At 36.7% G+C, this 72,089-nt stretch overlaps 1 long non-coding RNA gene across 1 annotated transcript; it reads left to right on the forward strand.

Annotated features, from left to right (window-relative positions):
- Positions 1–35,029: 35,029 nt before the first annotated feature.
- LOC128152177 (uncharacterized) lies at positions 35,030–44,693 on the forward strand. Its single transcript, XR_008238549.1, has 3 exons — positions 35,030–35,090; positions 37,610–37,742; positions 44,226–44,693. It is a non-coding gene; the product is annotated as an uncharacterized LOC128152177 (long non-coding RNA).
- The last annotated feature ends 27,396 nt before the right edge of the window (positions 44,694–72,089 follow it).

Here is a 72,089-nt window from a genome sequence, read left to right on the forward strand (position 1 = left end):
GTGAAGAGGGATTACATTTTAAAATCTCGTATTTTATGCACATAATTTTAGAAGATAAGAGGATAGTTTGGCTTGAAAAAAAAAGATTCCAGATGTGAAGCAAGACTTACATGTGTAGTAGCAGTAGTCCAAATAATCTGTGAATGTCACTAGAAATCATCAGACTCATAGGAACAAGGCCAGTGAAAGGGGTAAACTAACACTTGATTTTCTTAGGTCACTCTTTGAGGACATCAGGAGGTGAAGGCAGAAGAAAAGATGTGAGACAACTTAGTGAAAAAATGTGCTTGGGTGAACAGCAAGATGCAGGCAGACAGATGAAAATAGTATGGGAGAGATTGATACCATGTGTTTTGGATGTTCTCCTTAGACACACGTGCCATAAAGTAGATACCTAATACCACAGAATGATTTGAGGTGATTTAGGAGATGATGTCTTGCATGATTAAGGGAAAAATTAGAGGTTTCTGAAGGGTAATTGAAATCCCTATATTCCAAGAAGGGAGCTACATAAACTATAAGAAATTCTGAGTGTGACCTGTTTGTTTATATGTCCAATTCTGCAGAATTTAGGCATAAAAATATATTACAGGAAGTTCTAGATACAGATTCTAAAGTCATCTCTTGAAAATAATTGCTTGACCACTCTTAAAAGAAAAAAAGGTGATCTGTATGGTAGCCTGGTTATTAGGGTGGCTGTCCAAGAAATACTGCCTAAGACTCAGGATATAGACTCCAGTGCATATTGGCTACTTACCTGAATGCTCTCTAAACATATGTTTCTGAAGAGTTAAAAAAGAATCAAACAGCTGCCTAATCCTTCAGGAAAAAGGCAAAAAGCCAGTGAGTATCATGTCCAGTGTTGCCTTTTATTTAAAAAAAAAAACAAAACCACAAATGAAATCTAAGCAAAATTATGAACAAATTTTCCATTTACTTTTTGCACTTTTATATTTTATACTACTAGGACTATATGCGTATTTCAAGGAAAAAAGAATTCTTCATTTATTTTACAAATCATCTTTCAGTGTGCTTTCATCAACGTTGGTCTAACAGCCACAAACTGAGGAAAAAGGAGCAATGAAATTAGGCATACGTATCCTGTTCTTCAAACTGGGTCACAGCTCAGTCAATAATCCAAAAGTTAGATGGCTGAAAGAATACCATATAAACACTAGTTGACCCTATAGGAAAGATTTGAACTACAGGTGACACAGAAGAGTTCTGTGTTCATCTTCCAGAATACTTTCTCAATTTTATTTAGTGACTCTTGAATGTAAATTGCATGAAGGATGCATGGAGGAAGAACCCAAACAGCACAGGTTACACTGGTAAAAACTGAACAGAAAAGAAAATTTTAAAGAAATGGCAGGACTTTGAAATGAGCCAAACAAAACCGGACAAAAACTTTTCGACCTTCAGTATACACTGAGTAAGCAATTTAGGCAGTTAATGAAACTGCTGTTCTTCTTACAGAAAAGACAGAGCTGTTACTGTGAGAACAAGATGTTTTCTTTTTTATTCTTCTACAGTTCTCCCTATAAAACCTGAATGTGGACAAAGCTGTTGTCCAGAAAAATACAGAATGCTAAAGCACCGAGATACTTTTAGAAGTGTGACAAACTTTGGGAAAAAGAATGTACACTCCATACTAAAAGTCAGTATAGCTGAACTTCAGATACATTGACCAGCACAGGAGAAATAATTGACGATGCATTTAGCACCGTAAAAGAAAATTATTTTGCTCTTATTCAATGACTTTAACAAACAATTATATGATAAAGCAAACAGAGAACTGAATGATTCAATAATAGATTTCAGAACTAGCTATCGCTGTTGATGAATATATGGGCAATAAAATATTATTACAAATTTATTAAAAAACAAATTATATGTTGCATAAAAACATAATCAATATAAAGGCATTTAGCAGAGATAACAAATTTCCTTAGGTTTGCATATTTTAATTGCTAATGTATGACAGAGTTTAAAGGACACTTCAGATAGGAGCACACCTGAAGGGATTGAATGTCTTCACAAAAAAACCCCAAAATTGGTAGTTCCGCAAAATAAAAAATTAGGTGATACTACTACAAAACCTCAAAATTTCAGTTTCTACTTTCCACACCTTTTGGAAGCATTCATCTTATGCAAAAAGGAGTCTACATACTATTATGCTTAATTGGCAGAATATAGGAATCACTACCTGTAAAAAAGAAGGATTAAAGAAAGAATTCAGTGGAGGCTGTGATATTGACAGTTCTTGGCTTATAAAACCAAACAAATCGGTGTAAAATCAGAAATAATATAGAAAGAAAATACCAGTGAAGAATACATACAAGGCATTATTTGTGTTTCACAACAGTTCCCTATATTCTTTGTCCAATCAAGTGCAAACATTTTTTTTGTTTGTTCAAAAGACTTCCAGATTTTCTTGTATTCTTTTGCCCCTATCTAAAATGATCAATTACATAACAACCTTTTTCAAGTTCATATATTGATGCATGTAAAAAATCTCAGTAATCAGATTACAATGTGTCTTTCTCTTCTTTGTTTAAGGGTATAAATCTGGGTTAATTCTACATGTTAGCAGAGTTACAACAGACTGAATTTGGGAATTAAGAAAGAAGAAGAAATGAGCTATCGATATTTTTGATATGGGTAGCAGATTTTTTTTTTTTTTGACCAAACTTTATTGGATATGAATTAAAGCTAAATGAAAACATTACAAATGCTAACTGTAAAAACTAAATTCCAAACACATTTTTCAAACTAAAAAGGAAAAAAAAGTTACTAAAATGCACAACTTTAGTAAAAAGAAAATAAAATTTAGGGTCGAGTCTTGACACTGTCTCTCATGGTATACTCCTTGAGAAGCTGGCGTCTTGTGGCCTGGATAAGTGCACTCTTCACTGGGTGAAAAACTGGCTGGATGGCCGAGCCCAGAGGGTTGTGGTGAATGGGGTGAAATCCAGCTGGCGGCGGGTCACAAGTGGTGTTCCCCAGGGCTCGGTGTTGGGTCCTGTTCTGTTTAATATCTTTATTGATGATTTGGATGAGGGGATTGAGTGCACCCTCAGCAAGTTTGCAGACGACACCAAGTTGGGAGGCAGGGTCGATCTGCTTGACGGTAGAGAGGCTCTACAAAGAGATCTGGACAGGCTGGATCGATGGGCTGAGGCCAATTGTATGAAGTTTAACAAAGCCAAGTGCCGGGTCCTGCACTTCGGTCATGGCAACCCCATGCAGCGCTACAGGCTTGGGGAAGAGTGGCTGGAAAGCTGCCCGACAGAGAAAGACCTGGGGGTGCTGGTTGACAGCTGGCTGAATATGAGCCAGCAGTGTGCCCAGGTGGCCAAGAAGGCCAACGGCATCCTAGCCTGTATCAGGAACAGTGTGGCCAGCAGGAACAGGGAGGTGGTTGTTCCCCTGTACTCAGCACTGGTGAGGCCGCACCTCGAGTACTGTGTTCAGTTTTGGGCCCCTCACTACAGGAAAGACATGGAGGTGCTGGAGTGTGTCCAGAGAAGGGCAACCAAGTTGGTGAGGGGCCTTGAGCACAAGTCTTATGAGGAGCGGCTGAAGGATCTGGGGTTGTTCAGTCTAGAAAAGAGGAGGCTGAGGGGAGACCTTATCGCTCTCTACAACTACCTGAAAGGGGGTTGTAGTGAGGTGGGTGTTGGTCTCTTCTGTCAGGTGGCTGGAGATAGGACAAGAGGAAATGGCCTCAAGTTGAGGCAAGGGAGATTTAGGTTAGATATTAGGAAAAATTTTTTTACTGAGAGGGTTGTCAAACATTGGAATAGGCTGCCCAGGGAAGTGGTTGAGTCACCATCTCTGGAGGTATTCAAAAAGCGAGTGGACGGGGTACTTCAGAACATGGTTTAGTGGGCATGGTTGATGGTTGGACGTGATGATCTTGAAGGTCTTTTCCAACCGAAATGATTCTATGATTCTATGATTCTATGATTCTTGAACTAATTTTATCTCTAATGTTTAAAAATTCCTCATTTAGAAAACCAAGACTTGAATTTTATTCTGTTTGGTCTACTCACTCTGTTGTCTTTGATATGACCCAGGCATAATTTCTTTTGCCTTTCATTTGATTTCTAGTTTGGTGGGTTGACCTTGGCTGGCTGCCAGACCCCCACGCAGCTGCTGTCTCACTCACCCTCTGCAACAGGACACAGGGAGAAAATACAATGGAAATGCTCCTGAGTCAAGGTAAAGACAGGGAGATCACTTATCAATTACTGTCACAGGCAAAACAGACTTGACTTAGGGAAGATTAATTTAATTTGTTGCCAACTAACAGCCAAAAATTGAAACATCTTTCTTCCTTCTTCCCAGGCTCAACTTCACTCCTTCATTCCCGATTCTTCTACTTTCTCACCCTGCACCCAAGCAGCACAGGGCGGGTGGAGAATAAGGGTTGTGGTTTCCCCTGCTCTTATGTGCGTCCTTCCTACGCACCACAGTTCCTGGCAGAAAACTTGCTCCTGTGTGGGCTCTCCACGGGCAACAGCTCCCTTCAGGGCATATCCACCTTCTCCAGCATGGGGTCCTCCACAGGCTGCAGGGGGACAACCTTCTTCACCATGGTCTTCTCCACAGGCTGCAGGGGAATCTCTGATCCAGTGCCTGGAGCACCTCCTCCCCCTCTTTCTTCTGTGACCATGGCATTATCAGGATTTTTCTAACATGATTTTATTTCCTCACTCCGCTCCCTCACAAGTGCCGCACAACAGTTTTTACCCATTCTTAAATATGTTATCCCAGAGATGCCACCATCTTGGCTGCTGGGGCCTGCTTTGGCCAGTGGTAAGTTCATTTTGGACCCAGCTGTAACCGTCTGTGTCTGGCATGAGGCAGCCCCATGCCTCTTCTCACAGAGGCCACCCCAGCAGCCCCCCCGCTGACAAAATGTTGCCATCTACACCCGCTACAAAGAGTCTCCAGAAACATGTTGATTTTACTTCTTTTTCAGCAGCAGTGATTCTTGTCAAATTAGAGGTAGGAAACTTGTAATAGAGGTCAGGCTTGCGGTGTGATACTGATCCTACAGATCCTGACATTTATTCATCCCATAGTCAACAGCAGTGGACTGATATTCTCTGAGGTAAATGGAGCTGATGATAATTACAGAAGGTTTGTGTTAACAAACTGCAACCACAACAACAAAAAAATGTATAATATCAAGAAGATCTGAAAAGAAACCTATGAAAACAGTGTCAGCTAAGAAGAGTAGAGCAAAGCCATCTCAGTAAAATAAGCTGGGGACTGTGCAAGAATTTCAACTATGTGACTCTTCAGCTGACTGGCATAGTAGTTCTGTAGTAAAGACACAGTGTAAACAAATGTATTCAACACTGCATACAGGAACTTCACAAGAACAGAGAACTGCTGCCTCTGCAGAAACAGCTGACCAAGGAGAAGCAACAACTGAGTAGGTGTATCTTCCCTGTATGGGGATCCTTTGATCACAGTTTTCACTGAACAAGAGAAACCAATGCTGAATGAAGGAGCAAGCTTGGCACCTTGCTTCTATGAAAGGCAATAGATCTGAGGTTCCCCTGGGTTTTGAACTCTGTAGGAATTAAGAAGCCATAGCATCATAAAGAGACCACAATATCAGTGATCAGCTGAATGTCTTTTCTTTGAGGATCAAGGGGAAACTTGCTCAAGAGGCACTGCTTTTAAGAGAAGCAAAATACTGTCAATAAATTAGAATTCAGCAAATGCAGGAACTGCACGTGCAGCCTTCACGCATATCATCAATTAGCTGATGGACATATTGCTTCTATCTCGGGCAACTGCTTCTTGTTCCCATTATATTCAGAATGATACTCAGCTATTTTTTTTTTATCAGTACAACTAATGTGCATGAAATACATTGTGTAATTTTTACATATTTAGATGCACATACACATATATGTATGTGCATAGGAAACAGGTGTTACTGTGAGTATGTGTTTGTGAGTACGTGTTCATATGCAAACTACCACTGTAGCCACACATAAACACACCCCCCGCAACATACCAAACAGGATGTAGAGATCTGAAGTAGGAATAGATTGTGGTCTTATTGTTAGAATTTATTTTTTCTCACTTGAACACACCCTACTATTTGCTTGCTCTGCACCAAAAAAAAAAAAAAAAAAAAAAAAAGGATCAGGTCTGTCCATCGTGGAAACTGTCTTTCTATCTGTCCCACATAATGCTTAGTCTGCTTTGCGTGCTGCAAAAACACAATTTGTTGGTTCATTGATAGTGTATTCAGACTGAACCATGCTGAACTAAAAATCAAAACTGAAGAAAACTAGTGCTTTCAAGCCAAACCAGCACTTCATAACCAGAATTGTCATTTCTGAGATCTCAGTGTACAGAAGACCCTCCACTGAAATTTGCAGAAGACGAGCACTCTATTAGACACGTGCAAACAAATTCATGCCAGAAATGACAAGCTGCCACTGCCAGTGACCTCTACAAAAGATAAGACTGAAATGATGTCTGCAGAAATAAATAACATGGCTGAGGGAATAGAACTGGAACAGTCTACACAGGCTACATAAAGTAAAGGATAGAACCTGTGTTTGTGAAGTATAAAAAACAGAAAAAAAAATGCTCTCCTAATGTGTAGATTAAAAACTACTATATATTCTTTTCAGACACACAAAGGCGTGCCTTGTAAAATGGCATTTAGAAGTGTTGGCACTCTTTGAAAACGGATATTACAATATCTTTGAACATTTTCAAATCATTGGATGAATAAATGAAACCAGAAAAACAATGACAATTAATTCATATGAGTTTGTGCAACACAAATATTTTATAAAAGCACAAGAGAGAAGCCAATATAGAGAACGGGCCATCCCAAAGCACACTCAATAGTGCTTGCTAGCCCTGCAGTACAGTATATAAAAATGAGTCCATTTATCAATGTCACCCCCTGCATTTATGTCATATTTTGGGTTTCTGCAGTACTATATTTCATATCACTAAATGCTCATTCTGACCAAGGGAAGGAGGAATAAACATAAAACTAACCCTTAAGACAGACTTACAGAAGATCAGAAATGTGACTTTATAAGTAAGATTTTTTTCTTAAGTCCCTAAGAGAATTAAACGTCCAGATTATTTTAATATGGACCAATTTGAAAAGCAAGGTTTAAAGCCTAGGAAAAATAAAAAACACAACTGCTTTGTTTAAGCATATGTATTTCCTAGGTTTTGACTCTGTGCATAAGGTAGACTAATAAGATAATACACAGTTCCAGCTGTTCCTTAATGTATTTGGTTTTATTTATATAAAATATTACTAGCTAGAATATGACAAATACTTATTATAAAGTTTTTTTTCTGATTAGCTATTGAAAAGACATGAAAATCTCTAATTAAGACATTATTTCTGCTTAAGTAATTGTCACTAACTTAGTATAACAATGCTTTGCATTAATATTTCCATCCTATGACATGATGTCAAAGAACAGTGGGCCAAAATGTTCCACCCTATGGAATACTTGTTGTAAGGAAAACAAAACTAGAATCCATACAAAGTTCTCCTAATTCTGTTCTCTTACTAGCCTCATAATTTTTGTTGTGACAACACATGGAAGACCCATCAAAGATGATGTCCTGATACATGATATCTTTAAGAAAGAAAATTAACTTCTAGAAACATCAATAGATAACACAACTTTAACACATCACTGGCTTTATGGTTAACCTGAGTGAAGCCTGCCTCCATGGATCCAATTCATGTAATCTTTGACTTCCATTGCTTCACTAGGAGTTACACATACTCGGCTCTCGCTCTTAACCCCACCCATGATTCATAGGAATATTACTTCTCCATTATGCAGCAGGAAACTCCTGCTTACATACAAATGTCTTTTATCTGTAACTGAAATGCTTCATGACAAAAATACAAAGCATGCTAAGTGTTTGGAATATTTAAACATTAGCATATTTTATTTAGCCAGCTACTGCTTTCCACGGGGTATGGAAAAGGTGAACTTTTGTCACCTCCTATTTCCAGCTCCTTTTAGTAAGTTTATAACTTATTCTCAGCACAAGTCTTGCTCATATGTGTACAAGATGGAGCCACACTTTCACTTGCCTGGTGGCAGTCTTGTCCTTTATGTTCAGGGTGATAGCTTTTGCTATATAAAGCCTCTGACACATCCACTATGTATTCAGAGGTTTTGCTCAATATATTATTAAAATGGTAATAAAAAGATACATTCATTTAGTCATTCTACTACTGTCAGCAAAATCCATCACCACTTTCTTTCTTGGAGTGTGATGCTTTAATTTACATATAATAACCAGTTTGAAATAGAATTAATAATCATAAATAACATTCAGGCATAAAGTCAATGCCCTGATTAACTTTTACAAGCAGAATGGGGCATTTTGGCTGAAGAACTTTTTAAGTAGGTGGAGGGAGGGAAAGATTGCTTAGGTCTCCCTATCCTTTCTCTTCTGCCCTCCCTTCCTTGCCCTTCCAACCTTGGAGGGGCTATCATAGGTCTTCATGGTAGTTCCTTAAAGTATCAGGCAAAGTGGGAATCTGGAATGGGCAGGTTTTCTCACTGACACTAAAGGTGAGATTTTCAGAAGCACTCAACCTTGATTAATCTCTGCTCTCATGGATGTCAGTGGTAAAACGAGGTCAGTGGAGTAATTATTTCACAGCTGAATGCCCATAGTAGATGAGAGTTGCCTTTTTTTTTTTTTAACTTCAGGCTCTCTAGAATTCCTACAGTTTGAAATCTGTCCATTTTTATGCCTCTGAACCATACAGCCCCAGAGGGGCAGTTATCTATAAAATGTGCAAGGTCATCCACATGGAGATTTTTTTCCATTCTGCTTGCTTTTTTTTTTTGGGGGGGGGGGGTGTCTCTGAGGAAAAAGATTATATAAGCCAGTGTAATTCACAGTGCTCTTCACAAAGCAACACTGAAAGACAAAGGAGAAACCAAAGAATTGTAACCTTGAAACTACATTTCACGTTTCAAGCAAGAAATGTGCCTCTTCTGTGGATAAAATGTTAACAGATGCAGAGAAAAAAAACAAACACATTTTTCACCCAAATGCATATATTTGACAAAAGAAAAATTAAGCACATGCACTGCATCATAGCAGAAAGAAAAAGGTGAAGGTCAAAGGGCAATTGGTTTGAATGGCAACCTTGCTTGCTGAATTTCACTTTCCAGACCAACAGATGATAAATTACACATCATGATCAAACAAATCAAAATGAACAACCTCATAAAATGAATGCTTTAAGAGGACAGTAGCTCGAATGGCATGAACTACAGGACTGACCCACTCAAAATGTTTAACCTTCACAAGATCTAGTATCTTTTCCACTGCCATAAAGTCCAATCATTTTCATTAACATATAATAAGCCAATAAAGCTTGTCACCACAGTAACTACAGAAATATTTAAGAACTAAAGAAAAGGAACTATAATATGCTGTTTGTTCATTTCTTGTTCATATTGATTTTAACATTTTATACTGGAGTGAATAATGGGAGAATACTCCCTCTGTACAATCATCCAAAGTAGGGTTTTATATGAGTCACTGCATTAGGATCCAGGAAGTTCTTTTCCCACTGAGCTCTCTTTTTATGACTTTGTGCAAGTTATTTGAGCTTATTTGTTCCTTTTTTCTCTACATAACTAGGACAATAACAGCCACACATAAAAAAGATTGCACTACGGTATCAAGACTGAATTGTTAATAGTGGATGCTTACTGTGGAGACGTGTATTTCTATGAGACTCAGGTAAGTATCATAAAGTTATACTGTGCATAGCCCCTGTTCTGCAGTGATGACTATGTAGTTCTAAGGCTTTCTGTTAATTAATTATCTAATTATTGGCTTTAAAAATGAAAATCAGTGAAAAATTGAACAATTTTTTTTTTCAGAGGGGGCGTGCCTCTCGTGAAGAATAGAAACTTGTTAGTGAGATAAAATGTTAAACCATCAGACTGATAAGTATGTTATTCTTTTTTAAAACTAAGGTTGCAGCTACACCGTGGGAACACTGCTACTTGGTGCAAGGAGTCCAGTCTTCATATTATCTTGGAATCTGTGTTCCTTTCTGAATTAACACTATCACGTCCCTTGGCAGCTCTATCTAGGCACTTACAGAAGAATTTGTGCCAGTGTCTACCCTGCCATGCACAAAGCAAAGCCACTCCAGATTTGGTTCTGTTGTCCAGGTCTCTGAAGTTATCCCGGTAGGCCCTGAGACCTTGCATGCTCCTTCAAATTTCATCACTGAAAGGGTTGTCAAGCATTGGAACAGGCTGCCCAGGGAAGTGGTTGAGGTACTGTGGAGATACGTAAAAGACATATAGACATGGCACTTAGGGACATGGTTTAGCAGTGGACTTGGTTGTGTTAGTTTAACAGTTGGACTTGATGATCTTAAGGGTCTTTTCTAACCTAAATGAGTCTATGATTCTATGATTCATGTTTTTGTCCCATGTCCCATCATTCACATGCCCCACTTTCAACATTATTTGAAAAAAATGTACCTATAGCAAGCGTCAAGCAATCTTCTCATTCATATTTTAAACTGGGAAGAAATGGAATAGGCACAAAGGGAGGCAACTCAAATCTGAGAGGGGACATGTGTTGACTGGACAGTCAGTATATGTCATGATCATGCACTCATGGCTGGTTCTCTTTTCCACCACCAGGATGCATTCCTCACCTCCTGAAAGATGTAACACATATATGATTAGTGCATCCCACAGAAAGGACAGGGCAGCTGTCTCTCTTGCCAGCTTCTGCTAAACCTTCCTTCTCTCACAGTCCAGGTTACCAGGTGCAGATAAAGAGCATTCATTGTAAGTCAATTCATGCTTTCCTAGGTTCATGAGTGCTTACCAACGGTTGATATGTTCATATCTATTTGTATCACCAACAAATGTTTATGGAACACAATCTGCTAAGGAATGGGTTGGATCTAGGCATCTATATACACAGCTGTAAAATATAGACTTAGAATGCAGGAATGCCCAGAGTCTGGGTCCATACCGTTAAATGTCATTTCAGACTCCAGCAATGACTGCTAAGTGACATCCTTGCCTTTATGGAAACATTGAATGAGAAAGCTCTGTTCTTAGGCTGTGCCAGCGTAAGTCCCAGAACCTTGCAAGCTCCAGAAGGATTGGTGATGATATAAGCTGTCTGAGTGACACCTGGGAGCCTTTTCTGTTTAAGATTCAGCCTGACTGAAAATACATAAGAGAAAAGCAGTATTTCCTGGTCCAGCTAAAGAAGATTCCATGAGCAAAGCCCCTAATACTCCAAAATTTGTGCTTGAAAACCCTCTGTGAACCCAAAGGCTTTCCTCTCCCCATCCCCAGGCTGAGACTTTGTGGAAGCTAACCTCATTGCAATTCCACTGAATTGTTACGACGTGTAGCAGCGTAAGAGAAAAAGCACAGTGTGCACATAGCTTTGCTTACATGATTAATGTCTTTTGTAGATTTTTGTAAGAAATATAACTTAGTTTAGGCATTATGAGAGCTTTTGTTTAAAAAATGGAAGACATCAATATGTAGACATTTCTGAAGCCCTTGACACTTCATTTCTATAGGAGTTTACCCACTCCAGGAAGGACAGTGTGCAGATAATGTAGATGATAGACTCAAGAGAGAACCTCTGGAGAGAAAAGGTCATGCAAGAGATCCACAAGTTAGAATTAGTGTTTTCGTAAAAGGGTAGATTTCAGAGAGGTCTTTTTCTAAGCATGTCAGACCCCAAGACTTGGGACATAATACTTCCTTGCTGGAATCTACCTCATAGGAACTAGGTTTGGTGGAAAGAGGAATAATTAAATATTGTGTCATGGGAATGGAAAGGGCCTATGTTCACTGTTGAATGAAGTGAAGAAACAGTGTTTATAGTTGTGTACAGTGGGTGTTAAAAGTGCATGAAAGCAGATTATTTTCTGAATCTCTCTTCCATCCTGTAAGTCAGGGCCACTGCCTGTGCAGAAAGGGCCACATCCACAGACAGACATCCCATGTGAAAAACTTCTTCTCAAGCGTCCCCTCCCAGCTTGTGGGACGCTGATACTAATCAGATCCAGAATGCACTCCGTCTTGCAATGAGACAGACAGAATACTTGACCATGTCATGGCAGGAAAAGAGAAGCCAGCTGAAATTCCAGGATTCCTACATATCCATGGATAGAGAAGGACTGGCAGTATAGGCACCGTTAGCCACAGTGTAAATGGAAAGTTTATCACAGTACTTTTGTCTAGGAGAAAGAGAAGGCTGCTTTACCTCAATGGAAGACAGTCTGATCAAAAATACAGCCATCATGGACTTGGTTGTTGTCCATAGGTCTGTCTAGAAGTTAAATAAGCATAGAGAGATTCTGTCCCTTAGCTGGATCTTAAATTGGCACTGAAGAATCCAAACCATGTCATTATTTTTAAAACTTCAGAAATAACAATAAGAATGTAGATGATCTGAATAATGAGGCTGAATGTCTGACTGCAACATAAATTGACTTATTCTCCCTGGACTGATTCCTATTTGATCAACTAGGAGTGGCAGCCCTCCATAGCACAGTCATGACTCTCTTGTCTACAGGCATGAGGGTCCTGAAGGTGGTTTTCTGGCATCGCAGAATAAGGCCTGGTAACTGGGCCTTCTCTCAAGTCTGGAGAGTAATATCAGTGAACTAGCTGGTGTTTCAGCAGAGTCTGTTAGCATGGTTACAAGGCAGACAGGGCTGAAGAGGTGTAATGGGATGCATGTCATTCCATTACTACAGTCCTCCTGATTTAACATATTCTCAACAACCATGAAGCATTAACCAGAATGACTGCTTGTTTTTATACATCCTGAGTGGAAAAATAAAGAAATTAAAAAGCTCAAAGGACAGAGCATTATGGTAGTATAAAAAATAAATACAGAAGATTTGGTAGTATAAAAAATAGAGAAGATTTAAACAGCAGTTCATTCTATGTCTGAAGCAAGTATGCACCACAAAAAAGTAAAACTCAGTAGATAATATTATATCTCACAATAGCTAGCCCTGAAACACTTGATGTGTTTAATAGTTTCCAGTCAACTCAAGCAGATGAAGCTAAACTGCAAAAGCATGTTACAGAAATTAGAACATTACTGCACTCCATTAGAAAATGAAATGCACACAAGAGAAACATTTATTATCAGAGAATACAGAAGGAACGTGATAGCATCAAAGTGTTTGTGACTGATCTAAAGCTGAAGAGCAACAAGGGAATGAGAAGAGGGAAGGAGAGAGGAAAGGAAACAGCTTGAGTGTCTGATAAGAGATTGAATCACATCAAAGATGAGAGGAGGGACTGAAACTCAAGAGAAACTAAAAATTGACAGTGAAAGATACTCAAAGCTGACAATCTGCTAGATCTTATTAGACAAGGAAATCATCAAGTCCAGGCTGAAGTTTTGTTATTTATAATAAATGCTTGAAGAATATTAAAGATTATAAGGTTTTTGCAGCTTTTAACAATCTTTTTTAACAAAGATATTGGGCAGCATAACCAAAGGAAGAAAACTTTCAATATTAATTTATTTACTCGCCTTCATTTTTTATTTCCAAAAATGAAACAACTTTTTTCTATTTAAACATTTTTCTATGGTTGTTCAGAGAAATAAGTGAGGTTATTTACTTTTTCTTATTTTAGAGAAAAACTTATTTTCCTTAGAGCAAAAATGGAAGATCAGAAACAATATTCTTAAGAAAACAAGCACTGAAGAAGTAGTCCTATATTAATCTTTTTTTTTTTTTTAATTAAGACAATATCATCCTACATAAGGGAAGAGCTAGCATTTCTTAATCTCATTAAAAATCACTGAGAACTCATATGAAATTGGGGAAGATTTGCAAATCTATTCTTACAACAAACATTTACTGGACTTTTCAAGAAGTCATTTGCATCAAATTCTCATTACATTAATGGCAGTTAACTATTTAGGTAACTTGGAATAAGACACAAGGCAAAAGTGTGTGTAACTTATTACTTAAATATAGTTAAGAAGTTGATCCAAAGACTTTTGAAAATATGATATAGAAAATTCCATGCTGCTGTTCTTGCCTCAAGAAAGGAAACTCAGGTATTTTTGAAACCTCAGATTACAGTACGAAACTAGTAAGAACCTGGGAAAATATCTAATACCTATGAAATTTCATAAATGTTTACAAGAAGCCCATCAATGCTCCTCTATTAAATAGCTTGGCTGAGGCATCCATGGATGGATAGTAGTTCCCTGAGAACTTTTACAGAGGATAATTTCAGATTCTTACGAGAGGTCTGTAATCAGTTCAGATGCTCTCTTTATTTGTATTGTATTATTTTTCCATATAATATTATTATTGAATTTTGCATTTAAAAAAAACACTCAGAAAGGCAACCTGCATTGAAGATGAAGCCTATATCTACTGGGTAAAAACAACATTCTCCATTTCATGATCAGAACACTTTTATTTATTGGATATCACAGCTGAGAAGAATGAGTAAATGAATATTTTGTGAACTCCAAACGAGCTCAGATGTGAGGTAGCTACTTGTCTAACTTGATTTCACAGCATTTAGATTTTTGTGCATAGGGCCAAAAGAGGGAAGCTGGACACTTCAGTACATGACGGGCAAAACCCTAATTGTTCTGAGACTTCTGTATCTTCAGGGTGACTTATAGACTTCTGAATGACATAGATACCTGACACAGGATTTAGATATGTAAGTTCACCTGTGAACATATTTTGAGGACAGTATCAAGAAAATAATCAATCACAGAGTAAAATGGCAAAGATACAGTTACTAATTTTGTTCTTTTCAGCATCTCCAGGACCTATTCATCTTGCGTTTGCTGCCACACAGCAGACCATCTAATTGTATTCTTACCTAGGCATTAGTTCTTAAACAGTGTCAGACATATAGTCACATAGCCATATAGCAAAAGTGTCTACCCCAAACAACATTCTGGGCCCTAGACCATGAAGCAAGCCTTTAAGATGCAAAACAAGGATATAGATCAGAAATGCCCTATGCCTGGAACTTCTTAACCTTCAGTTGTGTGCATTTTCACTCACAGCTGGACCTTTAAACTCATGCAGTGTGAATGGAACTGATGTGCTTGGCTCTGAGACTGGAAGTTTGAGTCTGAGACATACAATACAATTATTTAAATGCTAAATTAGAAGCCACTTTACTGTGCCAGGCTACAGGATAAAAAAGGAACAGGGGATATAATTCGATGAGGAAAGGTAGACCACAGAACAAACTGATAAATTCCGTCTGTGAAAATAAAAGATTTCAGCACTGTTGAATACCCTGTAGCTTCTGTATTTTCTGAGAGTCATTATATTAGAGCCAGTGCATACTCTTTGCATGAATTTCTCTTTGCTATTATGACTATAAACTACAAGTGTTGTTTTCCAGTAGAATGTGGATGATAAAGTTCTTTCTCGCAAATAAACTGAAAAGGTGTAAAAGTGTATGGTGAAAGGAAGTGACTAGTATAGTTCAGTAAATAATTTGTATATAAGGATTTCTTTATAATACTCAGGAATTCATTTTACCTCATTTACATTTAGTTTCAAGATTGATTCACTCATACAGTCACAAAGCATAGCGGAAAAGTCATACAATTCATGCACAATAGCAGGAAAGGACATACCATTTGCAGGAGCAGAAGGAACAGGGATAGTGTAGATGAAAATCCAATTTGTTCAAGCAAATGTGTGGGCTTTTTTTCTCCATTTAAATTACAAATCCTTTTTTATATATAGTTATGTGTGTCAGATTTCTCTACTGCAGAAATGGTGAATGTCTTAACATAGTTGTGTGTCCTCAATAGAATATAAAGGACAAAAGAATAAGATAATTAGTAGGTTCTTCAGTTATTTCAGATAAATCTATTTCTCTTACTATAAGTGCTGTTATTCTGACTGCATCTGAGACATCATCTGCATCCTGACATCATCTGAGAACAGGCCAAACAGCTAGCTGTGACAGTTGCAAATCCCCACCAAAGCAAGTAATGCAGTCAAAGCAGTGTGGCTAATAGTAAAAGTAAGCAAAAAGCATTTGAAATTAATTTTAAATACAAAAATGTATTTAAATACAGAAAAGCCTTAGTAAAAGATACCCATTCAGAAATGTCACCAACACTAACACCATCACGTAGCTTAAACTTCCAACATACTGTGACAGTTCCTTCACAGTGTGTATGGCTAGAATGCTCACATTCTCTAGAAAATATATTCAGTGTAAGGTTCACACAGGAGGAAAGTCTGTCTTTAGTTGTTCTCCGTGAACCTACATTTAGATCTGTTAGATCTATTACAAACTGACTTAGTGCATGTTGCTGGAAGATGCAATGAAAATCATTGTGAAGAATCTCATACTGGATTAAAATTGTTTTTATATGCTAAAAAAGTCTTGACAAGTAAACTTCATATTATCAGACTTTGTGCTGAGTAGGATACTGTCTGTTGTCCTTCACAGTAAATGCCATACTGCATTGCATATAAGTGGGCAGAAAAAGAATGAAGAGATAACTTTGAGCATCACTCTGGTCTTCCTATAGATAGTCCCCACCGCTCTGGCTAGCATTTATTATAAGCAACAGAATATTGGTAGGATTCAAGGCAAAAATAAACTTGCCTGGGGAGCGACAAACCTTCTTTTCTTCCTGCATGACAAGAAGTGTTCTCCGAGGCTGTAGATTAATGCAATTTTCTTCAGCTTAGATTTATCAGCAGAGTACATCTGAAATATCTCACATGGTAAGCAGATTTGTCTTAATTTTCTTGTTTTCAAATTCTGTTTCAATGAGCCTAAACGTATGGAAAGAATGTAATTGTATCTTCACTGTAAGTTGAAGTAGCAATCTAATATGCATAATAACAATCACATCCTTTTGTTAATACCTCACAATTTTAAAGACAAGGAAAGCCAATAAGAAAGAAAGATTCATTCTATTGATCAGTTGTATGTTAAAACAAATTTAATTTGGATTTGATTGTAGAATCATTAAAAATTTATCATGTATCTCATAGTGATCAGTATTTTTTATAGTTTAGGAAGGAGATTCCAGACAATGCTGTTTGAGAAACATTTGAATTTGGTGGTAAGTATGCTTAATGTGCATTATACATACCAGGTTTTAATTAAAAAAAAAAAGTAAGTAGAACATCTAGGAGTATTTTTTTAATTAATTCAAGCAGGTAAAATAATAGACTAGCGTCTCCCAAACCATAACACCCCCCCCCCCCCCCCCCCCAAACAAAGCCTACTTGAGTCTGGTCGTCTTCAAGAATCATAGAATAATAGAATGGTTTGGGTTGGAAGGCACCTTTAAAGGTCATCTAGTCCAACCCCCCTGCAATGAGCAGGGACATCGTCAACTAGATCAGGTTGCTCAGAGCCCCGTCCAACCTGACCTTGAATATGTCCAGGGATGGGGCATCTACCACCTCTCTGGGCAGCCTGTGCCAGGGTTTCACCACCCTCATGGTAAAAAAAATTCTTCCTTATCTCTAGTCTGAATCTACCCTCTTTTAGTTTAAAACTCTGAGCCCTTGTCCTGTCTCTAGAGGGCCTATTAAAAAGTCTGTCCCCATCTTTCTTATAAGCACCCTTTAAGTATCGAAAGATCTCAAAAAGGTCTCCCTGGAGCCTTCTCTTCTCCAGGTTGAACAACCCCAACTCTCTCAGCCTTTCCTCGTAGGAGAGGTGTTCCAGCCCTCAGATCATTTTTGTGGTCCATGTCTTTCTTGTACTGAGGACTCCAGAGCTAATTCCACTTATTCAATCATAGCTGAAGAGGTCATCATGGGACATTTAACAAGGGTTTCTTCAGCACCTCCTTTTTGATTCCTCAGTGTTGTCATCTTAATCACTAATACTGTTTACTTAAAAGATGTCATTTTAAAGGATAGGTGGGAATATTGGGAGGGGAGGTGTCTTTTGACTGAATTATTCATAATTAGCAATCAAACCAAAAAGATAATCAAGAGTAGAGCAGAAACTTTAAAGAGTTATATAGCGATAAGCCCCCTTCTGTTTTTACAAAGTTGTCCTGGTTTCAGCTGGGATAGTGTTAATTTTCTTTCTAGTAGCTGGTATAGCGTTATGTTTTGCATCTAGTATGAGAAGAATGTTGATAACACACTGATGTTTACAGTTGTTTTCAAGTAGTGTTTAGACTAAGTCAAGGGGTTTTCAGCTGCTCATGCCCAGCCAGCAAGAAGGCTGGAGGGGCACAAGGAGTTGGGAGGGGACACAGCCAGGACAGCTGACCCCAACTGGCCAAAGGGATATTCCATACCGTGTGATGTCATGCCCAGTATATAAACTGGGGGGAGTTGGCCAGGGAGGGTGGATCACTGCTTGGAACTGGCTGGGCATCGGTCGGCGAGTGGTGAGCAATTGCATTGTGCATCACTTGTTTTGTATATTCCAATCCTTTTATTAGTATTATTGTCATTTTATTATTGTCATTATTGTCATTATTATTGTCTTCCTTTCTGTCCTTTTAAACTGTTCTTAGCTCAATCCACAAGTTTTACTTTTTTTTTCCCAATTGTCTCCCCCATCCCACTGGTGGGGGGGGAAGTGAGCGAGTGGCTGCGTGGTGCTTAGTTGCTCACTGGGGTTAAACCATGACAAAAGTAAAGTCATATATTTTTCTGTAAAACTGTGGAAAAAACTCACTGAATAACCAATTTCATGAAGCTAAATGACTGTTCTTTCTGATTCTGTTTTTCACAAAGCAGTGTGAGATTTTCAAGATATTTGTGATGTAAATACTCTCACCATCTTCCCATTTGAGATAATATTTTAATGCTCTGTAATTGAAAGGGATCACTCCATAGTTTATACAGATCACTTTCTTTTTGTTAATACTGATTTCACAAATGAAATGCTTGTGTTGATAGATCCAAACACAGAATAGCTATGAGGTGTAATTCAGATGTCTGTCACTTGGTGCATTCACTATACTGAAGAAGAGCTTTCTGATAAAGGGGTCTTTAGTATAGCAGAAAGAAGTATGAAAAGATTCAGTAACTGGGAGCGCGAGCGCAAGGATTTCCAACAATAAAAGAAGATTTACTTTTTAGAAATGTTACTGGAATGATCAGTTACTGAAACTGTTACAGGAACAATTAATGCAAGTATGTGTGTGTGGTCACAGATGTACCATGAGCTAAAGCCTATATACAAAGCACGTGACCAGAAAGAGGACTCAGGAGGCACGTCCTGCTAGCAATAAAAAACTGACATCTAATTCTGAGATAACTGCTATTAATTACTGTCATTTTTACAAGTGCCCTGCTGTCACAGTGGTAGAGCTGGTCTTTATATTACTCTTTCAGACTTTTTCGAAAACACAGAAAAAGGTTAATTTAAAATAGAAAAATGAAATCTGGAAAATGAATACATAAGTGAAATACTGTAGACAAATTAAAATTAATGCAGACAAAACTATTCTAAGTCCTCTGTGTAGGGAAATCAGAATATATGAGACTTAGAGGCAGCATAATAATCTAAGTGGATAATAAATATGGAAGGAAGCAAATGGGATTGCCAGAACAAGTTATCAGTTAGCAGTCTGTGTACTTTTGTGTATGAGAGGCAGATAGGTACCGAGAGAATTTGACTAGCATATTTAAAAATTTCCATCTACTGAAGTATGACAACAAGATAAGGAATTGTGTATTAGGAACATCCTTCTCTCTGTAGTTCCTATGTATTTTAACAAGATACAGGACTCTAGAAGGCTCTATGAGGGTAGGGAGTAAGATGTACGAAGGCCTTATGTCTCTTCAAATACATCCTCCCATCCCATATATTAATTGGGGATGTGCTTGGCTGGGAGCATAGCACAACAAATACAGCTGTTCTAAGTAGCTCTAAGCTGTACAACAGTCTGTAACCAGCACAAGAAAGAACACCATAAAAGAAAACAGATCCCAGTGCCTCAAATTGTTTTATGGAAGGTACTGACTCCCAAACCAATCTGTAGTCCTATAGCCAAATTGTAGTTTAAAATTACCATTTCCTGCCATACCAATGGCCTCTTCCTTCATGTGTCATTTGTACCTCTGAGGGTCATAGTGAATAAAAGCAATAAAAGTCTACAATATTGCTCATAAGGCTTTATGATCAATTAAGATGTTGCCACTGCAATTGTAAAATGGCCAGCTGTCTAAGCTGCTGTTGCAAGCTAATGTCTGAGATTGCTTTTCATTTTAGACCTAGTGAAACATCTTTTTTTTTCTGAGGTTTTTCATTCCTTGCCAGAAGATAGGCTTTAATCAAAGACACAAGAACATGTTAAAAAATATATTGTTGCTGTACAGATGTTTCTCTCTTTGCAGATTATGCAAGGCAAGAGCACTTAGTTTATCTGTAAAATCATGTATGTAAATATTTTAAGTATCTCAAGTTTAAAGTCAAACTAGAAGTGGATGTAAGCACTAATGACATATGAACTCAGTATGTAATGACTGTAACAAAGAAAAGTCAAGGCTGCATCTAAATTGTGGAGAACAATGAAGTAAAGTTAGGGTATAAATGTAAATTGTTCTGGCACTAGAAAAGTATGGAAGATTGATCTGTTGATTAAGCTGAGGAAACCATTCAAGCAGCAATTCTTCCATCACAGAGAATAGGAAGGAATAATGTATGCTTCATTGAGCAGTCTAGATCCTGGTTAAACTTCAAAGTCATTTGTCGCTTCTCAAAACCAGACAAGTGTTCACCCTGCCAAGAACACTACTTAGATGAAAAGTACTCAAGGACTTGTGAATCATCCTATTCTCACCAGTGTTGCTAACATCTCTCAGAAGTTAAGAACTTTTTTGTGGATTTTCCCTCTATAAAAGTTTGTGTTCTTCAGACAGATTATAAATATTGGATCAAGTTTAGCTCCAGCATAAATATGGAGCAGCATCAGAACATGAATGAAAAAGTTTATTTGTATGTCAAATAATGTTTTAATTTATCCAATCAATTGATAAATTAATAATTCATAATGATATACATTATAAAATAAATTATTAAATAGAAACTCATAATACACTCAGTTCTATTCAATATGATAAGCTGTGATCCTGAAAACAGCTCTTTAAATGTAAAATAATTATTTCATTTTTTCTGGAACTGATACGAGATAATAAATTCACATTAATAAACATTATTTTAAAAACATTGAGCTGGTTACTGAAAAGAACTGATCTGTATGATAATCTGAGAAGCAGAATATATTCATTTCAAACATATTCACAACAGTGTAAATCTAGACAAGCTTATTTGCATTTCTGGATATCCACTATTGTTCTGAATAATAAATGTCTTTAATAGGTGCTACACATACATACAATAGTAAGGAACTTAGCATTTGTAAATACCCAGACACAGTAGTGTATAGAAAATAACATAATATTTGGCAGGAAAGAACTTAGAAAAGTAGGTTAAAAAGAAAACCCACTTTTTTCTGATCCAATATCAAATTTCATTGCAGCTTCTGATAATTCCTACATGACATAATTGCTGTTTGCATCAATTTACAATTTTGTAATTGTATTTATATACCACTCCATTTTGCTTTGCATTACTTTGTGTCTTTTTGTTAGCATATCTAAGGTTTCTCTTTATATAAAAATAAACAATTGCAGCCTATACTACAAAAAACCCATGCTGGGTAGGTAAGCAGTGTGATAATAAAGAGTAGCAGAAGTAACATTTCAAAAGGTAAATTTCATTACACTATTACAAAAACAGGGAGCTACTATGAAAATCAGTAAAACAGAAGAAACATATTAGGAACACACTGAGGCAATACTATGCAGGTTTTATCTGGGACTCCTGGTAAACAAGCAGCAGCCCAAATTAAGAAACTAGATTATGTTTTCTCCAATCTTCTTTTCATCAATACAAAGAGATGCTAACAAGACACTATATTTGCTAACAAGAAACTGGAATTATCAGATAATCAAATCACTTAAAGAGTGAAAAAAAGAGGGGAGGAGGAAGAGGAAAGAGGGTAAGGAGAACAAGGGAGGAATGGGAAAGGGAAGAAAGATCAAAACAGTGTCTACAGAGACTTTCTTCCAGTTGTGATTTTTAAAGAGATTTAAGGTCCATGTGTTACTGCAGATGAAACACAAAATTAAATAAGCCCAGGTTCTGAGTGCACAAGGAATGAAAAAAAGACCTGGATGATTTTTTAAAGCTTCTTTCTTTGAGGATTGATATCAATTACTGACAAGGAAACTTCACAAGAGCAGGAATATCAGTTCAGATGAGGATTAAAAAAAAAAAGAATGCTCTTATGATCAACTGAACCATTGGGTTCACAAAGTTAAGCAGGAAATTTCTTAACAAGAGTTTTCCTGCAAGGTTTTGCTATTTGTTTTTACCATGCTGGAGAGAAATATGAAGAAAACAGCATTTTCTGAAACTGAGCTAATCCAGTTTCTAGTAGAGATAAAACGTACCACAGGAATCAAAAGACTAATTTCCATCAAAACTTCTGTAGCAATCCTCTTTAACTTGTTAAAGGAGAAACAGATATTTGATGGTAAGTATCTTTCCAAATCTTATGTACTTATTGTAGTATCAATAGGAGAGAAAAATGTGTATTTTTATATGATATATTCCAAAGTTAATTTTGTCTATACTTCACAGCAGAATTCAAATAGCCAGCAAGTAGAGTAAGAGGCTTGGGAGCCAAGTACTGGGGAGGCCATAAGTCTGGGCTGGATAACGGAGACACCAACAGGTCTGGGAGTTGGCTACTGGAGGAACCAGGGGGTCCAAGACAGTTCCTGAAGAGACCGTGGGGTCTGGGAGTCAGCTACTGATGAGGTCATAGGTGTGGACCAGCTACCAGAGAGACCGATTTGCATGTGTGTGTTTGGAGGTGACTGGAGACCTAAGGGGGATCTACTGGGTAGACTGTCTAAGGCCAGTTACTGAAGGGGATCCATGGATTGTATGTAGGTCTGAGCACCAGCAAGAAGAATGGGGCTGTGACCTTGGTGGCTGGTATGCCCGGGTGCCAGCAACTGGGGAGACTGAGTGTCTGAGCCCAGCTGCTGGAGGGATCCACATTGTACATCTTTTCGATGAATGGGCTTTCATCCTGATCAGCCACACAAGAACAGGATGAGGCTGTTGGTTGTTTTCATGTGTGAGTGATGCATCTTCTGCCAGTGTTCATCTGTATGGCTGACCACATGTAGATGTATATATGGATTGTGTTCATGCTCAGCCTCACTACTGGCTGTCCCTGAAACATAGTGCTGTGTTAGCCTCATGGCTATTCAGCTATCAGATTCAGCAACTCCCAATGTAGTCTTTTCTTTCAAATGAATAAACTAGACCTCTTTCCCAAGGCCCTGTAGTCACTGCCTATAGCATAACCTCAGCCAGAGGTTTGCAAACTACAATAAATTCTTGCCTGTTGTATGTTGTTATATTTAGTTGTTAATATATAGATCTAAGTTTTGGAATGAGAGATATATTTTTGTTGTTAGTGCCTTTTTACCTTTAAGAACTCAAACCAGTACAGATAAAGAATCTTATCCAATGTCTACTTATTAATCAGCTAATACTGATTTTATACTCCTATACCTTAATAACCTTAATATATTAGAACAGTATTTCCATGTGGCAAGATTATATGGGAAGTTGTCATTTATTAAGCTCATAAATATATTCCCTGAAAAAATGTTTGGGGTTTGTCCTGGTGGTTAGGAGTCTATGTGCAACATTGCTCTGCAAAAGCAGTCATTACCTGACAAACCTCAGCTGTTGTCCAGCTGCACAACAAAACTATTCACACCTCATCTCAATTTACTTTTCTTTTGAGTGTCTGATACGATGGACAGTTTTTATCATTGTTTTGAATGCATTCGAATTTTCTGCATATCTGAACCTTGACTGTAGAACAGGCAGAGTAAAACATGCTTAGTCTATGCATATTCTGGTCTTTTTAAAATAGTAAAATTAATCAATATGCCAATAAGCATTACATAATACAGATGGTAATTTTAAAATATTTTGTTAGCTATACAAAGTAGCATTTAAATATAACAGGTAATAGCATAAATACTATGGGGTACAAATAGTCACTGATATTTAGTGCTCTGATAAACAGATGCAAGGTTATGCATAGGTTATGATAAAGATCAAGGAATAGATTCAGATATTTATTTTTTTTTATATAGATCACTCAGATTTTAATCACAGTGATCAATTATTTGACCATGTAAGCCTAAGGAGAACATGCTTAATTAAACCAAAGGACAGCTGGTGACATGGGTAGTTAGATAAAAAGCACCAGAAATTTGTCACACAAGCCAAACAAATACAATTTTTTTTTGAAACAGGTTGGCCTTCAGAGTTTTGATCCAAAGAAAAATCTCAGAAATTGTCTTTTGCCTTTAAAATGACAAAACCAACATTATTTCATCTTGGAAGAACGTAGTAACATTTCACAGATTCACTCTATTCATCTGTGGTGTTATTTAAATATCGCCATCAGCAGCACCCTTTGTCCTGTAAGTATTTCTCTATTCTCCATATTTAACTGCATGCAAAAAATACTCAGCAGTCCAACCTCTGGCACAGCAAACAAAAAAGGATCAGGCAGTATTATCAGTGTATACATAATAAGGCTTTGAATGAACATCCTCAGTGCTAACAATCACAGTCATATTTTATATAATATCATTATTGTACTATTACATAATTATTAGCAAAAAAAATTATTAGGACAGGTTTTCTCTTAATTAATGTAGCAAAAAATACATTTGCTTTCCATCAAGATGTATTTCATGCAGTCTTTCTGTCTGATAAGTGTTGGGGGAAAAAACTTTTGTTACCCTCTGGCAGTGCTTCATTCATATGCAGGGAGAAGCACAGGCTGCTTTTGGAAGTAATTATCTTCCGAATCCCAATGGGATGGGCTCAGCAACAGTATAGCTTGGGCTTCACTTAACTGGCTCCACTTAAATAAAATGCAACCTGCTTCTTAAGAAAGTCTGGAGTACAGCCTAAGTCTATGGCTACATCACTTGCCTGCATTTCAATGTTGTGAATGTTGGGCAAGTCTGTACTAAGAAACAGCTATGGACTTAAAAGTGTTGTAAGAGTCTAGGGCTTATAATCTTTAAAGAAATTAGGGTATATCATTGATTACTGGATTTTTTTTTTATCAAGATCCTCAAGACTATGTCTCTGCTGTTCTGAAAGAGCAATACCTGAGAGCATGGTAATCACTGCATGCCCTGTGTCCTGTCCGCCTCCCATCCACAAGGCTGCTGTGCTGGTGATGTGGGACTAGACAGGGGCTGCCTGTAGGAGTATGTAAAGCAAACATTACAGCAAATGCATTTGTCTCAGGTTTTTAAATCTGTGTCAAATTAAGACATAATTTTAAATCGTGTCAGAATAAAATTAAGCTTTATACATAGTGGGTTCTGCCATAAACATTTTAACCTGACATATGGCCTGATTTTTATTGGTTTCAGGAATGGCTGAAGAGAGGTTATCTGAAAAATAATTAGAATAGAAAAGTAAAGTATCAATGTCTAATTTTATCTAATTTATTAAGTTATTACAAGCGTGCAATAATTTCACATTATTAAGTACAGTATTTTCTGAGGAGATTAATACTACAAGTCCTAAGGGTCCTTTTCATGTATTCCCTCTATTTTTCTTATAAGCTAGCCAAACTGCTTGTCAATGCTTAAAGCAGTTTCTGCTATATTTCTCCAGTCAGGTATACAGCACAAAGACACAGTATTGTAATGGCTGACCTCAAAAGTCCTTCTTATAAAACATCATTGGGCCTTTGCTGCTTTGTTGCATACATTCTGACAAACTCTAATCAATCTATTTTAATATCAAAGGAAACTTCCTTCCAGGTATGCTCATTTAAGTGTGAACGTCAGAAGTTTTGACCTTTTCTTACCTCACACTGGTGCTGCTTCTTTGTGACTTTGTCCTTGTTGGCTTTGCTTTCTTTAGGAACGGTCAGTGTTTCCAGCATGCTTCTACCTCTCCCTAAAACCCTGAATGTTCTTTTCCAGAGAGTTATACTCTAACTGTCTAGCCTTATTTGCTCTTCCTTTAAATTCATTCTGAGTCAAGTTCTCTTTTTGTACAAGGCTGTCAGGTTAGTGAAAAAAAAAAAAAAAAGTTTTTCTGTTCTTTTCAAAAACCTGACTTGAATGATGCTTTCTTTAATTTGGCAGGCAGTGCCAAAATAAAGATCATCATCTTTGCTTCCTCCTATTAAAAATGTACGTGTGTCTATTTTATTCACACAAGCATTCCCAATAAATGTAAGACTTTCAGAGCATCTGCAGTAGACTTAGCATGGAGAAAACTTACTTTGCATCAATCTTCCTCTGTAATTCTGAAAAGAGTTCACACACAGCAGTAGATTCCTCCCACTCTAGTTCTGTTCCTACAAATATATCTTTACTGGTTTGATGATATAGACAGTGAGAGTAAGAGGGCTTACTAGAAAAAGAGTCAGTCCCAAATGTGATCTGGGACTGCATGACCTTCCTCAATATTTCTGTCTAAAAGCTCAGATCACCACTAAGTCTGTAACAATTGCCTGTCAGAGGAAGTATCAAGCTAACGGTGCCAGGATAATAAAACATTTTCCAGCTCACATGTTGATAGTCTTGTCTTTTCATCATGTTTATCATATTGACAGCTGTTTACTTTGAGTAACTAGCCATCATTGCTTATGGTCAGCCAGGAGAATGAGCAATGTGATTACAGTTCTGTGTGCAGTATAGTTTAGAAATATATCCTAAATTTTAATTTGTTTAGTATCTGCTAAAATAATAGAAGACAGTGACATGGACATGTATGATTAGAGCAAGGGATGAATAGAAACTCGGACATACGACTTGTAAGGCTTTCCCAGAGAGTGACTAGGAAAACCTGAGTTTATGAGTCTGCTGCAAATACTTAGGTGTGTGTAAACAGAGAAAAAAAGAAAAAAAAAAAAAAGAGTGAAAACCCAGCTTTTAGTGGAAAGATCAGTGTAATCAAGTCCTAACTAGGAAGCAATTTGCAAATGACAAAACTGTTCCCAGTTGTGCTGCACTTATAGTCCTCTAGTTCAATCTGAATGTATATCTTTGTATGTAAATAGGTTACAAATATTGCTCTATGCATATAAGCATTAGGTAAAAAGTAATAAGCAAGATAAGGAGCTCAAGGGTAACTGATCCTGCATTAATGAGGGTGTTTGCTGTGAGGTCACTAAATTAGTACTAATTAATAGAATTAAGGTTGGAGCTGAAAATGCATAGCTAAATGTTTCATTTGATTGATAAATATCTCTCTTAAACCAAGATCCTTTAGATCAAGTAGAATGGTGTTCATTTCTATATATTGAGGAATACATTATTTTGGTGGTACTTTCTTTGAAAATCAGGGAGAGAAAAGAGAAGGGAAAATAGATAGGAAAGGAAAAAGGAAAGAAAGAGGAAAAATTCTCCAATATCAGTGCTGGTTTCAGTTACAGGATAAAAGCCAGTATTTCTGAAGTTTTCTATGGGGGTTTTAAGCTCTGTCTAACTTTGAAATACTTTGGAGGTTATTCACAAATGTTGACATTTTATTGCTGTTATCTGAATCTTCCTGTTCTGCAAATATATTTTGCTAGAATGCATCACATGCTTCAAAAGGTTATTTAATGTCTTCATGCATTTTGAATGTTTTATTTTCATTACAACTCTGTCTGCCTATTTCTCCCTTAATTGGTAGCTGGGAGTTGTCTGCTTTCTTACCATATTCAGATTTTTTTTTCTCAGCATATCTGAACTGTTTAATTCTCCTACTCGCTAAAGTAGAAACTCATTTCTTGGGGACTGTAATTCACACTTGTGCAATTCTTCTGATATTATTGATGTTATTCCTGGCTGACAATGTTAAATTTATATTCGTAAGTCAAATGAGACTCTCATGCTTCTGTACATTTTATCTGTTTTCTAATTCACTTATTTTTCAGTGCCCCTTTCTCTTACTTTTGTCTAAAATAATTTTTTCCTATTACAATTTTTTTAATATTTATTTTCATCACATGTATACTGCTACTGATTTAGGATTCATCTGGGTTTAGTGTTTTGTTCTTTTTTTTTTTTTTCTAAAAATGAGACCATCAATATAACAACACTTACCTTGAAGTATGCTTCTTAAATAATATTTATCAAGACTCTAACAGATACTGAGATCTTGTCTCAAAAAAGTTAATAAAAATATTCAAAGTATGTAATTTCAAAAGGAAAACCAAATTAATATCACTTGACACTGAAAACACTTAGCTAGTTAATTGATCTCATTTTGTGTTTGAGCATAACCTATTTCTAGGGACTGTGATCTCGACTGTCAGGCCCCTGAGGGCACACTACCCCCACCCTGCCCATGACCCAGGACCCCATTTCAGCCCCCAGGGCCAACACCCCTGCCCCAGTGACACCGCACCAGGGCCCGTCTCCAGCTCCCCACAGCCCGGCCCTGCCCGGCCATGGGCCCTGCCAAGCCGGGCCCACCCACAGGCCCATGTCCCGGCCTGGCCTCAGACTGACCCCGTCCCCACAGCCCTGCCCGGCCTTTCCACCGGTGGACCGTGGTTACTGTCACTGGGCCTGATCCTGACCCCACCCACAGGCTGACATCCCAACCCAGTTTCTGCCCATCCTCCTCTTCCTCATCATCATCTGGCAGTCTGGGCTCTTAACTGAGCCTGGCTTCCAACCCCAGGCCTGCCCCCTCCCCTAGCTCAGATGAGCCCCAGCCCCCTGTCCCTTAAGGAGCAGCCAGCCCTCACTTCTCCCTGACATTGGATATGAATAAAAGGCAGAAGGCTAATTAGTCACAACTCCATTGGTTTATTGATGGGGAATTAGATGACTGTAAGCAGTCAAGAATGTTAACACATGGTATGCCAACACCTTGTTTTCTAAACTGTTGTGTTTCCCCCCCAGCATGGGGGCTAGGTCAGTATGTTGTTTCATGCACGGTACTGTAGTCGATGCAACCAGTTTGTGATATACAGCTTTATAGAGTTACCCTACCTCCATCTGCTCACAAGAAAAGCCCAAAAGCAAAATGAACAACATTCTGAAAATACAGACCAAACTTTGCCTTATTTTACTTTATTTATGTGGGATTTTAAAGGGTATATAAAGAAGTGAAATGCCTGCAGACCCTTAGGCTGCAACAGAAGAGGAATCTCCTTCTCAACTGATTTAGTAAACAAAAGAGTTGACAAGGAACTAGAACATGTAAAAGTTCAGATGGGCCTCTGTGAAAAGAAAACATCAGGATAATGGGATTTAGGTTCACAGCTCCTCACCTCAAAGTTATATACACTATAACAGCCGAAATAATAGCATATGTCAAATAACAGATTAGAAATTTTAAATTTAACTGGATTAGTAAGTATAATATTAATAACTTCCTTGAACTACTGATAAAAAAAGAAACAAATACAAAACTTTTGGATGCTTGCTTGCTCTTTCATCAAGGACCTCTGGCAGCCAATTCTGAGAGAATTTTCAAAAAGTGCAGACAATACTAAATTTTAGGCAGACTATTTTCCTGTCCATTTTAAGCTACTCAAAGACAACCTCAGAGCAGCAACAAAGAGGCAAATGATTGATTTCTTCTGTTTTCTTTTGTGGGGTCTTCCCCACAAAAGTTTCTAGGTCAAAAGTAGCTCAGTAAGTCTGCACCAGCTGAAGCAGGAGTTGCATTTTGATAGCATGATAACCATGAGTCAGAGGGATTTTCAAAGGAAGGCTTTTGCAATAGTGGGATACAGTCTAAAATTGCTGTTAAATTGCAAACAAAAAGATGACACTATAGGTCAGTGTCTCATATGTGCTGGAGCTATTTGTGTAAGATGAGATGTCATAGGAGATGTTATCTCAATAAAAATGGTGATTTAAAACCATTCTTTTTATACAAGAGAAATGACACAGAGCTATGGCCAGGACACAGCACAAGGACTTGCACAGGTAGGCTATCTTAGTGAAATTAGCTTATTACTTCAGTCATAGTTGGACTATCATAACAGATCATTATTTCCTGTACTACTTGTTCTATGGAAAAGACAGGGGACACTATGTTTCCTGTATATCTGGCAAGAAAGTAATAATCACAGTATCTAGACAATACTGTATGCTAGATACTGCAATGGCGTGCAAAATTTCCCTGCACTGTGGTTTCTATTTTCAATGTAATATTTCTCTCTGATGCTACTAAATAAACTCTTTGTCTTTTAACTCTACTATTGGATGTTTGGGTTTTTTCATTCATACGAAGAAAACGTAGCTAATAGAAGAGTCAAAAAAGCTTGACCTTAAATATTCCTTTGTTTAACTGTGTCTGTAGCCATGCCACAGTTTATCGCAATGAACCAAAAATGCCATGGAATTTCCTAGAGCACTGGAACTGATCACCTAACTTGTTACACTGTCAGGGTGGCCTGGATTTGGTGTTGGCCAGATAGCAGTCACCCAAAGAATTACAAGGCACAGTCAAGGTAGCATGGCTCAGAGACTACTCTTAGTATGCAGTTTGGATACAGCTTTGATTCAGGTGACAGGAGAATTTAGTAGCACGCACATGGACCTTTCCATATCTTTTTGACCTCAGTGCCAGAGAATGGTGGTCCTGCGTACGTTATATTTGTTACTATTATGTAGCCTCTCATTCCTTGTATTTTCCACATTTGATTTCTATTTATACCTGACTGTTCCTAACTCTTTTGACCTGTTCCTTTGGATAGTGTTATGACCATATTTTAGTTTATTTTGTAATAAAACATTTAAAACCCGCATTGAATATTTTAAGAATACCTTGCAGATATTTGAGACTTTGTGTAAGCTTGACAAAACACAACGTGTGCACACACAAAAACACATGCATCCAATGTATTATTCTGAGCTCTGCAAGCAAGGAGTCACACTGTGTTAGTGAAACTATGAGATGAATTGGATATTACACTGATGAGAATCAGAACAAACTCTGCTGTCTGCAGCTGAAGCTGCATGACAGTAAGAAGTCACAGTGTTGTAATAAGTCAGACCTGAAGTCACTGTACTGTTATGTGGATCAGGAGTCAGGTCTCTCAAATTTGAAGAAGAATGCATGCAGCACAGCAAAGCAGGAGTGCAACGTGAGGCTACTCAAGTGCACAGAGAGCCAGGGTTAGGCTCCAGCGAAGCCTAGAAGATTACAAAGCATTACACTTTCAGTATGGTTCTTCATTTCTGGTTCTTGGTTTGAACACTCTTCTGAATTTGTTCACTACACTTTTTTCTTTCTTTATCTCTTGAAACACAACAGAAGATGTTCACCCAAAGGCTTCAGTTTTTTTCTGGTATTTTCTGTGCTGCACAAGAATTCTGTAAGTCCTGAATGCAAACAATGCGCATTACGACTAGATGATAAAACACGTTACATTCAAAGACACAGATTACACTTCTACTTGGGCAATAGAGGAGTTAATATTTATTGAGCAGAAAATATTTTATCAGATATCCAAAGGAAATGTTAGGATGTCATGGAATAACTGCCAACAAAGCAAAATCTAAACATTCACCTCGATATCACAAAGGCAAGACTCCTATATATGGATCCATATTTTTTTACTTCTGATTAAAACATTATGGTCCCAGTTACCTTTTGTGTGTGTGTGTGAATACACCACGCAGATATCTACTATGATCTGAGGAACAGTTTCTTCTTAGAGACTTAGAATGACAAACTCATTTGTGCTTTGCAGCTGAGAAAAACAGAGAAAATAGAGAAAAATAATTTCTAATTAATATGCTATCCATTCCTAGAAGTTATTTCCCTTTAATTTTCTTAGCTGGGTTTTGGTTTGTTTTAATGTGGTTTTTTTCATTTTTTACTTTCCTAATTTGTGGCACTTGAGTATGCTAAAAAATTTTGTTCAAAAAAAAAAAGTCTGTTCTGTGTGGTTTTTTTCCAGAGTTATGAAGTCAATTTACTGCGTGCACTGGAGATTTTTTAGTTAACAGATTAAAGGGAGTCCATCATTTAGCAATGATTTTTATTAAACTATCATTTCTTTTTAGCTTTTCTCAGCTCTAGTCAGACATGTTCTTTCAAACTTCTTCCAGACAAAACAATGCACATGGTAAGAAATACTAGCACAGCACTGACTAAAAATTGTTAAGCGAAAATGAACTTACAGTAGTCGTCATTAACTGTATGCAATATTCAAGCTTCACATAAACCCTTGTGACAAATACTAGGTGAGCTTATGTGGTTCAATGTGTCTTTTGAACTGGAGAGTTGTACTGTGCTGAATTTCAGCTTTTATATCTGAGGTATACTTCTACCCTGAAAAGTGCAACTATGCAAAAGCTGTCCCTTGCTACCCTGAAGTTTTAGTTCTTCTGTATGATTGATCACAAGTGTATCAGCTCACTATTTTAGTCATCAAATTGTTCATTTTTGTTACCCTTCCCTTTTTGTTAATAAGCCCTCTAGAATAAGGAATATGGTTTGTTTTGTGCTGATAGAATCAGGCCCATCCCAATCATGCTTTGCATGTTCTACTGAGATACTAAAATAGAAAATAATAGATAGAAACAATTATCTCAATCATTTAAAATTGCTATCTAAACGCCAATTGCAAGACCAAACTGTTCACAGTTATACATGTACAGTCCACAGTGTCTGCTTTTATTCACAACTGGGAAACCACGTTGAAGAAAATAAGCAAACTTTCACCCAGGGTTTTACTGAAGGTAATAAGCCAGATACCTGAGCCAGAAGGAAATACACTCTGATTTTCTGACAACAAATGCATATTCAGATGTATAAAACGGGCATATATATAACAGTTTTCAAGGAACCTCCATAGGAATACCCATGGAAAAAACTATATTTTAAAAACAAAATGGTTCAAATTGACTTGAATATTATTTTTTTCTTGCTCTTATCACATGCATTTATGAAAAGTAATTGATTTAAGCAAGAATGTATGAGTGTAATCTGGGGTGGAATTTTTTTTTTGTTCTGTATTTTATTCATGTTATTTTATCCAGATTTATTATCAAAGGTTAATCAAGGTAAAGACACACAGGGTAACACTCTGGAAATTCAACTATAAGGTGTTTGTGAACGAAGTTAGGAATCATGTGTCTGAGTATAATCTCTTTTAGTGACAGATAGTACCTTTACACATAGTTCATGCAATTCCATTAACTTCAGAGTGCTTTCGTAAGAACTAAAGACAAGATGTGGGCTACCCTTACTTCTGAGTTACATCTCAATCTAGATCACAGGTAAATTTAGCTTAGATCTTGTCAGTGCCCAAGATGTGAAATATGCATGATCTTAACTTTTTCATTGTTCCTTCAGTCTCTCTGGTAGTAGTCACTCTCTAGCATTCAGCTATTGACCTCTACAATATCTAGTGTCAGAGAATTAAGGCTGCAAACTGCTTCCTCAGTGGAGCTCTGTAGAAATTAATTTAGTGGAAATTTACCACCATGAAGTTACCCAAAATTCATTTAATAGCTTTCAGCTAGATTTTGCACTACTGAATATGCAGACATCTCCTATAAAATGGCTGAGGAGAAGCTAGTGACTAAAAATAGGATCTGAAAAAGCAAATAAATTAATAATAGGAAGAATCTGCATCAGCTAATGGAAAATTCTGAATACTGTCTCAAACTTAATCCCTCCCCTTGTTAGTGCTAAGTTTTGATGGAGTTATTGTTTATGCATTCCTTCTGTGTAAGGGTTCTCCCCAGTTTTTAGGTACGATTCAGTGCTTGTATGGGCAAATGCACTTTGGTTTTCTTTCTTGCCTGAGAAGTCTTGAACCTACCCACTGATTTCTCCTTTTCTTTCTGCTATAGATGAACTTCAACTCTTGAACTAGAGGGCTGTTCTATCCAACTTCCTTCTGTTACCTGATGGCTGCAGATACAACAGCTTTAGCTTAAAGCCTCTCAGAATGAAGAGGATTTAAATCTTTTCTTCTAGTTCTGAGCATGCTGTCTACCACTAGGACTAACTTGTATGCACATAAGTGTATATAGAAGTACAGGTGACCAACTTCTATTTTTAGGCACTATCTGTTCTTAACCACATATGTCTACAAACTAGTTTGGGGCAAGAAATAAAAGTTTCATATAGGTACTTATGCAGAGGTAGAATTTCAGATAAAGTTTCTTCACTGTATCTTATCCCACAGTTTGAGTAGTCCTTCCTTCAGACTTCCTATCACTGTGAAGTTAGGTACTAAACTCAAACTGTAAATACAGTTTCTGAGTTCAGGCATATAAAGTATAGGAATAATAGTCCTAATTGTCATTGATTTTAGCAGATAAGCACTTCCAGGACAGTTGGACTTCAGTGGTACATTTAGAACAGATTTCTGCTAGTAAAAAAAATAGTTAAACCAGAGCTTAATTGGAGAAGGCATACAGAAGAGTTCTACTCCTTTTTCTGCCTGAGAAGACTTTCTGCCAGTTATGCACCTTCATTGTGCTTCATACCGTCCCATCTTTTAACATTTAATTTGTGATTTTTGCTGATAATTTCCTTTGAATCACGTTCCTAAGTTACTGTCTGTTTATAGACAGAAGGGAACAGGATATTATTGTTCCTTCTGTAACTGCAACCATTATTTTAGTTTGGTCTGGTTTTTAGCACACTGTATTTTCAGTTTATATTCATAGCCAAAGCTTACTCATATTTGTATCAGCTGTACGTGTTTTGCATAATAGCTTTCTAAAAGAAAAAAAAAAGTATGCAACACTAATTAATATGAAAAGGAGTACTGATGACCAGCACAAGATATTATCTGGGATGTAGTCAGAGCTTCATGCATCACTACTTCTAGTTTTTGTGCTTTATTTTGTGCTTCTTGAACAATGCAACTTAGTGTCTCTTATGTTTTACTTGGTGCAGTGGCAAGCTGAGATGAAGACTTCAGGGATTTCTCCACCACTGCACATAAATTTTCTCAAGGTCAGATGCTGTAGTATCTTTTCATTTAGCAGTCACTCACCCTTCAATTTGTTTTGCAGTTTTGTGATTCATTATTCTGCAGTTTTGTGTTTTGAAAGAACATTTCTCATTTCCTCCAGCTCTTTAAAGATGTGTCTTCCCCATGGTTACTGGTCCCTTAGTTTTACATCATTTGCAAACTAAGAAATGTCATTCTCAGTATCTTTGGCTAAGTAATGGATATAAAACCAAAAAAACTGCAGACTCTGAAAAACTGATCCCTCTAAGTATGTCTCTAAAGTCTAGGACTCCATAGACCCTTAATGATACGAATTGTTTCACTAATCTTAAAGTGACTGTTAATGTGATTGAGAATCAGAACCTGAAACTTTTAAAGATCTGGGAGACAATGAGTTGTTTTATATTTCAGCAATTTCCACAGACAGTACTGTCAATGTGTGTTTAAAGTTCAATTTATTTGGTGCCTTTATTGATCTAGCTAGTGTAACTGTTGGATTAAAGAAGTATGAAGACTATTACAGCCGAACACAAGTGAGAACCAATAAAGAGTAATGACATTGGCCAAAATCCAGGCAAGAAGCGAATGCCTATACGTACGATTTATGGTAAGATTAGGAATATAAGACAAAAACTGAGACATTGAAAGACCACCCTCAGCTTCTACCTAATCTTCAGGTCTTTAAGCAACTCAGTTTCTGAGTTTCTCTCCCTTCCTAAAGCCATCTGTGCACATCCAGGGACAGTTCAGTCTTGGTTGCAGCACTTGTAGCTTTTCTTTAGTTGTGACCTCGGAAGACACTGCACGTGTAATTTTCTTCAGAAGATACCTATTACTGTCCCTTTCTTTAATGATATTTCAATGTACTGGAGCATGCCCTAGAATATTTCAGTGGATTTTTAAAGTACAGTCCTATGGGTTATGTGTGTATATGCATGTGCATTTGCAGGAAATATTCAGGGAAGAGCACTCACCCCACTAAAGATACAGAAGACATGAATTAACTAGTCGATTTCTCACCCTCGGTAAGTTTTAAAGCTATATATATCACAAGTATAATAAATCATCTACTCTTAGCATAGAAGATGACAATTAAATATCTCCAAAATGGCAAAGTCACATCCTAGAATGAGAGCCTTTCCTTTTACCTACCTTATTCTGCCTTCTAGTTGTCAAGCAGAATCTTTAGATTCCATTGAGACACACGAAGTTACTCCTAAAGAACACAGAAAACCAGTATAGGAAATGTCCACTACATAGAATACAGGAACCTGAACTTTAGAAATGCAACACTATTAAAAACTGAAAGCAAGTTTTGAAAATGAATCATGTTAATCATCTTTTTATAGGCAAAGAACTTCTCCCTAGGACTTTGTCTGCAAGGCTAAGAGTCAAAAAGCACCTGCTACCAGAAAATCACAACCTATCATCTTGACATGGTTTTGCTAGCAGTGGATGTCATATGAGGAGACTTAGTTAATGCCTATTTCTCCCTTTTAATGACTAAAATACTATTTTCTTTTATAACATTTTTTTAACCTGATATCAGCCTAACATATTACTCTTTACCATTAACTTGGTAATTGTCAATTGCTGTCTGAAAATCCAGTAATTCTGGTTTTCATTTGGTCAATTAAGACAATGGGGTTTTTTGTCTTTAATTGTAATATCAGATAAATCAATCAATGACAATAAACTATTCATCATCATATGGAGACATGGGTTACCAATTGCTAGACCACTAAAATTTTGATTTAAAAATTCAATCAAATAGATATTGAGTTAAATAAGTTCTCAAATTTCTTACTGCATAGAAAAAAAAATCACAATACATTATTTTCTTTCTGTAAAAGAAAATGTTCACATTTCAGCATGCCAGTTACAGTTATCTCAGAAAGGAACTGTCTTTTGAAAAACATTTCAAACTGAAATGCTTAAATAGATCATTTCATGAAGTCCATTTCACCTGAAAAATCATTCCAACTACAGGCAGTGGATAAAAAAAAGAGAAAACAATTTAAAAAAAATTAGTTTTTTCTTTTTTTTATCTCACTTCACTTTTTCCTGGAAAAAGATGTGGCAAGGAAAAGAAATGAAAAGACAGGTATAAGATTTACTTTAAAAAAACCCCACAACCTCACTGGTGGCTATCAAGCCTCTCTGAACAAATCACATACCTAAGTAAAGGAAAAAGTGGTGTCCCTCAGGGCTGAATACAAAAAAGCCAGTAGAAGGGGAGAAGAATCACATATATATACCAATAGAAAATGAATAGAAACTGCTGAGGAGAGGGGTAGCTTTTTGTGGGAGAATGGAGGACTTTACTTCACCTGGGAGTTTGAACCCACAGTTGTCTCCATTAAAGCATAAGACTTTTTTTGGTTTTTTTTTTTTTTTGAAAATGTGTAAGAGAAGTTAGTCCCTGCTCCCAGAAGTTTAAGATCTAAAAATAAAATTTCTTAGGCCAAATCAGATAGCATGTGGCTTCTGAAGTCTAACTTGGACTCCTCTTTCTTTGCAGCAAAATCAAGTCCCCACTTGCTTCCCCCCAAATGAAAGGTTTTCTAAGAGAAGTAAAGTGAAAGAGCAATTCTCTGCAAGTGTTCTTTATTCTGGAACTCATTCACTTTATAACTTGGTTCACCAAAGGCTGGGTATGTTAACCTCTGGAAATGCTATTAAACTTGTTTTCTGTCTTTTCTACTGAGGAAACTAAGGTGAAGGTTGGACTTACTAGCTGTCTAAATATATGGGTAATGCATATATTTGTGCATTTTTATTTTGGGTCTAGGGTTCAAAAAATTGCATAGTCTGTAAATATACAATACTATGTGCCATCATTAATTGGAATCTCATTTCTTGACATGGTATTTTGGATATACTGTAGTTATCACAATTGTAAACTTGCAAGGGAGAAAAAACATGAGCAAATTGTAGTTGTTGGGGTTTTTTTCTAATGATGAACATGTAATTTACACATATCTATGATGAGTTTACTGTCTTGCCTTTTTCCTGCTTCTACATAATGAGTGTAAGATAAATCATAACTGTCTGTTGTGGAAATCAAACTATTTTATTATCTTACTGAAAATGTATGTCTTATCAAAGAGAGGTAATAGTTACAATTTGAAAAATTGCTCTTTAAAATATTTATATTGATGTATAAAATTAGACTACATTTCCTTTATAAGTGCATATCACTACAAATAAGTGGATTAAATATTTATTTTTGACTGTTTTCACTTGTATAGTCCCTACATGTTGAGTCATGCTATTTGAGGATACTGTGCATTTTCTTTATAGGGTAACAGTTCTGGAAATTCCTAATTTAAAATCGAGCTAAGTGTAAGTGACAGAACAAGATTTAAAACATAAAACCAGAGATTTGGCAGTCTCCAAAGTCTCTCAGTAGGAATTTCCAGATGTGACTTTTTTGTTTTGTTAAATCATGACAAAAATCATGACAGAACCTAATGACCAGCCACCTAATTTTCATACATACAGCTTGCCATATACATACCTTGCCCAGCTGTATTTGTTGGTGTGCTCAAAATGAAAAAAAAAAAAAAAGTATGCTGAATGTTGATTATGTTTGTTTACCCACTGGTCCATTTATATGTTAAATGATGACTTAGACATTGATTTAGGATATACAGAATCATAGAATCATCAAATCATAGAATGGTTTGGTTTGGAAGGGAACTTTAAAAATCATCTAGTTCTGCCCCCACCTCCCTGCCCCCCATGGTCAGGGATATCTTTCACTATGAGTAATGTCATAGAAGGTGCTTTGGCTTCTTCTCCCTTCAAATTCCCCAATTCTTTTTCCCTCTCTCCCACTGCAATCCCTCAGCAAAAAGATTATGTAATTTGGCTATTTGGGATATTGCTAATTAACAAGCCATATATTTTCAACAGGGAAAAAGAGGGACTTAGTTCTCATCATAGTAAGATTACTTACAGTGTCTTTCCCTTCAACCAGCACCAGCTACTAATATTCACAAAACTTGAAGAAATTTTGAGATCTACCTCCTTGCCAGACCAAGGAGGTCTGGTGGAATTTGAGAATGGTGGAAAAGGGGAACAGGCAGACACTGACACATCAATGTAAAATTTTAGGACAAGACCTATTTCCTTAGGAAATGGATCTAGACTAGGAATTGTTCATGAAGGAATGAATGAAAAGAACCCCAACAATTAATTAAAATATTTTTTCTTTTAAAAGATAGTTTTTGATTCCTATGAGCTAACAATTAAATATCATACTGTAGAATAATGCATACAAATAAAGTAACAAGAAAGATTGTAAATAATAGAAAAGATTAGGAGATACTTAGAACCATATAACAAGGAAAAGGAAATGTTGAATTAATGAAGGGACACCTGTCACCAAAATCATTCTCATTTATTAATGAAATATGATGTCTTATAAGCCAATTATATTTGTGATGTACAAAAACTACATTATGCTAGGAAACACAAGATAATCCATCTTATCTATTACCCTAGGAAATGCATTACAACATAATAGAGATCCCATAAATCATTCAGTGAAATAATGCGTGTGCTATAGTACATTATGAACCAGACACATTATACTAATGTCACAAATGCAGCTCATTAACTGTATTATACAATGAGTAAGCAGTCACCTGGCTGTACAACCTTCATATCCCTATTACCACCAGAACAAAATGAAGGAAAAGTTATCACAGTCATTTATCATAGAGCCATGTGACCTACGTTTTCTCTTGTTTTCTGTTATTGAGATAAGTGCCCTAGTACTATATGTTTTGTGCAGTTCTGACAGTTTTGCAGATCCTGCCTATAAACTTTGGCTAGAAAGTCTGTTACATGTCCTTTGAAAGTGACATGTCATAATCAGAGGTGCCACAGCCTATCATGAAAGCATAGAAGTAAGAATTACAGTGCTGCCTTTCAAATAATAATGGCAAGAATCCTTGTAAACTCAATGCCTTGACAAGGAATTGGGATGAAAATATAATGAATAGAAAATTACACTCTAAGTGTTTATTATATTCACAAATATAATAACCAAACTGTATTTTATCTTTTTTATGTAGAAACTATTTTAAAAATAAATTACCTTTGGATTTACAGAACAGATAATTATGTATATTCAAGGAAAATAATGACATGTTATCTTCAGACTTGATAATCTGTTACTTTTATCCAGGTATTACTTAAGGCACTCATGGTCCCCATAATAGTGTCTGCCTTTCATAGGTGTAACTAAGGTTCATATCCTCAAATACACATAGGTGCCTATTTGTCTCTTTAGGGATGTATGCCCATAATTTAGGAAACATTAACACTATTGAAGTCATTGCTCAGTTCTTATCTATTCCTGTAGGAATCTGAGTCCCCTCAAAACCAAATAAATACTGATGCTATTGTCTAGTCATCAAGTTGATCAAGGAACCAGCTCACATGAAATATGAATAAAATGTAGCTTTCTGGGCTAGAGACCCTTATACCAGCAAAATAAGACTAGGTTCAGCCACAGTATAAAGTGTAGAATGGAGGGACTAGCAAAGTGAAACTTCTTGCCTGCCAGATAGGATAGTGCTGTGTCCCCATGTTAAATTCATCCCTGCATAATATAGTTCAGTGACAAATTGAGTACAAGTCAATGCTTTGAAGGACATATCTAAAATTCACTAATACCGTCCTAATAAGTCAGGTCTTTCTTTGAGGCTGTAGCTAGGTATAAGTGAAACACATGATGGAGCAAGGTCTGTTTCCAAGAAATTGTGTAAATCCAACCTAATTCTTCTGGAACTATGAAGCTGGAGAGTTGACTGTCCAATTTGCTTACTAGGAGACATGTATTTCTGCAAGTAGATGAAAAATAAAATGAAAAAGCCTCCCATTACATTGTACAGAAGAACATAGCAAAGGCTGACCCCACAGAAAAACATAAGTGTATTAAGTATACTAGCTATATTAAGTACATAATTAATATCAGCCAAAGAGAATCTTTATCATCCTTCTTTTACCCTGGATTCTCTGATGTCAGGGATGAAAACAAGAAGATTTTCCATTTCACAGTGCAGCTCTGCAAGCAAAGTATGTTCCTCACTGAGGCAGAAGAGCTTGGTAACCAATGTTTTCAAATTGTAAGGTAAAAACTTCTGAAGTCACATACTAAACAAGCAATTTATATTTTACATAAGCATCCAAATTTATTTTCTTCTTCATAGCTCAAAGGAGAGGTTTATGTGCATGTATATATTCATAGATATTAGTGAGGGAAGACCACATGCAATAGCTGTGCTTCACACTCATTCTAGTCTCACTGATCTTTTGAAAGAGTTGAGCTCCAACCTCTCTGATGTTTCTTTACATTACATTTACAAACTTTGCACTGTTGATTGATAGATTTTATTTTTTTAGTGGAGGCGTATGGGAAGATAAAAGCATTCCCAGAAAAACTTTGAATAATATGACAAAAATTCAGGACTCTGTAAAAACTGTAAGCTAACAGAAGCATACACTTATTTATATCTTACAAACATTTGGGAATTCGGTGTGATTAAAAGAAAAGGTGGGGTTTTTTCATAGATTTCTAAGGTAGATTGTAAGAAAACTTTCTAATATTCTCAATGAGTTAAATTAATATGTAATGCCTTGTATTTCATATAGTGGAAATATGTTTTAGACTCACACTAAAGGTGTTCATGTGTTACAGAGTAATGATGCACCTACTGTAGGTGTGAATAGATTTTCATTGCTATGATTTACAGTCTTACTGGGCATGTTATTATCACCCAATAACACTTTGTTCAATGACTGTCTAGAGCTTTCATTAATGTTAATGTGGAAAATTGACCCCTAATATTTTGTAATTAGTGGTCTGACAGTGACAGTCTTGTGTAATATGTTTCATGATTGTGTTTATCCATGACAAATAGAAGTGTGACTTTGGAAACTTATTTTCTAATTGATGATACAGTAAGCCTTGAACTTCAGTACGGCAATACTGACTGAATATTAAAGAAAACATGAAGTCACGACTTTGCTTTCTGGAAAACGTCAATGTCTTCCTCCTTTTATTTAAAATTTTTAAAGTACATCTCTATTTTTTAAATCAGTATCTGTAGTACAGTTTTCTAAAGGTAACCTTTCCTCTAGTACCTTGTATTTCAAAACACTCTTTAAACTGGATAGTCTGTCTCTACAAATCTTATTTAACATTCTTCCTGTAAGCTAGAACTGAGATAGGCAGTGGTAAAACCTATGCTAGGATAATTCTTTCTTTCTATATGAGTAAAATACTAGTTATAGCCATGAAGATAGATTTTTTTTTTCCCCTCTGGAGGAATATCAAATTAGATGAATTCAACACATCTTAGGGAAGTAAATAAAAAAGTGGCATTTTCATGTTTTCTCTTCTTTATTAAACATTATTCAAAGACAGCAAACTCCAGTTTTATTGGTAAAGGTCAGTTACAGAATTTGTTTCTCTTTTCTTTGTTCTTCAAAGAAAATATTTTATAAGGGAAAATATTCTACAATAAAACCTTTTTCCCATTCCCCTGTTTTGCTAACCCTACATACAAATATAAATGTTAAAATGCATATTAGTAATGATAAGCATGCTTTGTTCTTTAATGTAGTAAAATAGATATTATTTGTATACATTCATTATTCTTTATACCTTCTTTGTACTGTGTTCTGAAACAGAACTAATAATGAAAATTAGTAGATAATACTTGGGGAAAGACTGGAGACCTACAAGGAGAAGAAATTTTGAAAATTTGTAATTTGCCTATTGACAACACATTAAACCACTGGGGACATTCCTTGTAATCCTAATATAAGAGCTAATGGTATCATTATGGAAAACTCTTCCATAAACACAGAACATCAGTTCACCACTGCTTTCTGTGACTGTCTAAACTTCAAAAAGAAGAACTCCCTCACACACACCCCCAAAAAAGAATACAAGTGTCATTCTGTAGTATACTAGTACAGAAATGCTGATATTCACCCCCTGCCAGAACACTAGATCTCTTTCATTTCTCTACTGAACATAATAAAGAGCCTTGTACAGCCTGTTAAAAAAAAAAAAAAAATCCCCAAAGATGATGCACTCTATAAAGGAGATATGCTCTCATTTGCCTATATATGCAGTGGGGATTTGGATACTAAGCATAATGCTTCTGGATCTTGTGATTAAGTACTGAAAAAAGCATCCTCCATTCAGACATATTTGGTAGCAAAATCACTTCAAGTTTTCCTACATCTTTACTTAAGGAATGCTAATATAACCAGTGGACAAACTAGTGGACAAACCAACTTTAGGGCTGTTTTAATTTTTTAACTTGAGTATGATGTCATTAATGCATAGAAGATTTTAAGATTAAAAATATGTTAATATAAGCTGTATGCAAAGGTCATCTGGCATGAGATGCAATAGCAATTTATTCTTTTAAGACTATCTTTAATGACATTCGTCCTTACACTTGTGTGTTAACTGTTAATTGACTTGTGTAGCAGTATTAACCAGTATAAAGCTTTGCTTTTAATGAAAGAAGTCACACATATCTGCTGTAATTTCCTCTAAACTTTATTTTACTGTTTATGCAAAATAAATCATAAACAGCATTTGGGAGTATGATCTGTGATAATACCTATAATACCAGGGGGTGGGGAGGTAAACAAACCTCAGAATTACATAGAAATCACATAAGGTAAATGTAATTTATTATACAGTACATGTCATGAAAAAGTACATTATTTCCAGGTAAACTAGTTAGAGCAAAGACACAGCTATATTTTTAGGCATATGAACAAAGGAAAATGAAATCATGTTTATTTTAAATTATCAATCTAGGGATTTAAAAAATCCTCAAATACTCATTTACTGTAAACTGGCATTTCTCCATTACATTAAATGGTGTAGTCCTGTTTTATTCTAATGGAAAATTGGGGCCGAAGAACTCCTATGAGTTATTGCTAAGTGATAGGATCTTTTGACTCTATCTGCATAAAATTATCATTGTTTTCTGTTGCTCTACATTATAATAGCTTGGAATGATTTTAGAAATGGGGAAAAGCTGCAAATAAATCAAGAAACAGAAATTTAATTCTTCCTAATTTTTCTCCCTCAGGTTCATGAATTCCAGTCCACATTTTTTGTTTAGTTCTCATCTGCCAGGAGATGGAGACACAGCATTTGAATCTTCCATCACTTATGTGAGAAAAGACAAGATAAAACTATTGGAAAGATAAAATATAAATAGTACATAAACCCCACTGAACTTGGTAGATTGATTCAAAAGGAAAGTTTTCTAAGTCATTATTTCTTGGTCTTTTATTGCCCTCATTAAACATATTTGCTATTGCCAATTGCTGTTCTATAAACAAATACAAGAAAACAAAAGGAATTAGATGAGTTTTTGTTAAAATTATTCTTTCTTTGAGTTTCCTTCAAAGTGTACACAACTTGAAGAGAATGTATTGCAATTGCTCCCAGTTAGTTTTTGATCTTGAGCATTGTTATTCCATCTCAGATAAAAAGTCTGAAGAGTTCAAAGAAGTGTGAACAGAGTGGAAGTATCATTGTATAGGTCTCTGAACATCTGGTGTTAGAAGTCACTGATTAATTTAAATCATATTACTATTCAGATTTACAGACCTAAAATATAAGCATCTAAAAAGAAAAAAGGCATTGTTAAAAATCAGTATGGGAAAATCAGATTTTTTTCATTTACTGAATATTTTAGGATCTTAACTTTTGTTTCAAGATTATATAAACTGATTTTTATTTTGTTTTAACTTTATTAATTTTAAGTTTATAGGCATCCTATTGTTCTTGAAAAAAGTGGTGATTGCTGTATTTGTGCCATGTCATATTAGGTTACCTTACTTTTGAAATAGATATATAAATTATTAATTATTGGCTTGTTCCAGATAGGATTTTAATTTAAGTACTTTGAAAACCTGCAAAACCCATCTCTCCTTCAAAACGATTAATGGGTTCTATTTAAGGAGCTGGACCACTGGCCACTGACAATATTCTGGAAAAAAGTGACCAAAGAAAATTTTTCTTCATTTTCAAATCCAGCTATAACAACATATTTATTTTAATAGCTCTTTGGGAGTATAATTTTTTTCTCATACGAGTATATAATAAACATTTCAATAAAAAAAAAGTTTTCCTTTGTGGCTACACTTTTTCCGAAATAAAGATAAAATTTTAAAATATTCAAATGCTGTCTGGTTTTGGCTGGGATATAATTAATTTGCTTCCTAGTAGCTGGTATAGTGTTGTGTTTTGGACTTAGTATGAGAATAATGTTGACAACACACTGATGTTTTAGTTGTTGCCAAGTAGCGCTTATCCTAAGTCAGGGATTTTTCAGTTTCCCATGCTCTGCCAGTGAGGAGGGGCACAAGAAGCTGGGAGGGAGCATGGCCAGGACAGCTGACCCGAACTAGCCAAAGGGATATTCCATACCATAGGACGTCATGCTTAGTATATAAACGGGGGGAGTTGGCCAGGAGGGGTGGGTCACTGCTCGGGCATCGGTCAGCAGGTGGTGAGCAATTGCATTGTTCATCACTTGTTTTTTCTTGGGTTTTATTTCTCTCTCTTTTTGTTATATTCCTTTTCATCACAATTATTGTTATAATAATATTTTATTATTGTTATTATTTTATTTTAGTTATTAAACCGTTCTTATCTCAACCCACAAGTTTTACTTTTTTTTCCAATTCTTCTCCCTGTCCCACTGGGAGCGGGGAGGAGCGAGCGAGTGGCTGCGTCGTAATTAGTTGCTGGCTGGCGTTAAACCACGACCATGCTTACAACTGTATTTTTCATGTACAGTGCACCTTTTCATGAAGGTGTAGTTAAAACACCCTCAGTCAATTGCAGTACCTGAAGATACTAGTATACAATCCCCTCAATAACATATTCACTTTGTGCTAGTGAAAAACATTGTGTGAGTGAATATTAGGTAGGCTGGCCTCACTACATTGCCAGAAGACACAGCTTCTGATTATAAATGCATACAAATCAGTGAAAGTCCTGCAAAACCGCTGCCAGGAACATTGAAGACAAACAAAAAGTACATAAAATTTCTGCAGAGGTCCTGAAAATCTGACAGGGCAGAACTAGCCCAAAGGAAGGCAGAGAAGTATAATGAATGCTTCTTTTATTCCCTGCTGGATTTCAGACCCTTCAGAGTCCCTTAGGAAACCACATTTTTGGTTCTCTTTACTGTTTGTGGGCTTTTCTTTATTCAGATTTTTTTTTTTTTTAACAGGGCTAAGTAGAGAAAAGGAAAGCAGCCTAGTCCTTTGACTAGCAAAAGCAATGTTTCCTACAACATTATACGAATTGGTGAATTCCTCAGTCACTGAGCACTACAGTGTGGTAAAAACATGGAGAGCAGGGAAGAAGCAAAATAAGGCACAACTTTCCTGGACAAGACTTTTGGATTGGATTTCCAATGATAGGTATAAGACCAAAGGAAAAAATAAAATAGGTATTCCCTTCTGCTGTTCTGCTAGGGAGATGGTATTTTCCATTTACATTTATTAAAATGAGAAACTGGAATTTATTTGACTCCATTCATGATCACTGTGACTTCCAGTCTCCTCGAAATCAAGTGGGGAATTGACAATTATAGAACCAAAGCAGTGGCACTGCTACAAAAATGCAGCCTGCGCTTGGACTTGTACCAGCACAGCCTGACCCATGACAGAGATCCTGATAAGATGACTTCTAAAGGAAATAAACATACAGTAGCTACACAAATGAAGCATCAGCTTGCGTGAATACATTATGAAGACGTTTTCCCGTTACTGTGCAATGCAGAAGGAAGTAAAGGCTCCTTTTCCCTCCCTCACACTCTTATTCTGTAGTGCAATAGGTCATGGACAAGGCCCTAACAGGCACTTGCAAAGATCCAGACAAAAATTCAGGAAAGGATTTAAATCTTCACAATGGAACAAAGGCACATACAGTAAAGTTCTGGATCCTCAAAACTTTTTAGTACCATGAATATTCAAAAACTTGTAGTAACATTTGTTTTTTCCATGACAGTTCTGTATGCCTGAAAAATTCTGTTTGCCCCAAACTTTTCATCTCTTGGAAGCACTATATTCATCAGCAGTTACCTCAAACACCCACTAAAGATATCCAGATTACTCATAATCTGCCTGCCTTCCCAGAGGAGACCCTCCCAATGTGTCTTCAGCACAAATCTGCTCTGACAGGATTCAGCTCCACAAACATAACAGCTATTTAAACATATATCTGGACAAAATCTGTGTCTTCTGCAGTAGCTTGCTGCTTAGAGGAGTCTGCCAGGACATAGGAGAACCAAGTTTCACGTGTTCTCCCTCTTCTCCGAGAGGCCCATTAGTATCAGGTTATGTACAATCTGGGTAGGTAGAAAGGGCAGAACCATGCTGGTTTAACCTGTGTCGTTCTGTGTGGCAAGTGAATTGAAAATACAGGACAGCATGATCTGTAGCTGGGTAACTTATCTAACTTCTCTGAAGAGTTTTGTATTTCCCTGAGCTGAAAACTTCTAATTAAAGTGGATGCCTGCTTCTCAGTTTTCCAGTTATGGAAGAGTTAATGGGATTATAGGGTGTTTTCCCTGCCCTGTTCACTTGTAAGATCCTGAAAGATATTTATAGAAAAGTTGTAATAAGGGATTTTGAAGATTGGTCAGAGGATAGGGGAAAGGATATCAATTTGAAGCACTTTTACAAAGACAATATTTTGCCAGAGGCAACAATGAAATGGAAAGAAACAAGTGACAGAGGCAGTGGCTACCAGGTCCTGCTTCAGAAAAACAAAGTACCCTACAAAGGAATGAGAATCTGTCTTTGAGTTTCTATCTCATTCCACTGATTATAGCAGGGACATAAGGCACATATCTCTCAGCTTAGATATTTTTGTTAGCTCCCAAATGTTAACCAAAATGAATAAGCTTTCATCTGAATAATGAAATTACTGTGTAATTTGCTAATATTTACCAGCTGTGGCAGGTGGGAAGGCATTTAACAATTGCAAGCAAACAGGTAGAAGAATATTGTTGGTACTTGCATCCAGTGAACCTCATCTCAGGTATAAGTGAAACTCAGAATAACAAACATTGTAGTCAAGAAAAAGTAGGGATTAGGGATTTATATAATGTTTATGTAAACTAATCTTATGTATGCATGTGTTTAAATACAATGAGCTTGGTGAACTCTTCATGTACGTAAAGTAAATATAATGAGCTTAGTAAACTAGTCACGTACATAAAGCACGTGTTTAACATTGCTTTGCATGTATTGTTCCATTGGGAGCAAATACTTCAATAGTTCTATACAAATAACTACGTTCCAAAAGCAAATTGAGATATCATGTAAAAAAAAAAAAGTTAAAAGTTACAGTATAGAATGAATTAATATATTTAGAAAAGTGACAAAACTAAGTTGTATAGAACCAGATTTTTCACGGCTTTTCTTTTTTTCTAGTCATTTACAATGGCAACATAATTTCAAAACATAACAGTCCTGGTCTTCATCTACTGCAGATTGATGCTGTCCCTTCAATTTACTACTCCTGCAATGCTAAGACATACCAGCTCTTACATCTTTGCATTGTAAACCTCTATGGGAGGGGAAAGGCACTGCTGATTAAGTCTCAGCAAGTCAAGAAACATGATTGTTTGCATTTCTGATTTAAGTATAACATTATAGATGGCTTTCATCAAAGATAGCTGCATTGTAAGAACTGCATATATACATTATTAGAGAGCCACTAGCTAAGAGCTGAAGCCTGTGTAAATCACTTAGAAAACTAAAAATATCAATGGCTATTCATAAAAAATATCATGGATTAATGCAAAAAGATATAGAAATATAAAATAATATCATCATAAAGTAAATGATCCCTCAGTGTTTGCCCCTATTTCTAATAGATAAGTATAAACAACAAACAGCACGAGGTTTTGACCAGAGTCCAATGTTTCCATTTTAAATTGAGAATAAACACAGTTCAGATTTCTGTGTATGGTATCTCCTCAGGGATTTGAGAGGCGGACAAAATAAGAAATACATGTTTATAATCCTGATTTGACAACTCACACACTGGCACACTCACACGCTGGCACACTCACACAGCCCAACACTGAACAGTGAGCAGGTATGGTTCAAGCCGTTGTGCCACAGCTACAGCAGCCTTTCAAGAGCCAGGGCTGCTAATGTCAGAAATGCCACTAGCCATCCCACTAGCAATCCCAATTCAGTCTTCTGTTTGGGAGTCAGATGAAGCCAATGTAAAAATGACAATCTGAATTAAATACAGATAATGACTTCAAAGGACAGATTTATTAGCATTTACTTTGCTGAGAATAAAAGTTTTGAGATTTGAGCTAGCAATTTGTTTGGCAAAATTTTCTGTTTGCTGCAGAAAGATTTCTTGCAGATTTGTTTCTAGTCCACAATTACTCAACCATACTTTTATTGTTCCCTCAGAATTCAAAGCTCAAATTCTCATTTCATTTGCATGACAACCATTGTTTCTTCAGCTTTTCTAAAGATAAGAGGATCATAAATCATTTGTGTTTAATCTTGTCATGTGCACTTCCAGCCTGAAGGAATGAGAGTGAGTAATCAATAGAACTAAGCCTAGCTTAGATCTTTCTTTTCCAGAAAAAAAAGTTCTTTTTTTTTTTTTTTTCATTTCAAAGAATCCTAGTTTGTACGTTCCTTCTAGTGCAGGAAAAAAACATATACACTGTGGTTAAACCTAAAAAAATAAAACAAGCAATTAGATCAATTCAGTCATTTTTCTTCCTAAAATGATTTTCAGTAATTTTTTTCCAGTCCCCTTTTTATTTGATACTCTCAGAAGTCAGTACTCTCCTTACTTTATTAGACGTAAATCTGTTTTTGATTAAAAGAAGTCAGTGTTGTTTGTGTTCACATTTCTAAATTCTTAATGAAGTTTAGGGAAAAGTAAAACTGCTCATAGGAAATTTTAATTCTCTTGATTAGTCTTCTTATAGTCACTATTTCACACTGGTTGTTTAGGTAATATTCATTGTCCTCTCTAGTCCAAGCAAGAGATTTTCTGTATCTACACAAATTTCTGTTAGGGATGACAGAGTCCCATGTTGTTTTATCCTTGATTAATTTACTACCTCAGTTTTAGGGCACTGACAGAAAGGACTCTTGCTGTGTGAGCTTAATTTGAGTATATCAATCACATATTGCTATTTAAAAAAATTTATATATACTTACTCTTAGAAAGAAATTAATTCACTTTTCTGGTCTGCTGAACTGGATTGTTCATTCTAATGTGAAATTTCCAGCAGGATAAGGCTTTCTGGCAGATACAGGTTTCATTAGCAATATAGAGGTTTTTGTTAAGATACAAGAACATTTTTGAGCTGTCAGAACAGTTACATAATGTACTATGAACATTCAGAGAGAGAAGGCATAATAACTCCACTCTATCTCACTCTATCTGGACTTAACATAAACACCACAAAAGTCAGTCAAGCTTTTAATCTGGAAATTATGTGAAAATTTGAAATATTTTTATCTCAGATATATCGGTCATGAAAGGAAACTGAAATTTACTATTCCTAATGATCAAATAAAAAATCAGAATTATTGATTGAATGTTCTCCATTGATAAAAAAGGGGTTTTTTTCATTTCTCATAAATCCACATAGATTTATGTGGATTTTTGATCCACAATAATTCCAGATTGCAATGAAAATAACTATGCTCAAATAAATTAGAACAGCACCATCAATAGTTTGTATAAAATGTTTTTATCGATATATGCCTAAAGATTAGAAAGGTTCTTAATGTTCTATCTCTGGATCACTTTTGGGGGTTACTTCTACCACTTGGAAAGAGACCATAAGCAAACAAAATTTAACTGTACAAAGGAATTTTTGTTGGCTAATGCACACAACTGACAGCTTAGGCTAATGACTTCTTAATATAATATTAATATGCTCACAACCCCTGATGGGAGACCCAATGAGCCTTTGCTGTTCAGGCAGTCCTTAATCAAGTGAAGATGAGCCAGGCTCTGGGAGGGCTCTTTAGGCCAGACAAATCCTCAAGTTTGCTGAGTTGCCATCTTCTAGTGCCCTGGGGTTTTATTCTTAGGGTTTTGTGTCTTTTTATGTTACTATTCCTCTTAAATACTTGAGCTGCTAACTATTCTGGTCTCAGTAATTACACTTCTGTATCTAATTTTGCTGTTCTTGCCTGCCTTTAGCTCACACACTTTCTCACACCTTAACAAAAGTTTGAGACACCGGGGAGAAGGTTTGGGGCAGGGCACAGCAGGGGCTGGCAGCTCCCTGGGAGCATCGGGGGCTCTCTGGGGCAGCAGGGCAGGCCCTGGCAGCCAGGGCCTCTCCTACCTCCCCAGCCCAGAGCAGGGCAGGCATGGGGGGCACCGGGGCAGCCCCAGCCCCAGGCATCAGGCACCTCCCTGGGGATGGGCCTAGGCCAGGCCGGGAGATGGGCCCACAGGTGGGGGTCAGGACCAGGCCTGGTGAGGGTAGTTTTCGAGCAGATAGCTGAGCCCCTGGGCTCTAGATTAAAGCATTGGTGGAATTAAATCGGATTTATTTAAAACAGAGATGTATTCAGCAAAACGGCCTAATGTTTTCTCTTTTCTTTATTTGTGTTCTAGCCCTTTCAGGTTGATTATGCAACAAAGCAAAATAAAATAACTTTTTTTTAAAAAGATGTCTTTGAATTACAAAACTTGTATTTTTGGTGAGACAAAAAATAGTTTTGAAGATAAATACAGATGATGAGGAACCTCAACTGAGTAAATAAAAAATGTAGACAATGTTTTTCAATATCTTGTGTTCAGCATTATGGACAAAACCCCCACACGTCCAGAAAACCTCTATAAGCATAAACCAAAAGATAACTTCCTTACAGTTTCAATCTGTATGTTTTATATGTTTTAAAATACAATTTTCCCTTTCGTTTCCTGGACTGTCTTCATTTTTGAACTCTCTTCATGCCACATTTGGCTTTCCCTCCACCATTAACAATATCTATAATCACTGCATTGAATTTTTCTACCATTTCCCACTTCAAAAGTATGTCACAAAATCACTGAAGATTGAAATTTCCAAACAATTTCAATCAATCAGTGAGGAACATCTGCTTGTTTTCTTGGGAAACAAAATTCTTATTAAAATAAGAGAATTGCAGAATAACATTTAGAAAATAGTTATTTACAATGCATTGAAAAATAAATATATAAAATAGGATGTTCTGATGAACCGCAATAACTGTATCTAAGACTTCTAATTCAAAATGTTACATATGGTAGTAACCATTGTTAAATTATCCATAGCTAATTGGCATTGTAATTGTCTTTAATCTGAAATAGACAATTAAACATGTTCTGGACTGTTAACTGGTTCATATTTTAGGTATTCAACTAATTAGACATTTCCTAAACTTTTCATTTTGCATGTGAATAATTTGTGCATATAAATCATACTATAATAGAATGTTTTCTTTTTTTTCTGATCTCTTAACGCTATTGAAAAACTTCTCCAAGAAAGGAAATGGAGATACCTCTTTCATATATAGTAATTAAATTAAGTTGTCACTATATATGTAGAAAAAAGATAGATTAATAACATTTTCTGCTGTGAATAGTCTGAAATGGAATTGAATTTCCTCTGCTTTCATTTACATCAGTATCTTTCTTCAGACTTCAAAAGACTTGACAAAAAGGATATATTTTGAAGCATAGAATTTTATTTTGTTATTAAAAACTCTAGTATCAGAACTTTGGGGACAGAGAGAGAATAAAAATACTAAAAGCACCGTTTGATCATTTGTACATGTGAGTTTGGGGGTTTTTTTGTTTGTTTCTCTCTTTCTTTCAGGTGCCTATTTTATAGGGAGTTATGGCATTGTTGTGAGTTAACCCCAGTAGGCAGCTAAGCTCCACACAGCTGTTCTCTCACTCAGTGGGATAGCGAAATGAATTCAAAGGGCAAAAGTGAGAAAACTCGTGGGTTGAGATAATGCAACGAAGCAATAATAAATGTTTGATAAATGAAGAAAAGCTGCTCGTGTAGGCAAAGGAAAATAAGGAATGCATTCACTACTTCATAACCACAGGCAGATGTTTAGCCATTTCCTGGAAAGCAGGACTTCATCATGGGTAACGGTTACTTGGGAAGACAAACGCCGAAACTCTGAACATCTCCTTGCCCTGAGCTCTTATTGCTGAGCATGACTTCATATGGTGTGGGATACCCCTTTGGTTGGTTTGGGTCAGCTGTCCTGGCTGTGTCCCCTCCCAACTTCTTGCGCACCCCCAGCCTACTCACTGGGGTTGGCAGTATGAGAAACAGAGATGTCCTTGACACTGTGTAAGCACTGCTCAGCAATAAATAAAACATCCCTGTGTTACCAATACTATTTTCATCACAAATCCAAAACATAGCACCATACAAGCTACTATGAAGAAAATTAACCTTATACCAGCCAAAACCAGTCCATAACTTAACCAGACAATATTTTTGCATCCCTTTTGGAATTACCTCTAATGTTCTGCGTACATAATTTTCAATGTGTTCAAGAAATTTAGGAGCCCCAATTCCACTGGTGTTACAGCGAGTGTTCTGTTGCCATAGAAAGTCACAGCCAGAATGTAAAACTGAATAAACATTGCATTTTGACATGTAGACAGTAAGAATACTATTCATGAGGTTTCTCATAACATATTTTAACATGCAGGTGCTGTTGCATTTAAGGTCCATTTGCTAAGGAATCATGATTGTATCAGTTTGCCTCCATTAAGTACCACTGATCATTTTTCTCCTGATTTGACTACCCAATCCCTCCTTCACTTGCTACTGAGTTGTCATCCCTAAGCGACTTGTGAATTGAACCACTTAATATGGACCATTTGCTAAGCAGTTCAGCTAATGATTAGATTTCCTTAGCTTTTGCAAATAACCGTGTTGATTGCTTTCATTCCTGATGCGATATATTACAATAAGAAAAATTCTCATGCCTTATTATAGGAAATCTTTGTGGACGCTCTTTGCATTCTTAAGGGATTTATGTTCAGGGTAAAAGGTTAACTAATCTGCTCTTATTTTCACTTTCTCCTTTTCTGGTTGTTTTAGACAGAATCGGAAGGAAATCAATCTTCTTTGGAAGTGTCAGTAGCCCAGACATTGAATTATAAACTCACATTCCCAAGCTAGTGAGATTCTGCTTACTAATACATGAAGATCATCACCACTGTGACCCCACCTGTTACACCCAGGGTTGTTTTTATTCTTTTAACTCAAGAATAGTGAGCTTTGGACACACATTTGAATTATTACCTTGCACAGAAATATCCCTTCTTTGTACTCCAGTTTAGCTTTTGATTTTCTTATTGCTGTCAATTGTATATTAAGTTTGACTATTGTAAAACTCTTTCTGCCAGAATCACCGATGATACCAGCTTCAAACTGCATTACTTCAGCAATGCCACTGCTACAGGACACTGTAGCATATAGACACCCCCCCCAACAAAAAAAAAAAGTGATTTATGCAAGCCTAAAGTGTGCAATTCTAGAACTCCCATGCAGTCTGCTCTCGGTGCAGTACTGTCATGATAGCTGGGGATTGGATGAGCACAGGTACCTGCTGGACCTTCCCAGCTGCCCACCATTCTCAAGGATTGAGATTTCTGCCCACCACTGTTACAGACTTCAGTGGTAGCAGAAATTGATGTAAAGTGGGAGATTTAAAGAGAACAGTCAGATTCAACTAAAGACTGACTCCTCAGTTTTCCAGACAAAATTAAATCCCACCATCTCAAAAGTAGGAAGAAAATACTTCTATATGGCAGTCTATCAATTTGATTGTCCTCTCCTTTTTCCTCCTGAACCAGGTAAAGCCCTTATTTCCCTTCTGAAGACAGAAAAGCCACTGATCTTTCTCCTTCCTTCTCAAGTGATTAAACACAGTGTTTCCCCTGGCAGTGGCTTCTCCATTTCTTTGGGGAAGAGCATCCTGTGCAGTGTTGTTGCATTCACTGCAGTGAAAGCTATTTCTATCTTTGTTGCACTCCCACATCCTAGGAATTGGGAAGCAGCTGAATGATGAGAGAAGAAGAAAAAGAGACAAGAGATACCTATCAACAGAGATCCTTTCCTGCTACCAGACCCAGACACACTAATCAGCTTCCTGGAGGAGTCTAATGAAACACTGAGAACTCCTAAAGCACTAACACTTAGAAATCTTCATGAGCATGTTGTGAATGGTGAAAATCCACTATTAAAATTAGCCAAGTACTTATGTGAGTGTTGACTGGAGGATCAGTCTGGATTTGTCATAAAAACTGTCTAATCTTTTTGAACTTCACATAGGAAGCAGCAGGGAGGTCCTATTGATAGCTTCATGGTGGCACAGATATTAAAACAAAAACAAACAACCAAAAAAAAAAGGAAAGAAAAAAAGATCTCTTCTGAAGAGCAGCAGAAGGTGGAGGAATCAGGCTTTTATCACAGTATTCTCGCCAGACACAAGTTCATTTTTGACATATAATGCTTATATACAAGTAAAATAGATCACAAATCAAACTGAGAGATGATGAATGAGCATGTTTATGTCCTCTCACAGCTTTGCTCATTACCACTTCATAAGAGCTTTACCATAAAGCGTTGTACCTTCAAACTATAGCCAACCTACCAAAATTAGGAAGGAGACAGAATTGGAAGATGACGCATCTTGCTTGAATGGTTCCTAACTAGCCAGAAAATTTATTCCTCTTAATTGGCACTGAGGTTTTTAAATCTTCAGCGCAGTGAACAGAACCAAAGCACAATTTTTAACACATTATGGGATAGTGCAAAAAATTATATTTTGATTAATAAGTCAGTTTATTTATTTCAACACAATATTTTAGGGACTTCAATAGGGGCAAGGTCTAACTCATTGCCTTCTGAGCATTCAATTTATTTAAAGCCTTAGAAATAGAGGACACAAATTTTGCCATTGTTTTTACAGTGCCAAGACATACCCCTATCTTTCGTTATATTCATTCGCCTGAAAATGGATGCATGTCATTGTCTGCTCTTGTTTCAAACTTTAAGATTAAGAAGAATCATGAGAGAATTTTAATATCTAGTGTAGACAGTGAAAAATTATTAACTTTTGAGATGCTTATTGTATAAACAAGAACATTAATGCTGAAACTGTCAAGTATTTTATCTGCTACTCATTACTCAACATCTTCCTCAGGTTACTGTAGATGTAAACATTTTCATTACATTTTTAAGTTGTGATCAACTTGTTCCGATGCTTTAAAAGGATTGTTTCATAGTAACAAAACATGTGGAAACAGATCTCTGGGGAGAAATTTGCCATAAAAAAGGGAAGAGAAAAAAAGATAAGTAAGATGTCAGCTTGGACAAATGGGATTTTTAAATTGTCTTTCATTAAGTATTATTTTTGTATCAAAAATGCAATATTATATCTTTTAGATATAGTCTTAGCAGTAAACATATACATGCATCCAATTGCTTCTGTCCCATAAGAATAAAAAGATTTGTATAACATAACAATTGCCTAGCGTATGGACTTCAGAGTCCAGTAGTCAGTTTCTCCAATTTTAGTAAAAATGCAAAAGACTAAAAGAGCAAAAGCAAGGGATCACCTTTCTGTCTCACACAATGGGCAAGTACAAAGATGCTAATGTTGTCAGCATTTGGGGGTATTGCTCCTTCTCCAGTTGACGATGTCACTCAAAAGATCCTGTCCCATTACTCAGTAGGCAGGATTGGGGTGTTTTGACAGAACAGTGTCTGCAATCTCGTACTATCAATTCTGAGGACAAAGAAAAAACTTAGTTTCTAAAATACCAGTCTAGAGACTTTCATACTAATGCATAGTCATCAAGCAATCTAAAACCAGAAAAGAAATACTGCATTATTTTTTTCTATCTGAGACTATAGCTGTAACTGTAACCCAAACCTTCAAATTGAAAAACCTTTTTCAATGAAGAATTTCTTCTTTTTTCCTCTGTCAAGTATAAAAATCCTAATTTACCTAGGGCTCGTGATGAAAATGTAATGGACCTTTGATACCTACCACAAATTGAACTGTGAAAGTCTTCTATCATCGCCAATACCAGATTGAAAGTAAAGTACCCAGCTTCCCTGATAAATATTTTAAATAGGAATAATTCTGCTGTCCAGATGAGCAGAGAGCATTGATTACTTCTGTGCTTAAGTTGATTTACCTTCATTCAGATAGAAAAATAAGGGCATTCAGAATGATAATGGTTGATGGCTTCAGCATTCACCTTGGTAAAAATTCTCCAGAGTCATTTAGCCAGATGACTTTAGTCCCAAAGATAGCATCTGGCCACAGGCTTTATTTGGTGCTTTGCTCAGGTCAATTTGTGGGTTTTATTCAGGCTATTGACCAGTTCTCTGTATATGGAGCCTAGCCTTCTCCAGTCCTCATATCAGGATGGTGTCTCTAAAACACAGTATGTCATGACACGAAAGAGACATACAAGACGTGCCATTTTTATTAGTTCTGTAAACCAGTAGGTTGTTGTTTCATCCCAGGTAGCTACTAAAAATTCAACCTGTTACAAGAATAGCCACTTCCTTATCAGCTGTTGAGCAAAAGCTCTTTTTAAAAGCCTTTTATTGCCAACTAATTGTCGACACATTGTTCTTCTTGTTCAAGATGAACATTTATAACAGTCCAGACTCTCTGACGTTTTTTCTTTTTTTTTTTTTTTTTTTGGCAGTGATTTCCACCTCGTTCGTTTGTTGTTGGGCCAGTGTTTCCTTCTACATTTATTTCCCATGAGATATACAAGTTTGCTGTATTTTCCATCACTTCTTTGACTAATATATATTCATTCTGCTTTTTGTTGCCCTTTTGTTGGCAGAAGTAAAGGCTGACAAAACAATGAGAATAATATTGTATGTCAAGCAGCATGTGGCACACTTTTTCCTTTAGTGCAACAATAAGTACTGTTTTCGTCTAAATGCTTTTGCAGAAGTCGCATACATAGAATGAATATTTGAGACTTCCATCTATTTTACTTCACTGATCATTCTTGGGGCTAAACTTTTTTCTTGCATTTCCACATCTGTGTCCAGTACTGTCATGGAAGACAGAGGTCCTATGGCAGGGAGGCTATATCATTTGCCAAGGATGCAGGATTTGGGGATTCAACATTGCTTAGCCTGTGGAGAAAGTAGGTAAAGCTAAGGATCCCACTTTCTGAGCAAATGTTTTAAGCATTAAGCTAAGCACTAGACAGTAAGCTGCTTGTGGAAGATGTTGATTCCTGTGTTTCCATGACTGCATCAGATTTTTACACAAAGATGGCCTCACAGAAAATGCACATATACTATAAAAAGTTCTACACTCCCTAGGAAGGAACCATGTTTATACCTTGGTCAGTGTCCTGGTTCCAGCTTTGACCAGAAGGGGTTGATGGGCTTCACTTCCTTCTCATCATGTCTTAGCACATGATGAAACAACGTTATCTTACATTGAAAATTGTCATTTTAATATTCATAGTATAAAAATTAAGGGAAACCAAAACAGTAAATAAAAAATGTACCACATCATCGTTTTCATCTACAGATATTAAAAAACCCTAGAGAAATACATTCAAAATCTTACCAGGTTCAAAATTAATATATCTATTTCATCTCACATTCATGCAACAGAGCCACTTTGTTTAGATATATAAACATAAACATTCAGCTGTGGAAGTTTAGACATACTGTGCACTTGTACACATCTTCATTGTCGACATTTGTAAGCAAGCATTTGTATACAACACCATGTCCTGGTTTCAGCTGGGATAGAGTTAATTTTCTTTCTAGGAGGTGGTATAGTGTTATGTTTTGCATCTAGTATGAGAAGAATGTTGATAACACACTGATGTTTTCAGTTGCTGCTAAGTAGTGTTTAGACTAAGTCAAGGGGTTTTCAGCTCCTCATGCCCAGCCAGCAAGAAGGCTGGAGGGGCACAAGGAGTTGGGAGGGGACACAGCCAGGACAGCTGACCCCAACTGGCCAAAGGGATATTCCATACCGTGTGATGTCATGCCCAGTATATAAACTGGTGGAAGTTGGCTGGGGTTGAGCTGATCGCTGCTCGGGGACTAACTGGGCATCAGTTGGTGAGTGGTGAGGAATTGCATTGTGCATCACTTGTTTTGTATATTCCAATTATTTTATTATTGTTATTGCTTTATTATTATTATTATTATCATTATCATTATTATCATTATTAATTTTCTCCTTTCTGTCCTGTTAAACTGTCTTTATCTCAACCCACTACTTTTGCTTTTTTTTTTTCTTTCTGTTGTCTCCCCCATCCCAATGTGTATGGGGGGGGGAGTGAGCAAGTGGCTGCATGGTTGCTGGCTGGGGTTAAACCACAACACACCACTTTGAAAATGAGCAACTACATGATAATCTTCCCATTAACTTCAACAGGATCAAGTTAAAGTGCCTAAGGAAGATTCATATCTAAATTACACAGAGAACCTTCACTTAGTAATAGACTAGTCCAAGATAACAAAAATGAAATTGAGTTCAGCATGTGAACAGAGGTCCAGGCTGCTCTTCACTTCTTTGGCGACTTTCAGGAAAGAGGACGCTGCAAAAGATGAAAAGTCAGTGACTGCTATTAGTCAACACTGATTGACAGGGACCTGCTGACCTAACTAGATGAAGTGGACACTAACAAAATCTTTATGTTTTTGCAATAAGAAATAGTTTTTCTTTAGAGGTCTGGCAAGAATATGAAAATATGAAGAAAAAGGATTTGGTATTGACCAGAGCAAGGTGATTATCAGTAAAGTAGCTCAGGTCAGAATAGTTGTTAAAAAGGCAGTTATGGCTAAAAGAGTGGAGGGAAGCACTGCTACTAAGAAATGACAGAAAGATGGCAGAACAGCACTTGCACAGATAATGAAAGGCAACAATCACAACTAAGGAAAAAGCAAAGAAATAGCTACTCTGTGCAGCCAGATGATGACATGGGTGCATTATCGTGAGATCAAATAGCTGAAGGAGAATGACAGCTGGCAAAAGTCATTACTGAGATATGTCCCCAAAGTGAACAGACCTCTGAAAACTACCTCATGGGACAGAATAGGAAACGTTTACTTATGAACAGATAGAGTGTCTTGTCTTTCATTTTGAGTTCAACCACTGAAGACTGTAATTTATTCTGTGCTTAAAGCAGGAAGTCTTTGAGAACATGTGTAAATGATAGTGTTGCCAACCTACTAATAATTCACAGCTTTTTGTGAAGTCCCAGAGGATCAACTTTTGAAAGGACAAGAAGCCAGTAGCTTGGAGGGGAAGTATCTTCCAATATAGCTTCATCATTTGCAAAAGACACCTGCTCTTCTTCGTATCGAGTAGAAGTAAACTGAAGAGCACAAAGGCAAATCTGCTTTCTTGTCCCTCTAACCGTTCATAAAATTAGCAAAGGTTATGGGAAAGGAAGGAGAAGGAGCTACTCTACTGGACTGTGAAGCTGAGGGAAAGCCTGCAAGGTCTTATTATTAAACACCAGAAGTTTGGAGCTTATAGCAAACCATAGGATTCCTCTGTGTAGGACAGCAGCCTTTTTCAGTCCCAATACACACAAAGCTACCTGATTGAATAGGTCCCTGTTTATAGCACCATCAGTCCATGTAAAATACTAAATAAAAACCAGAAAAAGCATGGTTTTAGGTAGCATGTCAGGATATTTACAATAAATTCTTTGAGGTCTTTTGCCCTGTGTGATTCCCTTTTTATTTGTGGTTGAATTCTGAGGTACTTTCTAATGAAAGACAAATGCCATGTAAGCAACATGTAAAAGTAAGTAAGGTAATAGCAAAAAATGTCACTCAGAGATTCCATGGTAGAGGAGAAAAGCCTTAGCAGCATTGTCTGATGATATATTGGAATTCCTGCCATCCACAGTCAAAGAAGGTGTACCTAAACTGCAAGAAGATTTAATTGATTTCTTTTGGACAAATGCTTGTTAAGATCAGTGATAAACCAAAAAGTTGTCCAGAAATCATTGCTAAGGGTGTACCTACATTGCAAATCAAACTGTCCACTTAGATATATATTGATCTGTGAGAAACTACTTGAACTTTATTTTACATGTAGCATAGCTAGATTGAGTTCAGAACTGCCTATGGTAGGTGTCTTTATATACAACAGGGACTTAATTAACTTAGTTCTAAATCTCTACCATTTGAGATGTCCTGTGGTGTCTAAGGCATCTGCACAGGGCTTCCAGATAGAATAACAGACTTATGGGAGACTTCTATTCTTCTGAAGCAGCAACTAGGTGTCTGAAGTGGCAATCAAAGCAACTGAATCCCTTCTTTAATGTCTAAGCTCCCTTTTTAGACAAAGTAGATAAAGTCAGCAAAGTTAATGGAACTCAGGAGCTGATCCAACTGGCAAGCCTCTGGGGGGCAACATTCAGTTGCCTCCATGTAGATGTAGAGCATCATTTAAGACATTCTATTATACCGAAGACAGCCACATGAGGTTTTCAGACAGGACCCAAGATTTACAGGCAAACTGTGCTCTATTAGAACCACAGCTGGAAGCGAACTGGGATAACCTTGGTTATCTGAAATAATGCTAGACTTCTCTGTGTGGGCAACTCAGTGAAGCCCTGGTTATTTATCTTAGGTCAGCAGAACTGATCTCTAGGTTCTGCTCATGTTTTCACTACATACTCACTGACTATAGTGGAAACTGATACTGCCTGGCTTGTAGACATTTATATGTAGGTACCAAAATTCAGATGTCTTTGTCACAAATTGTATCCCAAACCAAAATTAGGATAGAGGAATCTCATCATGCAGAGTTGACCTTTTCTTTTTACCATGAGCCCAAAAAATCACGAGAAGCTTATCTGAAATAGATGGATATAATATGGACAATGGTGTCTTTAGGGATAAGTCAGTTGGAAGAAAATGTATTTGCTAGGTGAGACCTTTCCGTATGTATTATCAACTAATTAATGTAGTGTAATAATTTTAATTTACAGTCTTCACATCCAAAGATTGAAATTAACTCTGAAGAGTGTAAAGGTAGATCAGGGTACCTCAGCATTATTCGGGTAAGGGATAATGTAGAGAAAACAGTAGGTTTTGGGGGATTTTTTTTGTAATGAACATATCCTACAATGAGTTTTGAAGGATGAGGAGGTAATGAAGGAGAAGTGGAAGCCTGTTCTATAAATAAGTTATTTACTTGGCAATTGATACAGAGGTGCAAAGAGAAGAAGGAGGAATTAGATGCATTAGACAACTGGTCATCTAAAACTACCTATTCCTTACTGGAAGAGCTTTAAGTCACTATGGCAAGGAGAAATATGCTTAATTCCCCTAATGGTTTAATGCCAGACAGAGGTTTTGAATTTCCTTTTGTGAGTATTTTCTTCTTTCCTTTGATGAGGTAAGAAAACACAAATTCTTTCATAGCCTTTGTGCTTCAAACATTGCAGGGAGTGCCCTGGACTGTTAACAATAATGCTTATCTAGAAATCAGATGTTCCTTTGCTTGACTTCCTGAGGTGGCCAGTCTTATAGGCATGATCAGAAAAATACAGGAAAACAAATGTTGTCTTTTACTTCCTTCTGCACACATGCAAAAAACATTAAGTGATATTTTCTTGTCAAATGTAGTGGAAAGGGCCTGACTATATACTGGCCTCGTGGGAAGATAATTTATACAAATTCAGAAGATTCCTGTTGTGAGGAGGTTCAGGAACCCACCTGCCACCTAAAAGAGTTAACTGACAGGCTGTGTATGAGTCACTTCTCCTTTTAAATCTGCAACTATCTAGCAGAAAAATACAATATTTATTATTCCTAATGACCAGGGTGGGGCAGCGGGGTAAGGGGGTAGAAGCACTTGTAGAAAGTGTGACATTCTATCTTATGGTGGTTGAGATATTTAACTGAGTAAAGGGAGCTTAAGGTTTGATCTGCTGCTCCTAAGAAATTACACTTTTGACTTAGAAGTAATTGGCTCGAGAACAGAATGTGTATCAAAGAAGATGACTTTAAAGATGCTAAAGTTTGAGATGATGACAGCAGAAAAACAGACAAGTGCTAAATGTAGAGGAGGAGGAGGATCACTGCACACATTCCTGAAGAGAAAATATTCTGAAAATATAGTGGTCATGGGAGAAACCCTCTAATTTACCGTCAGTTGTGAGCTAATACTGTTACTATCTGTTTCAGGAATAACGAACAAATTTCTTGTACTGCTAGTACAAGAACTACTAGTAGTAAAAGTTATATGGAAGACATTATTCTGGCAAAATCTAACTTACTTTTTAATGCTGATTTGCTGTGTGAATGCACTCATGGAAGTCTGGATTATGCCTTTACACTTTTACAAATATTTACTTGTTTATATCCGGTAGCTAGCTTCCAATTATTCATAACCTCATTACTGTCTAACAAAGTCTTCCCTAGACATGTTGACACTCTTCAGTGATAACTGGTTTCACACTACAGAGTTTTGAGGCCAGGTGTTTTGGCTTATCATCATGTCAAATGTCGAGGCCTGCCTTCTTTTCGGTCAAGAAAATAAACTGTTTTTCCTCTAGTTGTGTCTTATTTGAGTAAAGATACTATGTTTAAACTAAAAAGAAAGCAATGGAAGATGAAGGGAACTAATTTCAATTTAAAAGTTCTTTTTCCATGGTATTGCTGATATTGCACCTACCTTACTGCATTTCAGTTGCCCTAGCCCAAGCTTTTTATGTCACTAATCTCTGTGCTAACATGTGATGCTTATGCATAAGCAACGAAGGAAAGTACAATGCTACACAAAGCCCAAACAGGCCTCCAGCACCAAAGGTAAATTAGAGTTGTGGTAAGTCTACATCACATATCCTTTTCTTATATGCAGAAACTATATCCCAAAAGAGAGAAAATACCTTTACCCATTTTCCTGGGATTTTCAAACAAACAGAGTTCCAGCTTTGAGCAGCTGTTACAAACAGGCAGTTAGAAGTCCAAAAGCCCTAGGTAAACAGCCCTCACACAGAGCAACTGCAATAACGTGCCTAGTAAGTCTGCTCTTGCCAGAATACATCAGGCTGACTGTCTCATGTGCCTGAACCTGTCAGACTTGTGCATGTACAGCAGCATCCAAAATATTTCTGTTTACAAAATCATACAAAAAATGTGAGAGACATTCTGATATGTCAAAATATCCAATATTTTGACATGTCAAATGTCAATGTCACTTCTAAAGAGATGTTTTTTTACAGTCGTATATAAATTAGTGAGCATCCATTTAAACTGTTATATTATGGTTAGGCCTGGATTCCTCTCACTTAACTGTAGTTGTATGAAAACTGGTCATCTAGTTCAAGTTAGCTGCTCTATATAAAGCACCCATGTATAGGCACCTTCAGCAGGCACTTCATTCTACCTTTCTCTGGCACATGGCTTCTGGTGGAACAAATTATTCTCTTTCTCACCAGATTTTTGGGAGGCCTGAGGAAATAAATTTTTAGGAGAATAAAATTATTAGAGTAGTTGAATCTGGGTTATAGAGTCTAATCAAGGATCAGACTGTATGTTGGACAGGGTATAGACATTTGTGTTTTTTACTGGTGAAGGGACTTAGAAATGTCTTTACTTGTTAGAACACTGTTGCTGTGACTTTTGTGGCTTAGATTTCTTCCCATCTGATCTTTACAAGCACCTCTGACATTCTCATACCCGTATCAGTAAATACATTTTGACTGCTGGAAAGAATAAAAGTGTCTCACATCCCAATATATTTACATTTTCAGAAATAAGGGAGCACCTTAGAGTGTTTACTGAGATAACAACTTAATTTTAGAAACAAAATAATTTTTAGTATTTTAAGCAATTTTTCTCCAAAATAAGTTTTAAATATACTGTCATTTGTCTTTACTCAATAGCTATGTCCCATAGCTCATTATGTTGTTTCAGGAATTTGCATTTCTTTCTTTGGTTGGAAAATGCTATTCCTGTTTCGGGAATTTGCAGCCCCTATTTTTTGGCTTTTTTTGTGTTGGGTTTTTTGTTTTTTTTTGTTTTGTTTTGTTTGGAATTTCCTTTATTTGAACAGATTTATGTGATGCTGAAAACAAAACTCTAATCTTCATGCATACTACCTTCTGTAAGTGTATGATTTGGTAACTTCTAGTTGATGTCCCACTTTTCACTAGGGACAGCAATCTCAAAATATATAAAAGTTTTCATGATTTCTCTACTTTAAGGTATTCTGTGTCAGATCTAGGGATACCAGGAGGGAAAAAAAGTATCTTTCAACACAGAGACAACATGCATTCATTTAATTTTGTTTACTTCAATTATTTCCCAGTGAACATGGTATCAACCACTTCATTTAAAGCCTGTGAAATGTCCCAGATGGGTTTTTGTTGAGGGGAATGAGGGGGGAGAAATCGGCAGTATTCACTAGATCAAACAGCAGCTAGTTTTACTGTCTTGTCAGTACCAATAGCAGTGAAGATCAACAGATGATCTGAGCCACTGAATCAAAAGACCAAGGAGTAACATGTGGTATAAAAAAGACTGTGAGCTCACAGTAAACTGTTTTAGAAGGAAGCAGTATGCAATAAATTCCAAAAAAAGACAACAGTTTCATACCTTTCATTCCCTATAACTGGCTCATGGGTGTTTGTATAACCACTCTGAATTGCTCTGACCACTGAGACAATCTGAAAAGATATTCTTTCTAATTTGAGATGCCAGTTATAAGTAAATATATATACACATATATTTGCATGTATTTTCCTTCAACTACAGCATAGCATGAGCAGTATGCAGCAGCAACCAGCACAACCAGACTGCTGATCCTATATCTGTCACAGAACTAATAAATATGAAAGTTGAGCTGGTCATGAGGACATTCACCTTGGTGTTGCAGTTTAACTCCAACCAGCAACTAAGCACCACGCAGCTGCTCACTCACTCCTCTCACCCCCTGGTGGGATGTGGAGGAGAATTGAAAAAAAGTAGAACTCATAGGTTGAGATAAGAACAGTTTAATAATTGAAATAAAATATAATTATTACTATTACTATTACTATTACTATTAGTATTACTATTACTATTACTATTACTGTTATTAAAAGGAAGATAACAAAAAGAGAGAGAAATAAAACCCAAGAAAAAAAACAAGTGATGCACAATGCAGCTGCTCACCACCCACTGACTGATGCCCGAGCAGTGATCCACCCCTCCTGGCCAACTCCCCCCAGTTCATACACTAAGCATGACGTCCTATGGTATGGAATATCCCTTTGGTTAGTTTGGGTCAGCTGTCCTGGCCATGCTCCCTCCCAGCTTCTTGTGCACCTCCTCGCTAGCAGAGCATGGGAAACTGAAAAATCCCTGACTTAGGATAAGTGCTACTTAGCAACAACTAAAACATCAGCACGTTATCCACATTATTCTCATACTAAATCCAAGACACAACACTATACCAGCTACTAGGAAAAAAAGTAACTCTGTCCCAGCCAAAACACTTGGGCAGATTTTTTTCAAAACTATACGTCTCTCATAAAACTCTAGAACCTACTTTTGTAGGTGCTGGATTGCATACCAATTAACTATAGGCATCTATTGGAGCAACATGAGCCTACAGACACATTGAGGGGAAGATGTAGATCTTCAGTGCTTTCCAGCCCTACTCCCTGCAGTGACATCTGACATATCACAGAATCTTAGACTCACAGAATGATTGATGTTGGAAAGCACCTCTGGAGGTCATCTAGTCCAAACCGCTGCGCAGAGCAGGGACGACTACAGCAGGCTGCCCAGGATGGTGTCCAGTCAGGTTTTTAGTATCTCCAAGGCCAGAGACTCCACAGACTCCTTGGGCAACCCATTCCACTGTTGAAACGCCAATTTGTGCCCATTACCTGTTGTCCTGAATCACTGCGTAGCACTGAGAAGACTATGTCTCTGTCTTCTTTACTCCTTCTCATCAGGTATTTATGCACATAGATAAGGTCCCCTCCAGCCTTCTTTCCGCCAGGCTAAACATTCCCAGCTCTTTCAGCATCTCTTTGTATGAGAGATGCTCCAGTCCCTTCATCATTTTTGTGGCCCTTAGCTGGACTCCAGTAAGTCCATGTCTCTCTTGTAGTGCAGAACCCAGAACTGGTCCCATCACTCCAGAAGTTTTTCAGTAGTGCTGAGTAGAGATGAAGGATTACCTTCCTCAAACTGCTGGTGATGGTTTTCCTAACACAGTCCAGCACTGGAACATCCCCTAATGGACACTGGGATTTTGCAGTCAGCATGTCATCAGAGCATGCCCCTCCAGTGATGCTGGGGAACAGGAAGTGTTCCAGAGTTACTCAGCTGAGACACGCAGTGCCTCACCCTCCAAATGCCTCACGTTTCTCTGAGGAGAGAGTGTCTGTCCTAAACTTAGGCTAATTGAATTGCAGCTAAACAATGCCTAAAATAGACTGTGTCAATAGTTCTCTGACCCATTTCAGACAGCTCATGTTAGAAAACTTTAAATCTCACGTGTGAAATTTTTCTAAGAAATCAGTTTCTATGAGTATTTTTGAATGAATAATGTTCATTCTGCTTTTTGTAATAAAGCTGTATTCCTTTCAATACTTTTGCATCATTTTTAGAAGCACACTTTGAAGCAATTGTGTGAATATTTGTGATGTTATGCCACCTGCATAGTATCAAATTCTCAGTTGAATATGCATTGCAATTTTTAAGAAAAAAAAAGCAAGAAAAAAGAAGGTATTACAGTTACACCTGACAAATTGGCTACTTTGTAAGGAACAGTTTGTAATTTAAGCTCAATTTACATAAGGATTCTTAGTGATGAAAGAGAATTTGCTTAAAATGTTTAGATCACATCAAAATTACTTTATTTGGATTGCGTTTGCTTTGTTTGGTACAGAAATACACAAAACAGAAATATCCACTCTTGCGCAGGATTCAAATGCAGAAAAGCTATGTTTGTATTAACTAGACCTCACACCTAAAGGTATTAGGTTACAAAGCATTTAAATCCAAGAGTTTAGACTGCTTGTATTTTAAAGTTATGAGCTTGAATACTATGCATGAGTCAGAATGATGAGATTTAGAGGTAAGGTTCACCCACCTGTAACCACAAGTTCAAATTGTACTCCTGCAGCACAAGGAAAGTAAGGCATAACTGCTTCTGAAGCTGACATATTGACAGATACAGCAGCAGAAAGTTTGATATTTCCATTAGGTCTTAAATTACACATTCAGTAATGAAAGCAATGTGTCAGCACTTTTAAATGTTCACAAAGACATGCACCATTACCGCTTTCCCTAACACAATTGCTTCAAAAACTTTTCAAATCTTACACACATACCCTCACAGGAATACAAGACTCTTGCCTTCAAAACAATTTGAGCAATATTATCTGATAAACAACCCCAAAATAAGTCTAAGAAGTAAGCTTTCTGAGGACACAACAGTGATGTTTTCTTCTTTGTTGCAGATGGCAACAGCATTCCTATATTTTGGGGGATTAAAATTTTGTTTGAAAAACTGTGAAATCATACACACAGCTACCCCAAGTTTCTGAGATAATTACACACAAAGTAACTATTGATGTTGTTTCACATAAATTTCTGTCCTTCATTATGCCACAGATAGAATAAGTTATGCTTCCTAATGTTAGGCTAGAGTAAGCTTCCCAGACCAACTCTGTGATGAAATGAAGAGAAACACAAATAAGCTTTTAATAAGGTTTACTTCTGCTTCTATAACCACATGGCATGCAAGAAACCTGGAAATTACTATAAAATATGAAAAAGAGAATATTCTCCACCATGTTTTAAAAATCTTCTTCTAAACTCAATGGGAAACTGAAGACGAGGGGGAAAAATCACCACAGTATGTTCATAAGTTCATGAATCCTTAAATTTAAATGGGATAATAGTTTATAAATATCCCATACGAGTTCTTTCATTTAAACATAACTTGATATTTCCTCAAATATCAGCTGTGTATAAAATAAAGGAAGAAGTTTGATGGAGAGGAAACTATTACAGACACTGGACAGCAAAATCATTTCATCTAAAGATCCAGTCTTGCAGAAAGAAACTAGTGCAAATAACTGGTCCCATTTAAAAACCTGAGGCTTGGTTCTTCTTTGCCCTCTTTTTTAGGAAAGCATATATTTTGCACAAAACAGGTACAAATATTTGATTGAGGATGCTGTGCATTTTACATGTGTTGTAGACAAGTACAATGGTAGCTGTTCATTAACGGTGATGAGGCCTGCTAATGCCACCTGAAATTCACAAAGGTACATATTTCCATGCAAGTAGATTTTGACAAAATGCGTGGGAAGCAACAATTCTATTGTTTTGCCTACACAGTAATTTTTAAGAATGACATCAAAACCAAAGTAGGGCCTTGACATTGTCTCTAGAAGAAGATTTACCTTGTTTAAAAAATAAGTTCTGGCCTCTTGGTCTTAGTAGACCAAGTCTCAACACCAGAGTACAGGTAGGTTGTGTGGACACAAGAAGTGGGTGGGACTAACACTTACAGCAAAACATTGCTAGTTAAGCATATTAATTTTAAAATCTGTTCCAGATGAGTTCTGTCTAAATCTAGCTTTATCCCTCCTGACAACAAATTTTTACCATATTTTTAAAATGACACTTCAAAATGTAAAATTTTTCTGGTTCCAAAATATCATTGTTGTAGTCAAATCAGTAAGTTTTTTGAAGATGAAAAAGAGCTTGTGGGTCATTCTCATGATATTGGCATATAAAGCTTATGACTAGGGTAGGGGAAAAAAAAACTTGCTTTAGTCATAAACTGCATAGAAGGCCTCTCAGCAGTAAATCAAGTTACCTGATATTTCTGCATTGCAAGGCATGTCTCAAAATGCAACATAAAAATAGCGGAATGTGTATTACAAGAAAAATACAAAGAATTAACTTTACATAAATATAGTCAAAAGTCTTCAAAATGAATTGCTTGAAGTGGCTGGGAAGCTGACAGTATAATAGTCATGGAGGCTTTTTTATATTTTGTCAGAGATGCCTGGCTTGGCTTAGGATGTCAGCTAGGTGCAAAGCTGCTGCTAGTAACAGAAAATAACCTGTTTGATGGAAAAGCTTAACACAAAGTAAACTGTCTTGTGAGGACAAAAACTTGGTATTTCTACAAAAACTTAGTATTCTTAAAAGTAAGTGTAAGATCTCTACATATATGGCTTAGCTACTTCTTCAACTTAATTAAAACCCAGAAAGGTGTAGGTATATATTAAGTATTTTACAGTAACCCCTTTCTTTTAAATCTCCCCCAAAATGGAGTGAAGATTTATTCCTTATTACTGAAAGACATATAGAATAAATCTGAAGGTGAAATACTTCTGCTACCAAATTTAGTAACTTTCTATAGAGTCTGTATAACAAAGCAGAGAGCACATGAAGAACTGATCCAGAAATTGAAACTTACGGAGTGTGAGTAACAATAATTAAAAGTAAAGAGAGCGTAAAGAGAGCTGTGCTCTAAAGATTTCTACAACTGAAAGGGCTTTCTATATTGTCTGTGGTGATTAGTGTAAGTTGCAAAATTTGTACAGTACATACAGTAGTTCCTCTCCTTCATCACCTGCAGTATTTCATGAAAATGTCGTTCTGTGCAATACCAGTTTGTTAGTGCAGGTAGTTATGGAAAACCAGAAAGCAAATGCAGCAGGTGCACTAAATATTAGACATTTCTGGGTTTGTGTTGATTAATGGTTCAGTTTAATATGACCTTTAAAATCATCTTTGCTTCTGAGTATAAAAATAGTACTTACAAGACATCTCTGAGAAATGAAGCAATGGATTCAACAGACTACCATTTAATGCACCTGGAAAAAAAAAAAAAAAAGCACTATAACTAAAGACCTGAAATGTTTTTGAACAAGCAATAGTCTTTTAAAGTCTTACTACTTCTGAATGACCCCTTGTAAACTACAAGTGGGTTTGTGTCAGCACTAAATTAGCTTAGTATTTTTGAAGAGAATTCTTAAGACCCTGTTATATATCTGTCTTTCCCACTCTTAGACTCAGATCTGAATTTTCTTATCTGATTTCCAGCTATACAGGTACAATCCCTGCTACAACAGCCTGTCCTCAGGACCAGAGAGTGCTCTTTGGTACTGTTTTATTTGTTAGCATAGGTGAAGCCTTTTGGTTTTTACTTTCAGTAACTATCTATCTGGAACATATCGCACATGAGGAGAAGCTAGGAAAACTTAAGAGCCTTAAAAGAAGTCTAAAGGGAGATATCTCTGCTATCTACAATCAGCTAATGGAAGGGTGCAGAGAAGACACAACCAGACTCTTCTCACAATGGTGGGACAAGAGACAACAGACATTAGTTGGAATATGGGAAATTCTGACCCAATGTGAGGACCAGCATGACACTGGAACCAGTTTCCCAGAGAGACTGTGAAATCTCCATCCTTGCAGATGTTCAGAACCCTACTGGATGTGGCCCTGAGCATGCTCTCCCTAACTGGCCTTGCTTTAAGGTGGAGGTCGGATTGGATGGCCTCTGGTGTCTCCTCCAACCTACATGAGTCTGTCTGCCATTCTGTGGACTTAACATACATACATCCTCTAAGGATATGAACATATTTTCAGTGGCTTCACATGAAAGTAAAACTTAATTAATTTTAAAAGAAATTCAGAAAGTAAGAGCACAATGATACCCTGCTCAGGAAAGGTTTGAATCATTAGCAAATTATGCTCATTTCTTAAGTCTTGCATAAGCCTTTTGCCAACAGTTGGAGTATAAGCAACAGCAATATCATAGAAATTTCCTGAAAAGAAATGATTCATTGAAGAAAAAACATAACTGGAAGAAAAGTAAGCAAGACTATGGGGAAGCAGATTTTATTTGCATATAAT

Source organism: Harpia harpyja, chromosome 15 (assembly GCF_026419915.1).
Source record: "Harpia harpyja isolate bHarHar1 chromosome 15, bHarHar1 primary haplotype, whole genome shotgun sequence".
In the NCBI taxonomy this organism is placed as follows: domain Eukaryota; kingdom Metazoa; phylum Chordata; class Aves; order Accipitriformes; family Accipitridae; genus Harpia; species Harpia harpyja.